Source organism: Pteropus medius, unplaced genomic scaffold (assembly GCF_902729225.1).
Source record: "Pteropus medius unplaced genomic scaffold, Ma_sr-lr_union100, whole genome shotgun sequence".
NCBI classification, from domain to species: Eukaryota; Metazoa; Chordata; class Mammalia; order Chiroptera; family Pteropodidae; genus Pteropus; species Pteropus medius.
The window spans coordinates 8,393,741-8,457,587 of NW_024349224.1; the positions used below are offsets into that span (position 1 = coordinate 8,393,741).

General features: G+C 52.1%; 3 protein-coding genes and 1 long non-coding RNA gene across 9 annotated transcripts in view; 1 reads left to right on the forward strand and 3 right to left on the reverse strand.

Annotated features, from left to right (window-relative positions):
* The window catches only part of DOK4 (docking protein 4), an 8,535-nt gene extending 7,279 nt beyond the window's left edge, over positions 1-1,256 (reverse strand). For all 3 annotated transcript variants that reach the window (XM_039880961.1, XM_039880963.1, XM_039880962.1), the window contains exons 1-2: positions 1,100-1,256; positions 319-569 (exon numbers count right to left, since the gene is read on the reverse strand). In XM_039880961.1, coding sequence (XP_039736895.1) covers positions 319-384 — 66 coding nt within the window. In that variant the 5' untranslated portion in view covers positions 385-569; positions 1,100-1,256. The remainder of the gene's footprint in view (positions 1-318; positions 570-1,099) is intronic.
* Positions 1,257-18,932: 17,676 nt separating this feature from the next.
* LOC120617333 (uncharacterized) lies at positions 18,933-20,621 on the reverse strand. Its single transcript, XR_005656888.1, has 2 exons — positions 20,337-20,621; positions 18,933-20,186 (listed from the first exon to the last, which is right to left on the reverse strand). It is a non-coding gene; the product is annotated as an uncharacterized LOC120617333 (long non-coding RNA).
* A 119-nt stretch (positions 20,622-20,740) lies between these two features.
* On the reverse strand, positions 20,741-41,706 carry CCDC102A (coiled-coil domain containing 102A). Of its 3 annotated transcripts, none has more exons than XM_039880971.1 (9): positions 41,590-41,705; positions 33,808-34,549; positions 31,464-31,690; positions 28,737-28,845; positions 26,812-26,928; positions 26,243-26,452; positions 24,620-24,790; positions 23,558-23,661; positions 20,741-21,332 (listed from the first exon to the last, which is right to left on the reverse strand). In XM_039880971.1, the coding sequence occupies exons 2-9, from the start codon at positions 34,396-34,398 to the stop codon at positions 21,203-21,205; spliced, it is 1,659 nt and encodes a 552-aa protein (XP_039736905.1). In that variant the 5' UTR covers positions 34,399-34,549; positions 41,590-41,705; the 3' UTR covers positions 20,741-21,202. The 3 variants fall into 3 exon arrangements, with proteins under 3 accessions (XP_039736905.1, XP_039736907.1, XP_039736908.1); XM_039880973.1 differs by lacking the exon at positions 41,590-41,705 and adding an exon at positions 39,865-40,469; XM_039880974.1 differs by lacking the exon at positions 26,812-26,928 and having other exon boundaries at positions 41,590-41,706.
* A 4,730-nt stretch (positions 41,707-46,436) lies between these two features.
* ADGRG5 (adhesion G protein-coupled receptor G5) overlaps positions 46,437-63,847 on the forward strand; it is a 21,617-nt gene continuing 4,206 nt past the window's right edge. Inside the window, exons 1-10 of one of the 2 annotated variants that reach the window (XM_039880976.1) lie at positions 46,511-46,536; positions 57,258-57,420; positions 58,027-58,128; positions 58,331-58,409; positions 59,061-59,217; positions 59,787-59,903; positions 60,573-60,689; positions 62,137-62,289; positions 62,992-63,113; positions 63,371-63,639. In XM_039880976.1, coding sequence (XP_039736910.1) covers positions 58,065-58,128; positions 58,331-58,409; positions 59,061-59,217; positions 59,787-59,903; positions 60,573-60,689; positions 62,137-62,289; positions 62,992-63,113; positions 63,371-63,639 — 1,078 coding nt within the window. In that variant the 5' untranslated portion in view covers positions 46,511-46,536; positions 57,258-57,420; positions 58,027-58,064. Of the gene's footprint in view, positions 46,537-57,257; positions 57,421-58,026; positions 58,129-58,330; positions 58,410-59,060; positions 59,218-59,786; positions 59,904-60,572; positions 60,690-62,136; positions 62,290-62,991; positions 63,114-63,370; positions 63,640-63,847 lie in introns of both variants that reach the window. The other variant, XM_039880975.1, reaches the window with a different exon arrangement.

Sequence of the window (63,847 nt, forward strand, 5' to 3'; positions counted from 1 at the left end):
TGAGATGCTGGTCTCAGCTCAGACTCAGCAGGGCATTTCCAGAGCTCCTGGCTCCTGCCGCTGCCCTGGTGACAACTTCAACAATAGCCTGGGAGCTGCCTGTCTATCGGCTGCCACCACTGGCCCAGCCGCTGAGATGCCAGCCAGTCTTACCGGGGCAGAGGCCCAGGCGCATACCGGGCAGCTCGCTGGCCAGAAGCCTCGAGACCACAAATGCACGATGCCGGGCCCAGGTGGGCAGCCGCATACTCGGCCGCCAGGTACCAAACCAAGTCCTCCGAGCCTGTCCCTCGGCAGGACCCTGGGAGGGTGGCTCACCCCAAGCTTCCTGCTCTTCATCTTCACGTAGCCTTGCTTGACAATGTCGTTGAAACTGGTCGCCATGGTTTCCCCACCTTGTCTTGGGCACTGGGCCTGGCTGAGGCGAGGCGAGGGATGCCCGGGTGGCCTCAGTTTCCGGCTCCTCCGATCACCTGTTCGAGACACTCCTGGGTTTCCACGCGCAGCCCGGCTGCTCCTCACCTCGCCTGCCTCAGCATTGTTCTAGCGGCTCCTTCGCCCGGCAGCTGCTGGAAATAAAAATGACAAGGGGATTAGACAGTGACATCTTTCTCTTCCCTTGGCTGTCTCGCTCTTTTTTCCTTCCTCTTCCCCCACGCCTCCCTCCCTCCCTCCACCCGCCTTTCCTCCTTCCCTTCCCTCCCCACCCCAGGACGACAGAACCATTCAGGAAAACCCGAGGTGGAGGCAGCAGCCAGGAAAATGGTCCAGCCCAGTCCCCTCCCTCAAGGCTGGGGCTGGCAGTTAACCCCTTCCTGGGAGGACTGGCGCCCGCTCCACGGTGGAGGTGGGGACAGAGGAAGAGGTGGTCCTGGAGCTGCGGTTCCGCCCTATCTCCTGGTACAACTTTGGGACAGACTTAGGGTGACTTGTTCCCTCCACGCCCAGGAGGCCCACGGGCGCGCCTTCCCAGAGATGGAGGGGCTGGCTCCCCAGGAGCCTGGTGTCTGAATGAACACATGCTCGCCAAGGTGAAGGGCTGATGTGCCTTGTCGGTCTCAGTGGACCCCCAAATCCCTCTCGCCACCCCATCCTATACCTGGATCTCTCCAGCCTCAGGCAGGGAGCTGAGAATCATCACCTCCAGCCCACTGGGGCCCTGCTCCCAGCCCCCGGGACTCTCCAGCAGTTCCTCTGGGTGCCGCTTCCTGTGTGGGAGGGCAGAGTCCAGCGGGGCGGGCTCCCAGATAAGCCTGAGGAATGTGCCTGTCAGGCAGGAGGTGGCCGCTGTGTGAAGGCACTGGGTCTGGCCAGGCCAAGCGGTGCCCCCTTGTCCTGAGCCCCGGCGGGAGTTAATTACAGGGAGAACTAGCAGTCACCTGGGCCTAGGGCAGAGGACAGACTGAGATGGCAGTGAGTTGTGCCAAGGGGACGTCAATATGGGGCAGGAAATGGGGGTGCCAGCAGGGGCCACTCAGAATCAGACAATGAATCAACCAATAACGAAGACTCACACTCAGGGCGGCGGTCTCAGTGATGACCTGGTCCAACCCCCATTCTACAGAGAAGCATGGCTGAGGTCAGATAGCCAGCCCAGGGCAAAGGCAGGGACGAATGAGAAGTTCCAGGGTGGGCAATGGCCGCAGGCCTGGGGGCGAAATGTCCTGTGGCCATCTCTGGCTGCCTGCCACCTCCTAAGCCCTTTCTGCCACCCAGGCTCAGGGGCAGGGCTGTGCCAGCAACAAGGCCCCCTCGTGTCTCCAGGATCGCTGGGTGGGAACGGAGCAGCATTTCTAGGGTCGGCTGGGCATCTGTGCTGCCAGGACAGAGCCCTAGGGCAAGAATGCTCCTAGATCTGCCAGCAGCTTGGCATTAATTAATCTCCTGGAGGCCTGTCTGTGGAGTCCCTAACAAGGAACAGATGGGACTGCCCCAGTGGCACATGCAAACAAGGAGGGGGGTAGACAGAGGTAGTAATGCTCCCCTATCCTGCCGGCACCCTGAAGGCCTCCTGAGGACCCCCTCAGCTGCCTCCCTGCCCATGCACTCCCTCTATCCCAGTCCCCTGGGATCCAAGACCCTCCCAAATGGGACACGCAAGTGGTCTGCTTTCCTCCTGTTAAGTCTGGTTTGGGGTCCCCTCCCGGGCACTGACCCCCAACACCCAGGCTCTGGCAGTCAGAGATGGGTAAATTTTACTAGCTTTGTCTCCACTGCCAGCCCCTGGGGCTGCCTTATCCCCACAGCAAGGATCAGCTCCATAAAATTCCCTTCTCAGATGGCAGCAGGCTGGCCACTGACTGTGGGTCCACATGTGCGAGAAAACACAAGGCCCCTGGATTCGGTCGAGGCAGCCCGGGATGGGGCACAGCCAGGAATGTGACTCCAGCTGCCCAGGTGGTTTGGGCAAGCCACTTAACACCTCTGTGCCTCAGCTTCCTCGTCAGTAAAAACATGAGGATAAATTCACCTATTTTAAGTGAGGAAATAAATCCATGCCTGCCCACTTCGGAACCGGAGCTTCTGCCTTAAAAATGAGGGCTCTTTTTACTTCAAGAGCTGCTGCCCAGACAAGGGCTGTGCAACCACCATAACCCAGCCATAATCCCCCTGCCCAGTGCAGGCCTCTCCTTCCTGGCTCCACCAGTGACCTTCCCAGTGGCATCCCCCCAGGGACTGTGGCCACCAAGCTCTCAGGAGCACCCCTGCCACGTCTCTGTTCATAGGCTCACACCCTGTCCCATCCCCCAGGCCCACAAACATAAACCAGCAGAAGAGCAACCTTCCATGGGAAGCCTGGGTGGCAAAGGGCCTGGCGGCTCACTCTGGCCCCGCGTCACAGGGAGTCCCAGCCACATTCAGTCCCTAGCGAGGTTTGCAAGAGCAAGGCCAAGCCTGGGACCCAAAGGTACAGCAAAGAGGAGTTGGGGAGGGAGGGAGGAGGAAGGGCCAAGAGACGGACCACAAATCTGATGGGCAATGGGATTAGGTGTTGGGGGTCTGTACCCAGAACCAACCCAGGTCCCAGAGAGACTTCACTGAGAGATGACCCCAGGCTGAGCCTGCGCAGGCCCAATGGGGCATAGAAGAGTAGAGCACAGGGGCCCAGCAGGTCAGGAACCAGGCTGGGCCAGCCCCAGCCTTGCTATCTGGGGCCACTTTCCCCATGGGAAAGCCAACTCTGCCTCTCATGTGCCTGCGGTAGGGAAGAAGGCCCTACTAATTCAGAGGACCTGAGGTCTCAGGCCTGTGAGCTCAGCTTGGAGCACCCGGAGAAGCTAAGCAGGGTGCCCAGCAGTGAGCCAGGTACCCCCCATCCCACGCTTTTCTCCCCTCAGCCTGGCGTCCACACGGCTGCTCAACCAGAGGCAATACCAGCCCTGGGCCAGGCCATCACAGGCACCTTCACAGAGGAAACAGGACTGAACCGTCCCTCTTCCCAGGAAGGGCAGGTGTCCTGTGGGGACGGAGCACGGGGACTCCCTGGTGCCCAGTAGAGGGGAGGGGCAGGGTCCCCCTGCCCACCCTCTGCATGGGGCAGCAGCCCTAAGCACTGCTCTCTGCACCTGGATTCTGCCTGGAGGCTCCAGAACACACACTGCTTGCTGCTGTTGGCAACCAGTGACTGAGCAGGAGGCGCGGCTGCCTGCCTGGCTGGGCCTCCCCACCCCTGACAGATCGGATCTTATCAGGGCTTCAGGGACAGCCCTACCTGGACACTGGCTCCCTGCTGTCTCACTGTCTCCACCCCATAGCAAAGATCCAACACCAGGGCCATCTCCCTACACCTGTGGTCTGGCCCTCTCTGCCCTAGCGTGATTACCATCAGGGCCAGATGGTGGGGGTCCTCTGCCCCCCAGCTCCTCCCATACAAATTCCCACAAGGAGCCACCACCTGAAACCCTGCAGGTCTCATCCAAGGTGGGTGGCAAAGAGATCAAATACCCAACTGGGCATGTGGGAGGAGGGGACATCTAAACAGCCCTTGAGTCGGGAAAGTGGTGCTGTGCCTCCACACACTGCCACTCTGCTGTCTCCTGGTCCCCGCCCACCCCCCTGGCCTGTCTGCCCCTGCTCAGCACGCTCTGCCATGCTGGCCTTTCTTCTTTCGAAACATGCCTAACCCCTTCCCACGCAGGACCACTGCTGCTGTGCCCTGCCTACAGCCCTGCTCCCTCAGATGGTACCAAGGTTCATTCTGCAGCTTCATTCACGTCTCGGCGCAAAGGCCACCTCCTCGAAGAGGCCTTCCCTGACCACCGTGGCCAAAGGAGCCCCACCGGGCAGCCTCTATCACGACGTCCAGTTTCACTGTCTTCATGTGCATCACTATGGAATTTCTTGTTCCTTCATCAGTTCATTCGCTGGTCGGTGGCTGTCTCCTAGAATGCCCTAGAATGTCAGCCCCCTGATGCTAGGCCTTATCTGTCTAGCTAACAGCTCCATCTCAGCACCTAGAATGGTGCCTAGTGCAGAGTGGATGCTCGATATTTGGGAGCTGAAAGCATAGTTCTCTCTAGGATTTGTCCTCCTCATCCTTTCTCCCAACACCACCAACATCCACCTGGCTGGACCCAGCTCACCTTCCAGAGGTGTGTGAGCAGTGGCAGACCCCCACCTCGCCGGGCCAGGGCCTTCCCAGCGCTGTCATAACCAGCAAACTGTTGTTCCTGGAGAACCAGCCGAGCACCAGACCCACAGTGTGGTTCAAAGCCACCTCGGGGGAGTGAGCACTGCTGCTACTGTGTCTAGGCCTGACCGGGTGGCCACACCTTGGCCAGGGTTGTTGGGTGAGGTCATGCCCAGCCCTGCTGCCCTGCCCAGGAGGGAAAGGCTGGAAGCCACCAGCTTCCAGGCACAGAGAGGCAAGCAGCTGGGTCAGAGGGGGCACAGCTCCTGCGACCCATCGGGATCGGGCAGAGCGATGGCCTGCACTGGAGCCACGTCCCTTTGAAAGGAGCAAGAATCTGCGCTGAACAGGCCCAGCCACGAACAACTGCTGTGATCCTTCCAGGCCCCTCACTGCCCTGGCTTCCAGACCCCTACGCCCCAAACCCGCCATCCAAGTGTCCTGACAACCGCGGTGCACCCACGTTTTGGGACAGGCAGGCTGCAGAGAGGCCCTCTTCTGCCCCCCTCAGCCAGATGCCCAGGCCCCTGCTCCTGCCCCTCTGCCGTGACAGCATTTAACCGGAAACAGGGCCTTGGGGACTCTGGGGAAGAAGGTGGACAGGACCCCAAGGTGGGGAGGGAAAGGTTCAAGGGTAGGAAGCAGCTGGCCTGAGTTTAAGTTGTAGGGTGGAATTGGTACCATTTGCAGGTGGGGTGGGCAGTGGGTAGAAAACAGTCTCTTGGAATTTGGGGGTGCAGGAAAGTGGGGGCTGGGATAGGCTGGGTTATGTCCCTTCGGGATGGCAGGCCCAGGGGCAGGGAGCACAGGAGCCTGGGCTTCTTCCATGGGTATGTGGGGCGGGGGTGAGGTCAGGGCCCGACCGGGGCTCCCCTACTCGGGGGTGGTTTCAGGGGCCCAGCCTGGCTTTGTGGCGGGTCCCTGTGCCTCCCCATCCCCGGAGTAGGAAGGGTCCCTGGGCTTGGAGAGTTCTCAGGTGGCGGTCGCCAAGGGTCTCGCGGGCTCGGCCTAGGGCCCCCTCCCCGCCTCGCGCCCCCTAGTTACCTGGGCGCCGCGGCCCGGGCCGAGGGCGCTTCGTGGGCAGGTGGCTGGTCAGGCTCATGCCCGCGTCACGGCGCGGCCGGCAACGGCGGCGGGGCGGCGGTGGCGCCGGACTCCGGGCAGGGACCGCGAAGGAGGCGCGGCTGCCGGGCTCGGGCTCCGGCAGGGTCTGGGGTGCGCTCCCCGCGCCGCCCGGCTCCGCCCCGCCCGCGCCGCCGCCGGACGGCCGGCCCCCGCCGTATTCCTCCGAGCAGCGGGACACGCGCTGCCGCCCGGCCTCCCCCGCACCCTATCCCCGCACAGCTTCGCTGGCCCCTTCAGGTCGCCCTCGGTACCCCGGCTCAGCCCCACAGTCCCTCCCTGGGCCCCGTCTCAATCTCACATCGCCTCCTCAGCCCCTCAAAGCTGAACCCCATGAGCTCCCAGCTCCCATCTCCAACCCCCAACTTATTCAGGATATAACACACGCACACCACCTTGCCTATCCTGACACCCTGGGCTCCAGGCCCAGCCTGGGACCCCCAGTGTCCCCTACCCTCCCACACACGTGTAGCCTGCCGCCTCTGTTCGGAGATCCAGCTACCCTGCAGCGGCTCTACTCCTTCCCTCCTGGGAACTCTCATCCTAGGACTTTGCCCTCCCAAATCCCCCCCCCAGGTCATCATCCCTCAGGCCAGCGTGTGGCTGGCCCAACTTAAACGGCTCACCCGGCTCTCAGCTGTGCCAGGCAGGGATGGGCAAGTCGCCTGGGGCCTGCCGAGGGGAGCGGGAGGAGGCAGTGGGGAGGTGAGGGACTGCCTCTGGTTTTCACACCTGCACCGCATGTACAGTGGTTCTCCAAGTGTGGTCCCAGGGTCAGAGGCATGGGCACCACCTTGAAACTTGTTAAAAATGCCAACTCTCTGCCCGCCTCCTATGAAATCAGACTCAGAAAGTAGCACCCAGGTGATTCTGATTCCCACTAACAACTGCTTTAGACCAAATATTGTCCAGGTTTCTCAGAGGAGCAGGCCTGATGCATCAAGGGTCCAAGAACCTCAGCACTCACCCATGGAGTCCAGACCGCTGCCTCTGAGACATGGCCTCCCTTGCCCAGGGAGCTTCTCCTTAGGGGGCTGCTCCTCTTCCCCTGAATATTTCCCTGGATGGTCACTGTGGTGCCTGTGACCTCCAGAGGAGCCCAGGGACTCCCAGAGGCCTCCCGCCCTGGGCCTGAGCTAACCAGCCCCAGACTGCCAGGGGAGGAGGTGGCTGCAGGGTCCCTGCCGGCCAAGCTGGCCTGGGCCTCGACCTCCTCACCTCCTCATGCATCTTCCAAACATGACTCCAACCTGCTTTGCTTCAAACCACAGCCCATAAAGCCCCCAGCACTCGATCCATCACAGCAAACTGTTTTCACCACCAGCAACCTCTGGAGGAGTTTTGGCCAACCCAGAAAGACGTGTTCTCAATAAAAACAAATCTTCTCTAGAGTGAGGTTTCCCCAACTTCATTCTCTCATCTTCATATTACTGCTCAATCCACTGTCTTTCTGTGCTATAGTCACCTAAGTATTTTTTTAAATTAAACTCTTTATTTTGAGATATTTGTAGATTCCCAAGCAGTTATAAGATATAATGCAGAGCGAGTCCAGGTACCATTTTCCAGTTCCTTCAATGGCAACATCTTGCAAAACTAAAGTACAATATCACAGCCCAGATATTGACATTGAAACAGTCAAGATCCTGAACATTTCCATCACCACAAAGCTCCCCCCTGTCCCCCTTTTACATCCATAGTCACTTCCTTCCCACTTTCAACCCTCCTTAACCCCTGGCAACCACTAATCCGTTCTCCATTTCTATACTTTGGTTAGTTATAACATTTATTCGGTCACTGATAAAATTCTCCAGAATGTTATGAAATTGGAATCATAAGTATGTAATCTTTGGGGACTGGTTTTTTTCATTCAGCATAATTCTTTGGAGATTTATCTGAGTTGTCATTTGTATCAGTAGTTTGTTCCTTTCCTTGCCGAGTAGTATCCATGGTGTGGGTGCACCAGTTTATTCATACACCTATTGAAGAGCATCTGGGTTGTTTCTAGTTTGGGGCTACTATGAGTAAAGCTGCTATAAACATCTACGAACAGGTATTTATGTGAACATAAGTCTTTATCGCTCTGGGATAAATGCCTAGGAGTATGATTACTGGGTCACATGATAATTGCATGTTTAGTCAAAAAAGAACTACCAAACTGTGTTCGCAGAGTGGCTGTACTTTTTTACATTCCTACCAACAATGTATGAGTGATCCGGTTTCTTCATAAACTCTCGGGCATTTGTTGTGGTCGCTTTATTTTTCAGCCATTCTGATAAGTATGTAGTGATATCACATAGCGGGTTTTAATTTGCATTTCCCTGATGGCTAACCTTGTTGAGCATCTTTTCATATGCTAATTTTTCATCTGCATATCTTCTTCAGGTAAATGTTTCTTCTTGTCTTTGTCCATTGTTTTTTTTATTGTTGAGCTTTGAGAGTTCCTTATATTTTCTAGATACTAGTCCTTTTTCGGATATGTGGTTTACAAATATTTTCTCCCGGGGTGTAGTTTGTCTTTTCATCCACCTAACAAGGTCTTTCACAAAGCAAAAGCATCTCATTTGAATAAAGTCTAAATGATCAGTTTTTCCTTTGATGGATTGTGCTTTCAGTGCCAACTGTGAGAACTCTCTGCTTTGCCTTCTGTCCTAAAGACTTTCTCTCTTTTTATCATTCTAAGAGTACTATGGTTTTACTCTTTACATTTTAAGTTTGTGACCCATTTTGAGTTAAATGTTGTAGGAAGTGTGAGGTGTGAGGCTTGAGTTGATGTGTTTTTGTTTTGTTTTGGTTTGGTTTGGTTTGGTGGTTTTTTGTTTTGGGGGGGTTTTTTGTTTGTTTGTTTGTTTGTTTGTTTGTTTTACGTATGGATGTCCCATCATTCCAGCACCATTTCTTCCATTGAATTGCTTTTGCAACTTTATCAAAAATCAGTTGGATCTATTTTGGGTTCTCTGCTCTGTTCCACTGATCTGTGTGTCTATCTCTCTACTAATAGCACACAGTCTTGATTATTGTAGTTACATAACAAGTCATGAAATCAGGTAAACTGATCTCATCTACCTTATTCTTTTCCAAAATTGTTTTAGCTATTTTAGTTCCTTTGTCTTTCCATATAAATGTTCAAATAATCTTACAGAAAATCTTGCTAGGAGTCTGTTAGAAATTGCATTAAGCCTATTTCTCAGTTTGGGGAGAAGTGATTTTTCTACTATGGCGAGTCTTTCGATCCAAGAACACAGTGTGTCTCTCAATTTACTTAGATCTCTGATTTCTTTCGCCAGCATTACATAGTTTTATGCAGGTCCTATACATGTTTTGTTAAATTTACACTTAAGTATTTTATTTAATTATTTCTGGTGATTTAAAATGCTGTTATATTTCTAACTTTGCTATGCATGCGTTTATTACTAGTATATAGACATAATTTTTTTTTGTTTATCTTGTGCTTTGTAACTCTGCTGAACTCGTTTGTTCTAAGAGTTTGGGGTTTAGGGGGTAGATTACTTGAGATTTTCTAAGTAGATGATTATGACATCTTTTTTTTTTTTTTTTTTTTTTTTAAGTAGAGTCAGAAGGAAAGTTTATTAGAGAAGGAATAATGCTCCATGGACAGAGTGGTTTCTTCTCAGAGGGGGAGAATGAGAGAGACTGAGAGCGACCACATGGAGACAGTTTCCTGTCTTCCTTTCCTATCTGTATGTCTTTGATTTCCTTTTCTTGGCTTATTGCACTGGCTAGAACCTTTGGCACTAGGTTGAATGAGAGTAGTGAGAACTAACATACTTGCCTTGTGCTTGAGCGTAGGGAAAAAGCATTCAGTTTCTTGGGCAGAGTGTTCTTTCCTCCCTCCTAATGTTCCAGGGTTCCTTCTTTTATTGTTTGCTTTGGAGAATTTCCTTTAGTCATTTTAGGGTATACATTTTCTTAGTTTTCTTTAATCTTTTATCTTAGTTTTCTTTTATCTGCAAATGTTAGATCTGCCCTTCGTTCCTGAGGCACATGTTCGCTGGGTATAGGGTTCTGGGTTGACTATTCTTTTCTTTTAGCATTATAGAAATATTGTTACACTTCCTTCTGGCCTCCGTGGTTTCTGATAAGAAGTCTACCATCATTCGAATTATTTTCCCCCTATACAGAAGGTGTCATTTTTCTCCGGCTGCTTTCAAGATAATTTTCTTTATCTTTAGTTCTCAGAAGTATAATTAGAATGTGTCTTGGAGTGGGTTTCTTTGGGTTGTCTTCTTTGGAATTTATTCAGTTTCTCAAATCTATAGGTTTACATCCTTGACCCAATTTGGGAAGTGTTCAGCCATTTTTTTCAAGTACTTTTTCAGCCCTGCCCTCTTTTTCCTCTCCTTATGGGCCTCTGATGACATAAATATTAGACCTTTTGTTTATAGTCTCACAAATCCCCGAGGCTCTGTTCCTTGTTTATTTTTTCCAGTTTATTTTTCCTCCATTGTTCAAATTGGGCAATTTCTACTGTTTCATCTTTCAGTTCACCGATTCTATCCTCTGTCTCTTTTATTTTGCTGTTGAGCCCACCCACTGAGCTTTTTATTTCACTTATTCTATTTTTCAGCTCTAAAATTTCTATTTTATTCTCTTTATACCTTTTGTTTGTGTGCTGAGACCTTCTATTTTTCCTTTGTTTCCAGCATATTTGTAATTGCTCACCGAAGCATTTTATCACGGCTGCTTTAAAATGTTTGTCAGAGAATTCTAACATCTTTGTTATCTCAGTGTTGGAATCTATTGATTGTCCTTTCCCCGCCCCCGATTCCGTTTGAGATCTTTCTTATTCTTGATGTGAGTTATTTTTTAGAACCTAGACATTTGCATATCATGAGACTTCAGATCTTGTTTGAGCCTTCTGTTTTAGAGGGTATTCTCTGATACTGCTCCAGCAGGGGAAGGAAAGCACCACCTGGTTGTAGCCAGGAAGAGGTAGAAATCCAGGTTCTCTACCTGTCCTCTGTTGACACATGGCAGTGGCAGTTCTCATTCCTGTTGGGCAGGGGTGTTCACTACCGACTCCGCAGTGGGAATGGCCTCACTGCCGCTGGGTGGTGGTGAAAGCTCTGAGTCTCCACTAGACCTTCTCTGACACCCATGCTATTTAGACAGTATTTGCCAAACCTCAGCCACTCCAGCCACTTCGTGATTTTTTGCCAGATTCAAGCATCCCCTGTACTATTATTTGCTTGCTATCTTTCTTTAAATCACCTCACATTTTTCTATTTGCCTCAGGAACAAACTACATACATAAAATACCTTGAAAATAAAACAAATGCATTACATGTGTGCTGGTTAACATTGCCTGCCTAAACAGCTCTAAGGCTTTTGTTAAAAAGTTCAGCAAGAATTAGACAGGTGCTAAGTCCATACTGCCACTTGAGACTCTTTCCTTGACAACGGGCAGAAGGCAAAAAGAAAAATGAGCAGGGAATCACTTTCTTGTAGTGTGCCCCGTGTCACTTAGGGCTGTCTTGAGTGTGACTACATCCATTTTATTAACCATGGTGGTATGAGTCCATACTTGGGGAAACACCATTCTGGCCTACACAGTAGCTGTCCAGAGTAGGTATTACAATCCCTCTTTCACAGGTAGGAAGACTGAGGCCATTAAGTAGAAGGATCTGTCCAAGACGACACAGCCATGCCAGACTTGAAGAGGAAACTGTGGAGTCTCTGTTTCTTGGGTCCTTGACATGACCTAGAAGGACAGGGATTCTAGTCACATCGGTCCCCCAGGGGGCCTCCTGAAAGGTCCTCACCCCACCCCACCTCCTCCATCTGCTCTTTGGAAAAAGGCAGGCTTGACTGAGCCAGAGCCAGAGGAGCCCCCAGAATCCCAGGGTACCATACCACGGCCTTCAGATTGGTGAATTCTTTTCAATTGTTGGTGAGCGGCTGGCATTTGTGAGAGCCCAGGCCCCTTGATTGCACAGAGACACTGAGATCTGGGCCAGTCTGCCAGTTAAGATGAGGCCCTTAACTGTCTTCCTCCCCTAGCTCAACAGTGACACAAACCAGCATCCCCAGGAACCTTCACATCAAAGGGACTGACCCTGAGGGGCGGGGGTGGTGTGGAGAGGAAGGAGATGGGGCCCTCTTGCTCCCTCTGCTTCCTCCAGAGGAGATGGGAAAGGGGAGATTTCCAATGGATGCAGAGAGCGGCTCTCAGGAAGGAGGCCACATTCCAGCCCTGCTTCCCAGCACCTGGCTCACTCCAGGCACTTCTCTCCCGGCTGCTGTCCTGAGGACAAATTTGAAATGCTAAAAGCAGGCCCGCCAAGTGTTCCCTGGAGAATGGGGAAGCCGGCCAGCAGTGAAGGTAGGCCCAGTGTTTGGGCCAGCCTTCCTTCCCTCATTGATTCATTGATCCATTCAACAAATCTCTGAGCACTACTCTGTGCCAGGCACTGGGCACTGGGGACACGGCGGTCAACAAAAGCAGCCTGTGCCCTTGAGGAGTTCATAGTCTAGTGAAAGTGACAGGCATTGATCTAAGAACTTCACAGTTGAAGGTGCAACTGTGAGAAGGGCAGAGAAGGACGGAAAAGGGTTATAAGGTTCCAGAAGAGATATGGGGAGACCTAGGCCTGTCTAGGAAGGTTTACTGAGAAAATACCTCTTAAGGCGAAAGCAAAAGGGTGAATTACCCAAGTGAAGAGGGGAGGGAGAGTGTTCTGATTTGGTGGAAGTACATGTGCAAAGGCCCTGTGGCAGAAGAGAGCCTGCTTGGTGTAAGAGCGTGGGAGGAGGCCAAAGTGGCTGGAATGAAGAGGGAAGAGGGGAAGCAAGGTGCTCCGCGCGTCTGCCCGCGAAGAGTCTCGAAGGCCAGTTCAAGGGTTTGGTCTCCATGTTAAGAGTAATGGGGAGGGTTTTAAACAGGAAAGAGGATAAGATCCAATGAACATTTTCGAAATTTTTTCTGGCTGCCCTTAAAGACTAGATGGAGGGCCTCAATGGAATTGTGGGGAGCAAGACAGGAAGTGAAGGCAAATCTTGCAGGAGAGAGGTGGTGTGGCTTGGATGGGGAGAGGGATGGTGGCAAGGGGACAGATCTGAGAGCTCCTCACAAGGTCAGTGTCTCTGGACTCCTTGATGATTGGCCACTAGGAGCCAGGAGAGTCGGGGATGAGAAAGGAGAAAAGCAATGACCCTTAGGCTAACACTGCGGCGTTGACTCTTGTACGTGTATAGAGAGAGAGTCAGGCCCAAGATGTACACTGCTCAAATCTGAATTTTCACTCCCCCTCTTCGGTAAGAAGGTCGATTTTGCTGACTGTCCAGCCTCCCCCTGGAGAAAGGCACTGTCATTTATTTAACCAGCCCTGACCGCTGGCCACTTAACTGTCTCTATTTTTGCTTTTGTAAGCAATGCCACAATGAGCACTTGTGTGGCTAAATATTTGCACCCACACTTACATATTACGTGTGCTTACAGACTTCCTTAGGATAGCTTTCAAAGAGTGACCTGTGTTAGTTTTTGCTGCATTTTGCCAGGGGGCCCTGTGGAGGATTTCTACCCCTCTGCCCTACGAGGATGTTTTGATAGATGAAATCTTCCCAAGGCCCTAAGGTCAAAGCAGTTGTACCTTTAACATCCATTGCCTAAGAAGACATTATGTTGACCAAAAGCTATTATGAATGCCATAGATTGTTTAAATGAATTCATACCTCATCTGCTCTGCAGCCTTCATGCTTCCACTTGACGTGAGTCATGCCTATCCAGGGGAAACTTATGGGTCTGGGGACCCCCTTCTGCTGAGTCCCCTCCCCAGGGTCTGAGATGTAGAGATGCCTGGAGAATTCATCCCCCATCTATCTGCTCATCCCCTGAAGAACCCCTCCATTGGGGAGAAAGCAGCCAAGAGGGCTTCTAAGCTGGCGGGACCTGGGTAAGATGGGGAGAGGAAGATGTGGGGGTGAGGCCAGTCCTCTGGGGGGAACAACAATGAATAAAGGAAGGGGTGCTATCCTGGGAACCCACCCTTTGGCCATTTCCTGAAGCAGGTCTGTCCCTTGACAGCAAAACTGACTATGTAATTTATGGGGCCTGGTACAAGATGAAAAAGTGGGATCCTCTTTAAAAATTATTGGTAATTTCAAGACAGCAACAACAGTGCATTATACCAAGTGCACAGCCCTTTGAAATACAGGCCCTGTGTGACTGCACAGGCCCTATGCCTAAGGAGCCAGCTCTGCTTGGCCAGTTTCTCCTTTCCAGAAAAGAGGCCTCAGGAGCGAGCATGCGGCGGCAGAGAGGAAGTGAGGGAGGCCAGCTCACGGGCAGGGCAGTTATGAAAGGGCCAGAAGCCAGCCAGCCCAGCCCCGGTCCACTGTCGCTGCAGCCAGGGATACTTCGAGGCCTTGTCGAGGCTGCCTGTCGGGCTGGTGGAGTGGATGGATGGGGTGGGGGAGAAGCAGACAAGGCCAGAGACCTGGCAGACAGGTGTACACAGAACACCTCCGCGGCTACAAGCCTCGCAGCAGAGGGTGGGTGCCGATTCAGAGCCATCCCAGAGAGAGGAGAAAGGAGGTGGCCAAGGTCACCTGGACAGGGGTGTAGGTGAGGCCCCCAAAGAGCCAGGAGAGGGACGGTGAGGTTAACAATAGCGTGAGCAACAGTGGCCCTTCCTGCTCTGCACGCAGCCCTCAAAGCCACTCCTTGAGATGGACGCCAGTGTCACCCTCACTGGACAGACGAGGAAACAGAGGCCCAGAGAGGAAAAGTGTCCTAGAGGTCCTAACTGCCACTCACCTGCTTTTCCTTGTCTACCTTTTGTCCCATCCCACAAGGGAGAGATGGGGGTGGGGGCAGCGGGAAACTGGCTTCTGGCGGCCAGGGGGAACCCAGGGGTCCCGACTCCCAGAGCGGGGCTCCCCCTCAGAGCAGTTGCCCCACACCTTCCCGGAGCGCTCACCTGCTTCTCCAAACTTCATGAAGCCTGTCCATTGGGGCTGGGGGCAGGGACAGGTGTGTGTGTCTGGGACACGCAAGGTCTTGCCCTCTTCCCAGTCTCAGAGCCAAGACTAGCTCCATGGCCTTGTCACCTCTCCTGGCCGACCCCCAGATGTTTGTCCCTGGCGCCTTGGTTACTGTTTTTGAGGCAGCCGTGCGGCAGCCCTTCCACTCTATCTGGGTTTGATCGTCCATAAAAAAATTAATGGTCCCTGCGAATAAAGAGGCATAACAACAAAGGAAGGCTTTTTAGACAATCAATTAAAAGCCTAGGAGAGGGAATTATCTCACTGAAATATCAATTTTTAATAGCATCGCATCTTTGAGTTTCCTCTCAAAAAACTTTGCACAGTCCATTTGCCTGCCCTGGTTTATAACTTCATCTCTCGTTGCCTTTGACCGACCTGAGTCTCTGGGATTGGCCTTGGAGTGCCCAGAGCAGGGGCCTGAGAGGAAGCATGGAAGGTCATTGATTCATTTGTTCATCCATTCATTCACTCATTTATTCATTGAGTGCTTAGTGAGCTCCTGCTACGTGGCAGGCATAGGTGCTAGGGGCACCAAGGTGATCTAAAAGGACCGAATTCTAGCCTTTGGGGAACTTTACAGGCTATAGCAAGCGAGTGGAAAGATAGCACCAGCCAGGTGAATAAATCGGGAATTACAAAAGGAGAAGCCATTTGGAAAAATCAATGTCAAGGGACTGAGATGGACTTAATGGGCGTGTGTGACATTCTGTACAGGAGCTGCTGTGCAGTAGTTACCAGCATCTGCTCTGGAGAGCAGTGGCCCCAGTCCACATCCTGCTTCTCAGTTGCCCTGAGACCTCAGGATGCTGCCGAGGGTCTCGACCTTGGTTTTCTCACCTGTAAGGTGGGATCAGAATTATGATCAGCTCACTGGCTGTCACGATCATCAAAAAAAAATAATAGAGGTGGACTGCCTGAAGTGGCACCTTTTTTCTCCTCTCTGACCCTACCCCCCTTAGCTTGGCAGCTTCCTCAGTTTACCTCTTGGGGACTGGGCAATCAGATGAACTTTATCTGATAAAGGAGTCTCTTCTGCCAAAGTCCCCAGGGATTTTGTTACATACCTAACTCCAGTTTATCAGTCAATGAGATGGGCTAGTGGGGAGGGGGTGATGGTCCAGGAGCAGACAAAGATGCCTTTGCTCTCCCAGTGCTACCTCGAAACCCCATTCCATCCTGGAATGAAGATACCAGGGTGACTGGGTGAGTGACCGAGGGGAGGTTTCTGAGATTGGACTGAGGGCAGGGGGAGATGAGTGTGGCTGAGTGGAGTGGTCCATGCAGGTAGAGTTAGATCCTGGACTTAGATCCCCACCCTGGTATAGACAGTGCACTTTTCCTGCTTGGAAAACTGGTCTCCCACACGGACATGGCGGGTGACTTAGGACAAAGGTGGACAGACAACAATACTGCTGGGTGCTGAACTCCATGCTGGGGGTTTGACAAATGTCCTTTCTAATCCCCATGGCACCCTGTGTTACACATGAGGAAACTGGGGCTCAGGGAGGTGCAGCTTCTTGCTTGCTTAGGGGTCCAGCATCATCCATATCTGTTTGGCTGCTCTCTCTGGAGTTATTATAATGGCGGTCAAAGGAGTGAAGGGTTAAGCTCCACCTTAAAGGACCTGGGGGTTCCCAGCACATGGTTGCTGGGTGTCCTCGGGTGAGCCATGTTGCTCTCTGGACCTCGGTGTACTCATCCTCTAGTGAGGCCCCTAACTCTGATCTGCCCGAGTTAGAGCCTCAGGTGGGGTGCTGGATGAAAGGGCCTTGCTGAGTGGTCTGAAGGGAAGAGATCTCGATGACAGTGGTTCTCTCCATCATTAGTTCATTCTTCCTTTCCTCTCATGGACATTTAGAAAACGCCTGCTCTGAGCTGGGCTCGGACCTGGGCTAAGCTGAGAACACGTGGCCTTTGGAGTTGCCCAGATTCGAATGCTGGCCTTGTCATTTTTTGGCCGGTCCCTTCTCTCTCTGGGCCTTTGTTTCCTCATCTTGTTATTGTCCACCCCTGCGGTGTCGTGAAGATTACAGTTAAGAGGCACCGCGGAGAAGCAGTGTGTGCTCTAAAGGACATTCTCCCTTCCTGGGGAGATCCGGAGTCCCAGAGGCAGGACCTCTACCATCAGAGCTCGAGGTCCGGGTGGGCAGCGATGAGGCACACCCCAGTCACTGTGAAGCTGTCATCTGACCAGGCCACTGGTGCTCTGGCAGAGGGTAAGTACACATAGTGCCCAAAGCCAGTCCCAGCCAGTCAGAGAGGGAGAGAGGCCATAGCAAGGGGTCTGTCTGACTTTATTCTATAGAACAACAGGGACCTGAAACCAAGGCCACTTGGGGAATGTGCTTGAGGGGAGTCTGGAGCACTCCGCATGCCAGGATGTGGAGCGAGGGTTTATTTGCTCAGCAGCAGGAGCACGGCTAGTTCCTGACTGGGGGAGGGGAGGCCAGGATGCTCCTCTGACGTGGGGGAAGCCTGAGAAATCCAGGAGAGGCTTCATGTTTACACTTTTCAGGCCCCCTCCCTGGGAAGAGAGGGGTGGGGGAGTCCGAGCACCATGGAGAGCACCCCCAGCGCAGCTTGGTCTGTGGGGCTCCAGGAGAAATGGGAGGCTTTCCAGGGAGGCCCTGCTCCATTGGGAGGTGCCCGCCTGGGGCCTGGGAGGGAGCTGGCATCTTGCAACCCTGCAATTACCAGGCAGAGGAGGCTGGGGAGTGGGGGTGGGGGTGCGGGCTGAGAGCTTCAGCTGGTGCTGCCTCTGCCTTTAACCCCCCACCCGCTGCCCCAGAGGGGTGCCTAGGGTGGCTGGTGAGCCCCCAGGCAGACAGGGCACTGGGGTCTTGGAAGGGATGCAGAGAATAAGGAATGCCGGAGAAATAACACTAACAGTAAAATCCTATTCTTGCATGTAGGACTGGACAACCCAGTAGCGATCGTCCCTGTTTTACAGATCAGGAAACAAAAGCCTAGAGAGGGCAGGAGCTGCCAGAAGACACACAGCCCATCAGAAAGCCACTGGGTCTGGAAGCCAGGCTCGTCTGGAAGGGGCTCCCTCCTGGGCATGGATTTCAAGGCAGAGGCCCCCAGGGGCTGCCTGGAGAGTCCGGCTGGGCAAAAAACGACCTTGGCTGGACAGCGAGGGGAGGCCAAGCCTTCAGAGGACAGACTGCAGGGCCCCCCAGCTTCAGGCTGCAGGGGGAGGAGGGGCTGGGTGGGGCAGCGTCTGGCCCAGCCGGTTTTCCAGCCTGTCCGGGCACTGTCAGGAGGCCCAGGCACTGCTGTCCCTGGGCTGCTGTGGCTTTTTTGGAAGATGTCTTAGCTGACCAGCAGACTCAGCTAGGACCAGTCTTATAGGTTTGCAGTCGGGCTGGAGTGGGGGTGGCGAGGTGAGGGTGGTTCTGGCTTTAGCCTCCTACCATCCTTCCCTCCTCCCCTTCCATGTTCCCCTCTCTCCCTTCCATCCATCTACTCATCCATCCATTCATTCATCTGTCTATCCGTCCGTCCGTCACCCTTCCCCTCCTTTAAGGATGCCCACTAGGCCCAGAGCACTGTGCTGGCTGCTGGAAGGATTTCCTGCCCTCCAGGAGCATCTGGTATGGCGGGAGAAGCAGACAAGTACACAACCCACTAACATTCTAAGAATGAACCAAGTAGGCTGAGCTCTGAAGGACTGGTGGGACTCTGATGGGGGAGGAGCAGTTCTGGGTGGCAGTAAGGGTCTGTGAAGCAGATCTGGGTGGGGCTGCAGAGGGCAGGGGTCGCACCACATGGGGCGTGGAGGGGCATCACAATCAGGAGGGTGGGTCTGGACTCAGCCCACCTGACCTGGAATGCTGGCCTGAGCACTAACCAGCTGTGTGGCCAGCCTTGGGATAGTCACTCGCTCCCTCTGAGCCTCTGGATCCTCGGTGGAAAGTGGGGTGGTGGTAGCAGTGCCCGCCTCAGAGCCGGGTGAAGCGGGGACTGGACTAAGTCAGAGAAAAAACACTCACACGCTTCCAGGGGCCAGGCGGCAATATAAATGGAGTGGGTACAGGGTAAGGCTGCAGGGAGTGGTGGGGACTGCGGCTTACTGGGGTGCCTCTGTGCCCCATTCCAGGGAGCACCTCCTCTCAACCCAGCAGCTGTGGCCAGGCGGGACCGTGAGCTTGGGGTGGTCCAAGGTACTGATTTCTCAAGAGAAGGAAACATTTTTTTTTTTTAATGAGAAAACCCCATTACTAATCTTAGCAATGCATTAAATATAGTTTTTAAAGCATCACGTGAGCCAAAGCTGATGCTTCTGTTGGCAGATGTCACCACTACGACCACTGGGATGAAAGGGAGGTAGCCGCGTCCCAGGCCCAGCCAGCCTCCCAGCCCTGGGCCTGCCCTCCTGAGACTTCGGTTTTCCCTTGTATAATGGAGGTGGGAGGCTGGGCCCTCTCTCTCCACCGACATTCTCAGGAGCGGCCCCGGCCAGAGACAGGGGCTGTCATGGGGCCCCTGCTCGACGCTATCTCGCTGGAGGTGCCAGGGAGTCTAGGGGAGCCTGCCGACGGGTCTGCTCTGTGTCTGGGAACGGCAGGTCCGCCTAAGGGCCTGGAGAGGCGGCTCTCAGTGCGGCTGTCAGTGAGGGCTTGGCTCCTGGCTCCCCAGGGGTCAAAGGACAGCACTTTCAGCTTCTTCTAAGCCAACTTCCTGTTTGGGAGAGAAAACAGAAAGACCCCTGGCAGGAAATGGTCTTCTTCCTGCAGCCCCTTGTGGGGAAAGACCCATGGGGTGGGGGATTCCCATAGCTGGGTCTCCCCTACTTCATCCTCCCTCCCCCCACTCTGTGGAGCCCAGGAGGGGACATGGGTCTCCTTGCTGTGACAGCAAACCCCACCTCACCAGCATCGTTAGTTTAGGCGTGGCAAAAGGGCAAATGTTCGGTGCCCATATTTATTACTCCCAGCTGGGCTCCTGGGCCTGCCTTCCCTTCCCTCAGCCCCCAGGGCTCATGGCACCCCCTGGCTTTCCAGCACTGTGGCTTCGGGGGTCCCTCAGAGAGGGCCACAATAAGAAAGTCCTTGAATGCTGCAACCCACCCCTGGCAGGGAACCCCTTTATTAACTAAATTTAACTCTTCTTTGGTGCCAGCCCCTGCTTGCACACCTCCGAACACAGGGAACTCACCACCTGACACACACTAGCACAATTCAGAACCCCACTCCTGCAGAAAGCAAGCCCTGGTGCTGGGAGTTAGTTCATCTAAAGGGTCTCGTCTAGGGCCCTAAGGAGTCTTGAATGCTACCTTGATTTGCAAAGATTCAAAAATGTATGCTACTGTGTTTTTAATAACCATTTCTATCGGATTTAATATAAACCTGCTGGTTATAGAAGACTTAGAGATTAAGTATCAAAAATAAAATCAAAATTACCTGTTACTTCACTACCAAGAGCAGAGCTAGAGGAAAGATAAAAGGATTTATTTACTGTGCTTACACCTACCTCTGGGTAATGTACTAGTTGCCTGAACTTCACCCCTGTGGCAGAACCCAGCTGGCCAATCCCTCCTCTCCTGGGCATACCTTCAAGTATTTCGATAATAACTAACCTTCACTGAGTCCAGATGGACTCATCTAATTCTCAGGATGGCTCCGTGAGACATCTAGTTTACAGATGGAGAAACTGAGGCTCAGGGAGGGCCAGTAACTTCCCCAGAGTTGCATAGTCAGTAAGGGACAGAGCTGAGATCGGAATCCATCCATCCGCTGCCAGATCTGAAGTCTCCCCTTCTCCAGATGAGACATGCAGCACACTTCCTCCTTCCCCCTCCCAGGGGCTACATTCCAGACCATGCGGCAGCCCAGGTGTCCACGTATTCATTCTTTCTCACCCATTTATGAAGTCACCTGATATTTATGACTCGGGTTTGGTGCCAGGTAGAGGCTGATGCTGGTTCCCACGCCACTCACCCAGATCTGCCGCTCTCAGAACTGCACGCTGAGGACCTCAACGCCGCGGATTACAAAAAATGGGGTTTATTACACTATACTGTGAACAGCTCCTGCCCAGCCCCCAGGGCTCAGAGGCAGCCTGGGCCGGGGCTCCAACAGCCTCCTCGTGATGTCTTCTTCCTTCTGCATGAAGGTCCTGGGGGGCTGGGGGCCCCTGGACCAGGCCTTGGAGTCGTCTTATGTTTATAAAACCAAACGGGTGCAAAGTTCATGGGCATATATAAAAATATATATATATATATATATAAAACATAGGCCGTGGCTTCCCTTCCACAGAGTGTTGGGGGGGGTGGTGGTGGGGGACCATCGACACCCACCCTGGGAAAGAAAGAAATTGTCCATGGCAAGGAGCCAGGTCACTCCCAGAGCGAGCACAGGCACCTGCATCAGTTCATCTGGCTGGTCAGCCTGGGCATGGCAGGGGGCCTGTGGCTGAGGGCCAGTCCTGCCAGCCCTGGGGGCTCTAGGCCACCTGTATCTGCAGGTCCTCGTCCTCATCCAGGTCGCTGGCTCCATCCCCAGCCTCCTCAGTGCCAAAGCGAGCGCTGCGGATCTTCCCGAAGAGGGGGGCGTTCTGCTGCTGCCTGCGGAGCCTGTGGGGTGGGGTGACGCCAGGGTCAGGGCCAGAGTCTAATCAGCTGGTGCTGACAGCAGCGAAGCCTTCCAGGGACGTCCCCACTGCCGGGCACTGGGTGGGGCCTTTTACATACATCACCTCATCATACATCATCCTCCCAGAAGCCTCTGAAATGACGGAGGTGCTACTGTCACCCCCATCTAACTGACAAGGAAACCAAAGCACAAAGCAGCCGAGTAATTTGCTCGACGTCCCACGGACAGTAGGGGGTGGGGCTGGGCCTGAACTGTAGTGGGGGGCTCTGGATGGGCGAGAGTGGGCCAGGGGCTTGGAAAGGTGAGCAGCTGCTGGGATTCGAACCCAAGCCAGGCTCCAAAGACTACGGGGAGAGAGTTTGGGGTGGGAGGGCCTGAGTCCCCTACATCCCCAGTATCAGTGAGAAAATGCTATGTGCTACTCCCTCCCCCCATTAAAGTTCCTAAATGTACAGGGCGAACTTGCACCCTGAGAAGAGCCGAGGCGATGCCTGCCCATCCCCCAGCAGAGAGGCGCTTGGCGGCATCTTACTGGAAAGCATGAATTATTAACATGGCAGGGAGGGGCGCGGGCGGGAGCCTCCATTACTGTGCTGTGATTTAGTGCGCTGTCCCCGGAACATTAAAGCACAAAAAGTTGGAGAAGAAAACGAAGCAGAGGTCCTGGCCGGCTGCGCCCTCTCCTACGAGGCTGGGCCGAGCCCGCCCCTCCATTTCGGGAGTTTATGGCTACGGAAGAATGTGGCCGCGATGGCCAGGAAGCCCTGGGGCTAGGTGGCCTTTTATGGGGTGTGTGTGTAGGGTGAGGCAGAGTGGGTAGAGTTGGCCAGACACAGCCTGACTTAGACTCATGCCTGGGCCTTTGCACGACACTGCCAGGGAGATGATGAGGATACTGAGGCTCGGCTGGCCATGTCACAGGGCTTTAGGTGAAGCCATAGCCTGTACACCTCACAGAAACTCAGCACACAGCAGCGCATAGTACGTGCTTAGTAAATAAGGGCTCGGATGGCAGATGGCTGGGAGGAGGAACGATCTGGCCCGACCACCCACCAGCTGTGCGGCCATGGAAGGACTTAGCCTCTTGTGCCTTAGTTTCATCTGCCAGCCCCCCCAGAAAAAAATATCTTTCCCTTCCCTCCTCTCATGGGAGCGCTGATTGGTCTTACAGCACAATATCTGACCCAAATATAAGCGCCCCCCACACACCCAGGGGGAGTTGCAACGGCAGCGGCGGCAGCAGCTCAGTTATTCAGCGTTTATAATGTGCCAGGTACTTCTGTAAACATGTATCTGCTCAATTAATTCTCACAACCACCAAGAGATAAGAACTGTTATCATCCCTATTTTATAGATGAGGAAACTCTGACACAGAGAGGGTAAGCAAGTGGCCCAAGACCACACAGCTACAAAGCACAGAGCCAGGATTCCCACCACGTAGGCCGTCTGGCTGCAGAGCCCGGGCTCCCTCTGTTCTGTGAAATAAGAGGGTGCGAGTAAGGGCCTGGCCCAGGAAGAGTGAGCAGGTGCTGATGCCCCCTCAGGTGGGGGGCTTGCGAAAAGGGGAGGGAATTGGATTTGATGTTCTCTGACATCTCACGGCCCTAAGGGGAGTCAGGGAGAACGTGCAGTTCACAGGGTGTTGGGATGGGGAAGGCAGGGGAGAGATGCAGAGTGTGCTGGTGGGTCCCCCTGAGTCCCTGAGGTCCTCTCTTACCGAGGCTGATGGGTTCTGAGTGCAGCTGAGGGGTGTGGCCTGCCGCTGGGGCCAGGGATCCTCCAAGTCCTGCGATCCCAGCTGGCCTGGGATCACCCCAGCCCAGGGATCCTGGAGGCTGCTTATTCTTCTTATCATGGCTCCCCAGGCCCGGGGGGACCTCCCCGTTGCCCCCACCTTGGCCCTGACCTCTCTGGCCACCCTTCCTGCTCTCTGGCCACAGGAGACAATTCCAGGTTCCCAGCTGGTCTCGTTTCCTGCACTCCCCTTCCCTGGCTTCCTGGACCTGGCCCTTCCTGCTCAGAGGGACAGGATTCTGGCCGCAGGGCGGCCGGCCCTCTTCCTTTTCTGTCTTCCCCTCTAGCCTGGGCTCCAACCCTGCCAAGGCCAGGGGCTGGAAGTCTCTGTGCCCTGTCTCTGTGCCCTGGCCAGGAATTCTCTCCCCGCTGGAACCCCGGTCCCCCCACCTGGGTGCGCACTGGGGCCCACCTGGACTGCAGATGCTCCAGCTGCACCTGCAGGTTCTCACTCTGCTCCGTCTGCTCGTCCAGCGACCGCTGCAGCTTACGTGCCTGGTTGTGGGCCTCGTCCAGCTGGGGGGTGAGCAGGGCCAACAGCATGGGGGTCACGTTGGGCTGGGCCAGCATGGCCTGCCATCTACCTAGGGCCAGCCACTCCCACCACTCCTCTGTGGGAATGTCCTCCCCAGAGAACAGTCTGTCTCCTCTGTGGCCTGGAGCAAGACCCAGCTCCTCCAGGGAAGTATCCCTTAGCTCCTCCCCATGTCCGTTGCCCCTCTGTCTAAATCTCCCTGTCCTCCAATGCCACAAGCTACTGATCTATCCATCAACCCACATCCCCGTTTATCCCTATCAATCTGTCCATCTGACCATTCACCCACGGAAATATCCGTCTGCCCATGAGATACCCACTTCCCCGCTCGCCATTCATTAACCTGTCTGTCCATGTGTCCTTCCACTCTCCCAGACACACCTACCTTCCCATCTACCCATCCTTCTGACCTTCTTCCCCGTCCATTTGTTCTTCTACCCAGTGATGCGGCTGCTGTCTACCCATATTTCCACTGTCTGCTCAGTCATCCACCTTTCCATATATCCCTATACTCATCCATCCCCCCACCTACCCAGCTATCATATACCTGTAGTGACATCGCATCCGTTCATCCTCCCTCCCTCCTTCCCTCTCTCCCTCTCCCATCCGTCTGTCCATCGATTCCCTCATCCATCTGTTCATCCATCCATGGAGTTATCCTTGTCCCTCCATTTAACCACCTACGTATCCACCCGCCCGTCCATCCATGAATCTATTCACCATCCGTCTATCTCATCTGTCCATTTTTCTTCCTACCTTCCTACCCACACACCTACCTACCATCCATCCATTGCCCGCCCGCCTACCACTCTACCCTGGGCACCTCCTGAGACTCAGGCGCTGGGAACCCACCAGGGACCAACACGGGAAGGCCCCACAGCCCCCTCCTACACCAGCCGGGGTCCAAAGGCTGCCCTTTGGGTCCCAGTGGGTGCTCACCTCATCCTCGGCCTGGGCCAGCTCCTTCTTGAGCTCCTCCACCCGCAGCCGCAGCTTCTTCACCTCTGCCTCATGCTGCTCCACCCGCCGGTTGGCGTGTGCCAACTCTGCCACCTTCTCCTGGAACTGTTTCTTCAGCTTGCCATGCACATGCTTCAGGTCTGCCAGCTCCTGCAGAGGAGCAGAGATCGGGGGAGGTCTCAGTATCACAGGGCGCCATGCTAGGGAGTCCCAAGGTGTCAGGCAGTCCTAGGGGGTGCTGGTGTCCCTTCTTCCCCAGAAGCTCTTGCCAACTGCTGTCTGAAACACCAGCACTCGAGGTCTGGCTGAGCAGCGGGAGACAAGAGCCATTCGAATGAGGTGAAAAGGCTCAGGGGGCAATGAGGAGAGGCCTGGGTGGGTGGAATCAGCGACTCCATTCTGGACCAGCAACTTTGAGGTGCCTACTGGAAATGACATGGAGATGTCCAGCAGGCTACTGGAGCTGAGTCAGGTTTTCTGGGGGAGGGATGAGGTCTGGAGGCTTCGGTGTATAAGTGGTTTTGAAGGCCTGGGTCTGGGGATGAGCTAAACTGAGATCAGAAGCCACAGTGACTGGGAGGAGGCTGAGCAGCCAGGGGAGGAGACGCCCAGTCCGAGCTCTGTGATTTCGGAGCCTCGGTTTTCACATCTGTCAGACGGGCCCACGCGCTGCTTAAAGGTCTCTTGAATCCATCCTCTTCGTTCCATCTGGACCGACCTCAGTCCAGGCCTCCGTCACCACCTGCTGCCCCAGGAAACAGCCGAGGTCTCCCCATCGCCTTCCCCACACAGCCAGTGGGCGCTCGGAACCGCAACCTGCTCCCTGCCGAGGTGGCCTCCTCCCACGTCCCCCTTGCACACGCCCCTCCAGCCATGCTGGCCGACTTCTTCCTCCAGAGCTCCATGTCCCTCTCACCATGGGAACTTTATTCACGTTCTTTCCGAATCCTTTCTCCTCATCGGTCTGCTACCAGCTAGTGTCTGCTTTTTCTTGAGACCTCTGCTCAGACGTCACTGCCTCAGGGCAGCCTTCCCAGGACACTGGGCCTAAACCAGGTCCCCTGTGGTTCCCTCTTCCCGCTGGCAGCCATGGAGCTGTGGGTCAGTGTGAGTGTGTGAGGGAGAGAGCAATGTCTGCATCCCCAAGCCATCGGCTCCAGGAGGGCTGGCCACATCATCCTGTCTATTCATTGCTGTGTCCCCAGCACCCAGAACAAGGCCTATAGAGCAGAACTGGTGCTCGATAAATATTTGTTGGATAAATAAAAAGGTGGTTGAGAGGATTAAGCGATATTGGACAAAAAAGCATTGGCACAGGGCCTGGCCCACAGTAGGTGTTCAACAAAAGCAGCTACTATAATTACTACAAGGCCTAGCACATAGTAGGTGTTCAATAAATGCAGCTATTTTTACTGAGCCTGGCCCACAGTGGGTGTTCAGGAAGAGCAGCTTCTAAGGTGATCATCACCTCTGTCCTTAGTTGTTACTTCACGGGTCTCTGGGCCCCTGTGGGCTGGAGGTGGACACACAGTAGGCGCTCTGTCCTTGTTAGATTGGGAGGTGGAGCTGCCCCAGCCCTGGCCGCCCCACCCGCTGCCCCACCTTGTTCTTCTCGAAGAGCGCGGCCTGGCTGGCCCGCAGGTCACAGTCCAGTGCGCTGGCTGTCTGCCGCCGCCGCCGGGCCAAGGCCTCCTCCAGGTCCCCGACCTGCACCCGCAGCTTCTTGTTCTCCCGCTCCAGGCCTAGCTTCTCGGTCTCCAGCCGCTCACGGCGCCCCCACTCAGCAGCGTTCTCTGCCTGCAGCCGCTCCATCTGCAACAGGGCAGGACAGGGTGAGGGCATCAAGGGAAGGATGGTACCGAAGGGCCCGAGCTGGATCCTCCTCCCACCCCACCTCCTCCTCCAGCCATATTTGGCTCCAGGAAGCAGGTCCAGCTGCAGCGGCTATAATTAACCTGGGCTTCTTTCTTGGCACGCAGGATGAGAGGGTGTTTTGGTCTTGGTGTGGGAGAGAGGCTGTCCTCTACAGATTGGGGTACCCCCTGTGGCGTGGCTGGTTCCCCCTCAGAGCACAGGCCTGGTTCCTGCCTTCTTTCAAGGGATCAGCTGACAGAGGCAGGGCCCTTTGCCCCCAAGCCTCAGGCCCTCCTGGGTCCCGTCAGCGGCCTCACCTCACCCCTCAGTTCAGCCATCTTCCTGTCCATGCTGGACCGCGCACCCAGCTCGTCCTCCAGGTCTTCAGACATGCGGCCCAGCTCGTCCTGGTGGGCCTCCTTCAGGATGCTGAGCTGCAGGACACAGCCCAGCCCAGTTATGCGAGGACCACGCGGCTATATCCCAGAACCAGCTCCGAGGGGTGGGTGCTGGTGCAGGAGCGCTCAGCAAGGAGCTTATGCCCAAATGGGCCACCGGGTATCCAGAACTGACCCTGAACCTGACCTCTTGTGTCGCTCCCAACATCTCTCGCTTCCTACCTCATTACCATGTAGCCTCCCATTCTATGCTTGGCCTCCCATTAACCCATTTTCCACAAAGGTAGTCTGGAATGAGCTGCTAAAAAAGATAAATCCAATCATGTCCCCATCCTAGGATCTTACAAAGTCCTTAGTTCACTGTGCTCCAGGCACAGTGGTCCCCTTTCCAGTCCTCAAATACACCAAGTTCCTATCCAACCCAGGGCCATTGCACATGTGGCTCCCTCTGCCTGGTACACTCTTTTGAGGTATTTTGCAGAGTTGATTCTTCTCATTCTCAGGCCTTGGCCTCTCCTGTCCTTCCTACCTGGAGCAGGTACCTCTTCTACTCTCCGTCCCATCCCCAAGTGCACTGTGAGAGCTTTTCTCTCTGTCCGCCTTTGTACCCCTGAATGGCCTTGGCACAGGACAGCCTTCGGTGTACACTGGCTGAACACATCCAGCGGGTCTGAACCCAGTCTGCATGTGCGTGCGAGGCTGGCTACATCAGAATCACCTGGGATGCTTCTGACATAATGCAGAGTTGACAGCAGGGAAAACCATCAAACTACTGCTCTGTGCAATGACAAGGATGAGCCTTAAATCCATAATACTGGAGGAGAGTCATATACAAGAGAGAATCTTGATAATTATCTGTTAAACTGCACATTCGTATTTTATTCACTTTGCTGCAAATGATTATACTTCACAATTTAAGAAGATTAAAAAGACTCCTGAACCCAAGCACCAAAGACGATGATTCAGGAGCTAAGGGTGGGGTCTGGGGAATCTATATTCTAGGAGATTCCCTAAGACCAGAGTCAGTCACCTCCAGGGCAGTTTCAGGCTCTGAGGTCTGTCTGTGGCCCTCCCACCTTCTGGAAATGAGAAGGTCCAGCCAGCTTTCTCTGGGTGGCTGCGCCCCCTGGTGGCCATGGGGACCTGCACAGGAGGTGGTAAAGGCCATCAAGCCTGACCCCTGCCTGCCCTGAGTCCCCACACTGTGGTGGTGAAGCCGAGTCCCCTCTCCGGCAGCTCGAGTCTCAGTTTCCTCACTTATAAGATGAGAACATCAGGACCCAGCCTCCCCCACTGCCAAGGGGCTTCGGTGAGATCTCACACACGCTAAGTGCCCAGTGAGTGCTACATGCAGACTCCTCCCCTTTGTCTTGGTCTACAAAGCTCCCCTTGGGACCTCATCTCTCCTACTACCCTCCATCCACACTCGTCCGTTTTCTGTACACATTGGGCTTGTTCTGACCTCAGGACTTGTGCCTTTGCTGTGCCTTCTGCCAAGAACTTTGCCCCCATATCTTCTCCAGGATGGTTTCCTTTACTTCCCTTAGGTCTTGCCTCAAGTGTTGCCTTATCAGACGGGTCTTTCGTAACCCACCACCCCATTGCTCTTACTCTGGTTTGACTCCTTCATAGCTTATGAATTTATCTGTCTCGTTCCTATTGGTCTTCCACCCGCCACCCCCACAAGGGGAGCTTACTGCCTGCCCTGGCACTCAGAACAGTATGTGGCATATGGCTAGTGCTCGACAATGAATGAATTCCCTTCTTTCTTCCATTCCCACTGCTGAAATTCAGCAGCACAATGCCTCTTCCTCCAGGAAGCCCCCGTGGTTTCCAAGACTCACTTGCTTGAGCATCTCCTGCTTGGTCTTGCTCAGCTCCTCATACTTGATCTTCCACTGGCTGAGCTCCCCCTCCAGCTTCTCAATGTTCCTGCTCAGTGCTAGTTTATCCCTGGAGAGGGAAGGGAGAGAGGCAGACACAGGGGTGAGCCCACTGGGGCCCTCCGCTCAGAGTCCTCCTGTGCAGTCTGCACCTGCAGAAGCCACGGCCGAAGTCGGCATTCAAGGCCCTGGCATCCCACACTGTGACGAGCACCCTGGTTTTGTATTTATCCTGGAGCTGTACCCCTCCCACAACTGCGGGTGCCCAGCTTATGGTGTTGGGAGGTGACCCGGCCTTCAGGGCAGTGTCCGCCCCTAGGCAGATGCCACCCTCTCCTTAATCCCCAAGCTCATCTGCCAAATATAAGCCCTGTTCCTGTTTCGTTTACTGTGGTTCCCTGCAAGGCTTGATTTGAAAATACGGTTCTGCAGTTAGAAAAGCTGGAAAACACTATCCAGTGACTCTCAGATGGAGGGGTCTCCTCTTGTCTTCATCACTGGATGGGATTCCCATGTTTTCCCATGACCCCCATCCTGCACATAAATGAGGCATCATGGGTAATGAGCAGGGAGCCTGCCCTGGCCCACAGCAGCTGCTCGACCAACAGATGCACTTGTCACTACACTCCAGCATGCTGTGCTTCCCGACCCCACGCCATGCTGGTCTCCCTTTCTGAATCTAACGCTTCATGCCTCTGACACGGAGTTCTCAAAGGGGACAGTGCCACCCTCTAGGTTAGAAATCTGTGGGAGTGTTTCTGATTATCATGATGACAGGGTCATTCAGTGGGTGGGGACCTGCAATGCTCAGGACATCCTGCCCATCCAGGAATTATCCTGCATCCTGGGTAAAGTGTGCATGTCCCAATGAACACCCCTGGGGGTGAAAACGATCTGAGCTGAGCAGCTCATTTTGATTTACAAATAAACGAGAAGTACTTTTCGCACTACATAGAGTTTCCCAGGAACAGAGTCGCTGTATAAATTGAGGGAAGACTGCGCTTGGCCTTGTTCAGAACTTTACCAAGGGCTGGTCACCTCTCAGGAAATCTTGTCACCACAGAGACACCACTCATGTATTTGAGTGGTGTACCCATGTACCCATGAAACTGCTGCTTTTCTTGCTGTCCTGGGAGGCGACTGAAATGGCAAGTACATGTAAAGCTTCAGCACAGTGCCCGACTTCGAGCATGTGCTATGTAAGTATCTGCTGTCATGGACGTCACCACTCTCATTCCATACGTAGGCACATGGGTTTGAACTATGCAGGTCACTTACAGGCGAATTTTTTTCAATATAGAATTGGCCCTTTGTACCCCTGGGTTTTGCAGCATGTCCGATCTGTGGCTGGGAATCTGTGGACGTGGAGGGCCAACTGTATGCATTGTTCTATGCCATTTTATATAAGGGACTGGAGCATCTGTGGATTTTGGTGTCCGCTGGGGATCCTGGAACAAATCCTCCATGGATGCCAAGGGACTATCATAGTTAAGTTTTGGGAGAGTCAAAAGTTATGCATGTAACAAAAGTTATGTGGGGGTCGACACCCCTAAACCCTGTGTTGCTCAAGGGTCAACTGTACATACGTTTTATTATAAATTCCTTTCCATTCTACTTTACAGTTCGCCTAGCACACTAGGTCAATTTTTTTTTTGTTTGTTTAAACAGAAATTTATTGTCTCACAGTTCTGGAGGCTAGAAGTCCAAGATCAAGGGTCAGCAGGGTTCCACCTAGGGCTGTGAGAATCTGTCCCATGCTCTCCCCTAGCTCCTGGCCATCTTTGGTGTTCCTTGGCTTGTAGAAGCAACAGCCTGATGTCTGTCTTCATGTTCACATGGCATTATGTTGATTTTTTAAAAATTATGTGTAGCTAGGTTATACTATCTATATGTTTAACTTCTGGATGGAAAAGGGGGAGTTACAAAATATCATTATAATCAGGCTTGTGCCCTATTCAAGGTCAATGGTGACCGACATGTTCTAAATCCACTGGTCAGTGCTCAGTCCTCTGCTTGCTCGACCCGCTGATCCCTCCCTCCTCCAGAAATGGTTCCTCCTGGTTTCCCTGCCCCTCACCGGCTGCTTCTCCTATCTCCTTCCCTCGTCCTCTGACTGATCTTCAAACTCGGCCAGCCCAGGGCTCCGTCCACCCTCTGACCTCCTCCCTGTGCACGCTCATCCTGGCTCACGGCTTTCGATATCATCTACTCACTGATAACTCCTATTTTTTATCTCTAGCCCAGACCTGTCTCATCAGCTCCAGACCCATTCGCGTACCCAGCAGCCTCCCTGCTGTCTGAGGCTCAACCTCTCTGCCCCTCCTCCCTTGCTTTTATTTTAACCCACAGCACTCTCTCTCCTCAGATCGTAAGCTCCACGAAGGCAGAGATTTCTGGTCTTATTTATGGCTGTATATAGTCTACTGCCGAGCACAGTGCCTGGCCAACAGCAGGTGCCTAATTTGTATTATCTGAATTAATAAAAAACCTTGCATTGGGTCTTTGGGTCGAGCACCACTGCTCTAAAGTTCCAAGACTTGAGCCCGAATAGCACCATCCCCCTTCAGCAGGTCTGATACTCTGTGACACTGATTTTCATTCTCTGATTCTGAGGATGCCCTGGCATGGCCTGGCCTGTCCCCCACTCCCCACTCGGCCTCTGGCCCCTGCCTGCCTCCCAGCACTCACTCTCTCTCCTTGAGCAGCACCTTCTGGGACTCATCCAGCCGCAGCCGTAGGGCAGTCAACTTGGACGTATCCTCCTCGATGGTGGCTGTGTCCTCCCAGGGCAGCCGACTCCGTTCCTGGCGGCCTGAGTTGCCCCGTGGGCCCCCGGCCCCCGTGCTGCGCGCCTCCCAGCAGCCCTCGGGCTCCTCTGGTCTGCTCTTCAGCAGGCTCTCCACCAGCTCCAGCTCCTGCAGGGACCAAGGTGGAAGCTGGACCAGTGGCCACCGAGCCCTCCCCAGGAGGCTTCTTTGTGGCCTCTCCCAGGCCCTGGGGCTGGGATCGGCTTGGTGGGTAACCTTGGGCAAGTCACACAGTCCCTTGGGTCCCACTTTCCTCTTCGAAAGCCTGCCCTCCATCCTAGAAGGGGAGGGACACGGCCTCCTCTGGGCCTCCCTCTTTACCTCCTGGAACCCCACACAGAGTCAGCCAAGATTCCCTGTATCTTGGAAGATCTCCCAGGAAAGGTGGTGAACTCCCGTTGCTGGAAGTATGCAAACATATGGTTGGGATATTGGTATGAATGAATATAGAAGCAAGGATTCCTACAATGGATAACAACTAGATTCCCTCAGAAGGAATTCCAGCTCTAAGAGCCCATGTTTCAGGTGTAAATACTGAAGCACAAGGAAGATAAGTGACGTGGTAAAAGATGCATAGTAAGGCGGCCCCTGCAAACAGAACCAGCTCCCAGACAAGAAGCAGCGAGGGATTATTAACCCAACGCCAAGCCCCTTCCTCCCCCTCCGCTCTGACCTCCGGCCTGCCCCTGTCCACCCCCAAGGCCATGACCACAAACCCCAGACACCCATGGCCTGCGTTCTGCCTGACTTGCCCCACAGCCTTTCCAGATGAGGCTGGGCCAGCCCCTTCCTTGTCTGGCCCTCAGTTTCCCCATGTGGACTTGGACAGTGGCCCTGAGGGCTTCCTGAGGAGAGAGATTCTACTGTCTGTGTGGGGGCCTCGGATGCCACCTGGTCCAAAGCCCTGTTTCACAAATGGGGAGACAGGGAGGGAAGGGACTTGTTTTGGGTCCCAGAGCACAGAGTGGCTGGGCAAACTCAGACTGTAACCCCGGACCCCCACTACTGTACTTGCCACCTCCCAGACTGCGGCTGACAACCAGAATAAGGACAGGACAGGAACAGTGCTCTGTGAGGCTGGCTGACAGGAGCTGTCATCATCTGCCCCAAAGAAAAACAATGAATGCCACCTACGAACACCAGGCAGGGCTGGGGACTAGGGGCCTTCAGCCACCAGGAGGCAGCAGTGCCCACATCTGCCTACAGGTGTGGAGAGGTCAGGGCAGGGAAGGGGAGGGGCAGCTGAGAATCTTAGCTGGAGTCTGGAGATGGAGCTGGGAGCACCCTGAGCCTGGACTCTGGCCCTAGTGACAGGCCATCTGGTTCAGAGGCAGCTGCGCTCCACATCTACCATTAATGCTCCTGTCATACTGATTGTTACCATGGACTCTGGAGTTCACCTGGGTTCAACTCCCCAGCAACTCCAGTCGCCAGCTGGGAGACACTGGTACTTAACTTCTCTATGCCTCAGTGTCCTCCTCTGTAAATCAAACACCTCCTGGGGTTGCTGTGAAAATGAACTAGATAATGCACACACAGAGCTTAGCACTCTGCGTAGGCACCCGCTGAATGATGGGAGCTGTTATTATCGCCAGTTGCCAAACTCACCAGGCGCTCGCTGCCTCTGGGCTTTTGCACAGGCTGTTTCTATGCCTGGAATACCTTCCTGCATTTTTCACCGCTAATTCCTCTGCATCCTCCTAATCTCAGTTTAATGAGACCTCTTCCAGAAAAGCTCCTGTGAAGCTTCTCCTCAAAGCCTGGATTAGGAACTTTCTCCGTGCTCCTAGTGCTCTGACAGCTCCACCCCTCCCCGCTCAGGTTTGTTTGATGCTTGCTATAAATGTTTACCTTCCCCCAAACTCAAGCTGAACAAATGGATTCAGCTCTGCTGCTAATGGATGACTTCCAGGCAAGTTCTTAGCTCTCACTCACTCCTGCTCAGAAGGGATAATTCGGTGGTTCCACTGACTACTCAGGTGTGGGCGTAGAGAGACCACAAGATCCCGGGACTCTGCCCTAGGGGTCTCCGGAAGGGAGTAACTTGGGGCTCTAACCAATGGGCAGAGCCCAACTCATGGCTGTAAAACCTCCTTGGGGACCAAGCCCTTATCACTCCCTTTCTGAGCCCCACGGCCCCACCTTCTGTCCAGATCAATCATCCCCTCCAGTTTCTGGACCCAGGCGCTAAGGCCTTGCCCAGCAGCCCCGCCTCCTCCACGCACCTGGCTACTCTGGGGCCTCTCGGACCCAACGTCTCGCACAGGCTCCTGCTCCCGCTCCAGTTCATTCTCGGGTCCGTCTGGCGTAGGCTCGACGGCTCCCCGGGCACCCCGCAGCCGTGCCAGCTCACGGCCCCGCGCCTCGCACTCGCCCTGCGCCTCCTGGCGCTCGCGACGCGCGCCCGCCAGCTCCTTGGTGAGCGCGTCCAGGCGCTGGCGCAGCTGGCGCACCTCCTCTCGCGCGCGGTTGCGCTCGGCGCGCACCTTGCTCCACTTCTCGCGCCAGTTGGCGGTGCAGTCCGACCACCAGCGCATGGTCTTCTCCATCTGCGCCGCCCGCGCGCGCGCCTCCTCCAGCTCCCGCAGCCGCAGTTCCTCGCGGCTCTCCCAGTCCCCATCAGCCAGCAGCGCGGGCGCCGGCGGTAGTGGCAGCGTGGGGGGTGGCCCCGGAGAGGGCGTGCCGCTGGGCGGCGTGGGCGGCAGCGAGTCAATCGGCCCCATGCGCTCCGGCGAGGGGCTGCCCAGGATGGTCAGAAGGCTGCCCTTGGATAGCTGCGGGGACTCGGCCAGCCGGGGGCTCGGCCCATGGCTCATGGTGTCAGTGGGCTAGTGGATTCTGGGCTTGAGCTCCTGGCGGACTCAGAGGTGGCGCAGAAGGCATGTGGCGGACGCAATACCACTGTGCATGATGGCCGCCGCTACTCACTGCTCTCCCGGCCACCAGGTGGGAGACGCCTCCTCGGACCTGTGGGAGAACACACCATTATTCGGCTGTGACCACCACCCATCCATATCCATCCGTATCCATATCCTTAAGATCAGCCATGGGAAGGGCATAACCATCACTGGGAACAGCATGGGCAAAGGCGGGAGGAGAGCAAATTGTCTGCTCCAGGAGAGCCACAGTGAGGCCTGAATGGTGAGCAAGGGCCTGCAACGGCTTCCTCACTGGACCCCAGACGACCTGCTTTAGTCCCTTCGCTCTGCAGCGGCAGCGCTGATCTGCTATCCTTGACCTTCAGGTCCCATCTGACACACTGAATGACTTATACTACTCCCCCATCTCCACTGCGAACACAGCATGCTTCCATACTGGCCCTACTGCCGGGAGTCTCCTCTCTGCCTCTTCCTACACTGGGCTAACTCTTCTCAGCCTTAGCATTTATCTGCGATATCACCTCCTCCTAGAAGTCCTCCCAGACCATCTCAGGTAGGTGGTCAGCTCCTGCCCTGTCTCCATCACTACTCTAGCTTTGCTATGCCATTTATGCAAGTCCCTGTCTGCTTCCCATCTTCACCCCAGGCTGTGAGTTTGTGGAGGATGAAAGCTGGCTCCTGACCACTGTTTTAGTTTTAGCATATGATAACGATGACATTTGTGGAGGGCCTACTACGGGCCAGGTACCTTGCCTTATGTAAACTATCCACTAGCTCATTTTTTAGTCTCAACAGACTCTAGGGAAATGATTGGCATTTACCAATAATTTGCAGGCGAGGGAGGCTCGGCAAGGTTAAGGCATGGAGCTGACCCAGATACAGTATGTAGGGGCCCAGATGCAAAGACTGGGGAGAGTTTGGTGAATACACGACACACATGCATTGCTATGATGGAAATAAACCACTGTATATTCCACGGTGGGGGTGCGGTGAGGTGTCCCCTACTGTGCCCACCGCCGGGTTCTGCTAGTCATGGGCCATAAGTGAGACATATGTCCCTCTCTGTCCCTAACCTGTAGTCCTCTCCCTCCTGGCGGCCTCATTCTGACCTCCCCCAGCAGCCCCTCAGGACAGCCCGACCTTTCCTCCCCACTCGGCTGAGCCTGTCCCATGGACTCTCGCACTAGCCCCTAAGGCCCCACCCTGATCTCCATCCCTTCTTTTTCTGAGTGATCACCTGATGCACTGTCTCAACACTGGCTGGTCCCAACGCTACCTGGCTAACCCTCTGTGTCCACTCTTCACCCTCTTCCAGTCTCTAAGCCCCTCACTCTGGGCAGGTGACCTAACGTCAAAGTTGGCAGGGAAAAGGGAAGCCACCAGACTGGCACTCCCTCCCTATCCTGCTCTAAGCCCCAAGGTCCCCTCTCCTCTGCTCCTGGGAGGACAGAGGGGCTCTCTCCCTCCTTGGGTCCAAGGTCCCCTTCCAGCTTCTCCCACCCTGCTGAGGCCTTTCCTGGTGCTTTTTCACACATCACCTCTCCTCTTTCAAGGCCATCCAGAGTGCTTCACACTTGCTGTCTCCTCCTCTTCCGCCGCCCTTGCCCTCTCTCAGGCCACACCAGCCTGGCTTTCAGCCTCACTGCCCACCCACTGGGCAAGCCTCAGCCTCGCCCGTGTGCCCTCACTAGCTCTGGGCGCCGGCCAACCTCTACTTGCTTGCAGCCCTCTCTTCCAGGATGCTCTGTGGGTTCTCCACCTACTTACTCTCAGGCTGCTCCCCACTGGCCTCCCTGCGGGCAACCCGGACTCGTCCCTTGAGTGCTGGTGTCATCTAACCCTGGGCTTCCTTCTCTCTCGCTGGCCCCACCTGAGCCAATGTGCTATGGCCTCAGTAACCCCGGATCTCTCTCTCTCCAGCCCAGCTGCCCTCCAGAGCCCCCCACACCTCTGCCGGGAAGTCCCTCAGACTACTCGAACTCTCCGTCTCCATTCTGCCCACGGCCGGCTCCTCCTCCGGATGTCCCCTCTGGGGAGAAGAGCACTTCCTCACTCTTCATGCTGTGCGGGACATTCTGGAATCTGCTTTCTCCTGCCTCCGCCTGCCCCCTCCAAGTCCTGTCAGTCTGTCTGCCGCATGTCACATGGACCTATCCACCTCCTTCCTGCTCAGCCACTCACCTGTCAAGGCCACCGCTATCACCTCCACCTGGGCGACAGCAGCCAGTGCCCGACCTGCCCCTCTCCCCCACCACTTTTGCCTTCTTCGAATCCATTCTTAGCAGCAGCAGCCAGATTGAGTTTGTAAAAATGAAAACCCGATGATGCCCATGGCCACGCACTTTGTCATTACCAACAGTTGTGACCCCTCTTCAATGTAAAGCTCACTCTCTCTAGGGTTCCAACTCCAAAAATTCTTCGATTCCCAAAGGAGCTGCAGCCCAGGATCCCACCACCTGTTCACGGTCACCACCAACTCATCCCCTCCCCCAGCTCACACTCCATGGTCCTCCTCTAGCCCCCACAAGCACCCTCGGGCCCCAGCCCCCTCTCCCGTTCCTGTCTTTCCAGGCAGCACCAATCCTGGTCACCCCCACCGCTCCGCCTGCTCTCCCCTTCACCTGTATAACCCGCATCGCAGGTTTCACACCACCGGGTGGACCAGTGTCATTTTACATTCATGACCATTAGTGTCATGTTCCTCAGTGATGCTCAGCAATCCTACATTTCCTTAATCCGTCTGTTTTTTTATTCACCAGGCACCAGCTCCGTCACCAACCTCGTGTAAGCCACTGTCCCTTTCTGGGCCCCATTTCCCCGCCTGCAGCATGGGAGTGAGGCTAAGAAGACCAGTTGTTCTTGATGAAGGGTCCTCCAGATTCACCTGGACACTTGCTTTCAAGGCAGTTCCTGAGCCCCGCCCCCTAGAGAGTCAAGTTCAGTGTGGGTCTGGGAATTGTATTTTGATAGTCCAAGTTTGGGATGTCTGGGTATTTGGTGATGCCCTGTCATCACCCACAGTTCAATATACACAAACATGTATGTCTCAACCCCAACAACACTTGCATAAAGTTATGTACCCACAAACATATACAGCTAAGTTCCAGTCCCTGGCACACCACTGACTCCCCAAGGGATCCCTGGCAGGCTGAATACCCTCTCTGTGACTCAGTCTCTTCCATCTGTGCAATGAGCCTTGATCCCATGTGCATTCACAGTCATCTGTGCACACCCAGGCACACCTGCTGACACACACGCCATCCTGTACACATAAACACAGACACAAAGAGACACAGGCAGATACATGCATACTCAGAGACAGACCCATATGCACACACAACTATACAGATGCAGAGATGCTCACCTGTAGAGTCCCACACACACCTGAAGATATACTTATGCTAAATATAGATGGATACACAGACATGCAAAGATACTCATCGCTAAGACAAGCAGATACACACACATTCATACACACACACAAACACGCATATCGACAATTACTCCTCCTCTCCCCATTTTCCTGGCCCAGCTCCCCATGGAGAAGCTCTTGGAAAAGAAGAACAATGTGAGAGCCTGTGGGGGAAGGGAAAGAGGCAGGAAATGGACCTGGGGCCTGGACTATGTCTGCTGGGCCCTTCCTACAGCTCCTAAACTGAGAAGGTAGGTAGCAAGGAGGGGGCCACTGCCATATCCTCTCTGCCTCTGGGAGCTGCCAGGCCTGGCACGGGCTCCACAGGGAGGGGGCGTCCTGTTTCTTCCAGGAATCCGCAGCCTTTCAAGCAGGGTAGGGCGGGCGCCACTCAGGTCCCTTAATGGCTTCCAGGTGCCCACGTTAAAGACAGGGGTGGGCTCAGACTCAGCTCCTGTTCCCCTTCTCAGCAGCCCAGCCAGGCCCTTCCTGGTGGCTGGGGAAGGCAGAAGGAGAGCAGTGGGGATATAGGCTCTGAACAGCTGTCCTGCTTTTCCTCCAGCAGGCCCAGGGTCCCCTGGAGGGTGCGCGCACGCACACGCGCGTGCACGCGCGCACACACACACACACACGGAGTGGGGGTCCCAAGGTTGGTTTTTTGGAAAAGCCCATCCCCCAGCACACCAGGAACCTTGCACACCCACGTAGACTTAGCCAGACCCTGCCAAGCAATGCACGCCTCCCCTTACCCCCCCACACCACCCTCCTCACATACCAGCCTTGGGGACACACACTCACACACAGCTTTGGTAACACACACACTCACCAAGAGGCAGATGCAATACAGAGGCCCAGTTTGCAGTTATAGAGACAGGCTGTAGCTGCCCTGCCCTGCTGGCCCCTTACCCACCGGACTTAGTTCCTTCTTCCCATAGGGTATGTCAGTATGTGTGCAGGGTGACCCCTTGATCCCTCAAAGTGTCACCACCCCCCTCAAAGAACAGGTCCAGGAAGGACCAGCCACCACAGGCCCCAGGGAGCCTTCCTTACCCCACCCTCCTGTCCCCTGCCTCCCACCAGCCAGACAGGTCTATTCCTGTTCTCCCGAAGGGTTTCTGTTCATGCTTTGCCCCCCCACGCCCCTTCATGCTCCCCTGTTGTTCAAAATGTGATCTCCCCAGCCCCACCCCCGACCTAGGCAGCACGGCCCTACCAACTCCCACAGCCAGGTCTGACCAGTTGCCCTCTTTCCTTCCCACACAGGCTTCTGCCCACCCAGACGGGACACTTGTGCCACCCACAGCTTCCAGGACAGGCCCTGCTGCACAGAGGATTTGGTAGGATGGAGAGCAGAGGCTAAACTGTAACCTGCCCCCCTTAGCTTGGGAGCAGGACTGAGTGGGACTCAGAGCTCCTGAACCCCAGCCCCAAAGCCATCCTCACTGCTCCAGGCAGTTTCTGTCCCACTCTAGGACAGAAACAAGAATGTTTTGATACGATACTCGCCTCAGGCTAGGCCCTCATCAGCCTTGTCCACAGAAAAGTGACCAGTGGTTCCCGCTGCTTACGGACCTGTCTGGAATGTTTCTCCCTTCTTTCTCCAACAGCAAACTCTTACGCATCCTTCAAGACCCCCTTTCAGTTTCCCCTCCTCTGGGAAGCCTTCCCTGACCTGGTACACAGACGATGTTAGTGCTCCCAAAGCAACAGCACTTCCCTGTTCTTCGGTGACTACACTGTGAAGTCCATGAGAGCATCTTGGCTGTCAGCACAGGGCCCAGCATACAGCAGATGCATAAATGCTTCCTAGGCTGGTGGATGGAAGATAGACAGTTGGGGGTCCCTCTGTGACCAGGAAGGGTTGAAGCCATCCTAAGATCGGGAGTTACTTCGTAGCCAGGCTCTGAGACAGGTAGGTTTCTGAGCCTGTCTGTGGCCAGAGTCAGAGTCAGAGGTCATCTCGTGGCCAGGTCAAGGGTCAGACCTCTTACCTGAGGAAGCGTAGCTGGTCCACAGGGGGACTACTTTGGGTTTTGTCCTTAGCATGTTTAGATGACTTTCAATATCCGATGAGAGAAATGAGCAATGCTGAGGCCTGGATGGGGGCCAGCCGAAGGGATGGGGGTGTACTGGGTGGCCCAACGCCTCCCTCCAGCTCAGAAACCCCCTATGTCCTTCCAGAACCTTTCAGGTGGGGCTCTGGGACTGGTCTATGGCCACAGGCCTGGCTGTGGGGAGGGAGCAGAGCCCAGCAGGAAACCGCAGAGCATAGCCTGATTGGATAAGTGCAGGGTCCAAGGCTGGTCAGCCCACAAACTGCGGGCACCTGTCTCTCTGACCTGCTGCCTGGGCTCCAGCCACTGGACCTCCAGGAGAGGGCTGAGAGGAGAAAGGGAAGCAAGACGAGCCTGCAGGCTGTACCTGAGCTCTGGGGTAGGCACCCCTGACCTGTTCCAGGTACCAGCTCTCAGACGGAGAAGCCACAAAGATAGCCTGAGTTACTCCTTTCTTTACAAATGGCCCAAATGAGGCCCAGAGGAGCAATTACTTGCCCATATCCACAGAGAGGACCAGCAGCAAACTGGGGGAGGGGTAGGCTGGGGGTGGGAGGCGCTGGACTGCTGGGATTGGATGCTTCCCCTCCTGGGTCATGTCTACCTCAGGGCACCTACACAGTGGGGTCCTCCCATGTCAGGCCACGTGGCCAAGCATGGCTGGTACGGGAGAGGGAAGGGGCCCTTCGTGGGGGCCGACCCCAGCCCCAAGACTCTCAGCAACTCCGAGTCCCAGCTCTGCCGTGATACGCAGTGTGACATCTGCAAGTCCCTGCCCTCTCTGGGCCTGTTTTCTTACCTGTACGGCGGGGATAGGCACTAACAAGATTCTTAAAAGCTCTGCCCAACAAGTGGCCAGACCTCGTGCTAACCGGAACCAACCCAACCCCACAGCCCTGGACAACTCCCACTTAAGATAGAGAAGCTCGAGCCCCCGGTGGGGAGCAAGCTTGTCAGCGAACACTCCTTTGGCACCATCAGAACGGCGGGACAACTGAGGCCCACTCCTTTCTCCTCGCACTGAACCGTTGCTCCACCTGCCCCAACTCCTTCCAGGAATTCATTTTCTGCCCTCCCAAGACCTGAGTCGCTTTAGTCCCCACCTCCTCGCCCCCTCCTCAGCCTCCAGGTCTAGCGAACCGCCCCGCGTGCCCCAGTGGCTGGCGGAGGGTGACGGGGGCTCCGGGCCCCGCTCAGAGCTGTCCCGCCCACCCCACCGCGCGGTCCCCATTGGCAGCTTCGACGGCCTGGGGCGGTGGCGCCGTGCTCTGATTGGCCCGCGCCGCCCGTCCATCCCGCACTCGCCATGGTGACTACGTTGGGTCCCCCGGGAGAGTTCCAAATTCCGCCCCCGCCCGCCGCCCCCCTCGGGTCCGGCCCCGGCCCGCGGCCTTCCGAGGGCTCCCCTGTTGCCCCTCCAAACCCCCACAACCCTTCCGCAGCCGAGGCCTACGGGCCAAGGAGGTGGGGGAGCCCGGGGAGGGGGCTAGGAAGTTCTGCTCTGAGTTTAGGGGTTGCTGCGGACGCGGGAGCCCCCGTTACTCCCCGCTCCTCCAGCACGTCCCCATCTTAACCTATCTCCTCCCGCCGAAGGCTAACGGCCTGGAGGGAGGTCCTGGGACGCGGTGGCTTTCCACCCCCTGCACTGCCGCCCCCGCTCACCTCGGCCGGGGACCCGCGGGCTCCGGACGTCCGACCCGCCGCGGCTGGGCGGAGCGGGCACCGGGCTGGCTGCAGCCGCCGCCGGGAGGGCCAAGGGAGGGCCGCGGAGTCTCCTCCTCCCTCCCGGGGGGAGGGGAGGGATGGGAGGGGGAAGAGATGGCGGGGCGGGGGCGGTGGGGCCTCCGGCAAGCTGCGGCCGGGCTGTGACCCTCCGAGATGGTGGCGTGGGGGCGCCCGCCTAACTTTGGGGCCAGGGGCGCGGGCCGGGACGGCGGACTCAGCTACAGAGCCGGTGGGACCCCGACAGAAACTCCACCTCCGCATGGGGCCGAGGGTGGGGTGACGGAAGGCAGAGTCTGGGGGCCCGGCGGGGCCCAGCTTTCCCGCCTCGGGTTTCCCGAGCGCCAACGACATACTAGGCACTCCGCAGCAGACGTGGGCACCGCCTGTCCCGGGCTCAGCGCGTGGAGCGTGCGTACTTTTGTTAACTGCTTTCTGCTTAGTGTCAGCTCTGCCACCGAGTGGACGTGGCGCAGCAAGTCTCTGCCCCTCACCGGGCCTCAGTTTCCCGTTTGTACAACGAAAGGGTTAACCAAAGTAACCTCATGCGTGTTAAGAAACGCAGTGGGCACTTGGCACGCCAGGAGGAGATGGTCTCCATGTACAGTGGTGCTTCCTGCCCCCTGCAGGGCCGGAGCCCATTGCCGGATGGGTGGTCCAGGGGCATTTATGGTAATGCTCCCCTATGTGTGCCCAGACGCTGTGGGGCTTCCTCCCTTGGGAATAGGGTGTCTGCGGTTTTGGCGGGAGGGAGTGGAACAGACTCTGGGAGGGCCTCTTACCACATCCTGTACCTTGGAAGGCAGACTGAAGTGGATCTACCTACAAAGAGGACCAAACATTTACAGAGGTAGTGGAGGAAACCTTGCTGGATTGGGCCTTTACCTCGAAGAACAAACTGTGAACGATGAAGCTAAATTAGTTTTAACTCACGATTAATAATATTTAGATTATGATGGTAACCATGCACGCATTAGAATAATCAAAGAATCGACTCTGCGACATGAGGGTCATTTTTGCAAAAACATTTGATGGTTTCAAACTCAACCGTCATTCTGACTCCTTTGATGGTCACATAGTCCTCTCTCTGGAAGGTCTCAGCCAGTCACTTCTCTTACAGAAGTTCTCTGTGGTCTGCCGCTGCTCCGTGGTGTTACTTTCTATAGTGTTACTTCCATCAACTTCATGAAATCCCACACTTTTTGCAAGATTTGCAGCTTCACTTGCCTTCATTTGCTTTGTATTTGCATGGTTAAATGTTGATAGCACCTGGCAGTCAGCTAGAAACTGATTTGGGTGGGGATATGTGGTGTTTGAGAGGGAACTAATCTGTAGATGTTGCAGGGCCTGGACATAGATGTAGATGTTTCTGTGCACTTTGGACTTGCGAGATTCAAATGTGGAAAACTCAGAGGACCAGGATGTCCCCATGTTAAAGCTGAGGGAATGCTCAGGGAGGCTGTTGGCTCAGACAGACCCAAAGTCCCACAGTCACTAGGGGCAGCCGTGTACCAAGAGCCCAGAGTTAGAGTTTTCAGAGGTGGGATAGGCATGCTGGAGGTGGAGGAGGCTGAGTTGATGGTGAACCTAAAGCCAGTTGTGTCCTCTCGCTTAAAAGAGGAATCAGAAATACTGTCCTAGGAGTGTCTCTGGCAGGGGTGAGGTGGGAGAGCCACCCGCTCTTGGAACTAAGCCGGGTGCTGACCGTAGGCTTGGGGCAGTTCACATGAATTATCTGTTTTAATACCAGCTCTGTGAGGTGGGTGTTGTTAACACCATCTCATAGTGAGAAAAGGGAAAATCTGAAGTCCAGTGACAGGCCCTGGGTTTTACAGCTGGGCGGGGCTCAGAGCCCAGATCTGACTCTCGATTTTACCACTGTCCCTGCTGTCCCTGAAATCACACCTCCAAGCAGCCCTCTGGATGCAGTGCTGATCTGGCGTCAGCCTCCCAGTGGCCGCCAAGGGGTTTCCCTCCCCATCTCTGCACAGGTGTTTGATTGAGGCTGCGTCAGTATTTCCTACATTTCAGCAGTTCTCTGTCCTATATCTCTGCCACCACTTTTTGCCATCGACACACAGCAATTGTGCCATTGTTTACCTAGTGTTTTTCTTTAAGTCATTTCACTTTTTAGAACATGTATTGTAAGAATAGGAAATCTGTATCAGTTGGCATAAATAGAAGAAAATCATAAAAATAAATATGCAAACAAACATTTAGTTATAAAGGGAAACTTTTTGTTATAAAGGGACATAAGATGTACACACATGTTCATGGCAGCGTCATTTACAATTGTCAGAAGGTAGAAGGAACTCAAATGTCTGTTGGTGGACAAATGGTTAAACAAAATGTGGTCTTTACAATCTGAGGCATATTATTCAGCCTTAAAAAAAGAAGGAAAAAGAAGGAAATTCTGATACACACTGCAGCATGCATGAACCTTGAAGACATTATGCAAAGTGAAATGAGCCAGTCACAAAGGATAAATACTGTATGATTCCACTTACACGAGGTACCTAGAGTAGTCGAATCCAGACAGAAAGCGGAATGGTGGTTTCTGGGGATTGGAGGAGAGGAAATGGGGAGTTAGCGTTTAATGGAGTTTCGGTTTGGGAATGTGGAAAAATTCTGGAGATGGATGGTGGTGACAGTTGCATAGCAATGTCAATATACTTAATACCACTGAACCGTACACTTAAAAATAGTTAAAATGGTAAACTTCATGTTATGCATATTTTGCCACAATAAAAAAGCATTAAAAAGAATATCTATGTCTAATAAATTTTGAGGAATTAAAAAAAAGGACATAAGGCAGTGGTAGAGAGGGGTTAGAGACAATTGAGCTCTAAACGTAGGCTTCTCCTGTATGTAAGCAGGCTTGAGGAAAGTAAATGACTTTTTCAATGTGTGACTCTGTTTACCTAACGTCCTGTGTGTGTGATGGGGTCCCACTTACTCTCTTGCAGATCACTGGTGTGAGTAGCTCCTATGTGTGGCTCTCCCAGGGTGGAAAGTCGGGGGTGGCTTGCTCTGTTCTCTGCTGGTTGGGACTGAACAAGGGACTGGCATGCTTCATAAAGCCCAAGCATCTGGAATGTTTTATAAGGGAGATGGAGGCAGGGAAGGCTTCCCAGAGGAGGCAGGAGCCCTGACGGATGGAGAGGAGCTAGAGTGCCGCCCAAGTTCAAGTGTGTATCACAGCTGGACAGAACCAGGAGGTGGGCCCGCACATCCAGAACTGGGTGCAATTAGAAGTTTGATGGGGCTAGACCGTGAAGGCAGTAGGGAGCCACTGCTGACTTTTCAGCTGGGAAGTGTCTTGGCAGAGAGTTCTAGGATCTGGAGTGCAGGCCTAGGTAACCAGCAACCCAACTGAGGTGGGGGCCCAGTGAAGCTTGCACAGATCCAGGATGGAAAATCGAGGAGCTTCCGGGTGAGCAGGTCCTCTTTTCTGGCCCTGAGAGGAGCTGTCTGGGCTCACTCACAGCCTGGGAGGAGGGCTGCTGGTGTTGCAACCCTAGAGGTGGCTAGGAGACCTCAGGAAGGAAGCGCCTAGGGGTCAAGGTCTGGGTGGTAGTTCCAGAAAATCAAGTGCAGAGAAGGACAAGGACTTACTCAAGTCAGTCTCCCGGCGGAAATGTGGTCGAGGGGTCTGGACACAGGTGCACAGGGGCCGCTGCAAAGCCTTTGCACTGTGTGTGTGTGGATTGAGTTTCCAGAAATCTCCTTGCCCTCCAAGGATCAGCTCCCCTCCCCTTTCCCACAGAGGCCACCTCAGCTTCTTGCGGGCTGTACTTGGACTGATGCTGGAAGTTCCCTGGGGTGGGAGCGGAAAAGAGAACCATGTAGAGACCCACCTCCTTTCTTTTTTGTGGCTGCACCTTCACCCCACCCCCGAGGGTAAGAGATCACTTTTCTGAGTCAGAATTTTCCCAGGGAGTCTGGATGGGGCCCAGACAAAAGAGAGCATCCTGTCTCCCCACCAACACACACAGACACCTCTTTAGTGTTCAGTGGATGTCGCGGCTGGTGTAGCACAGGTTTATCCAGACCCCTGGTTCCAGGAGCAGCTGTCTGGCCTTCCAGGCCCACTGTTTTGGCCGCATTTTCTGAGCTTTGCCGCAGTGAGTCCCTTCTTCAGAAGGCTCTGCCACTGGGTAACTCTGGGCCCAGCCCTTGTCCCCTCCAGGCCTCAGGCTCCCCATCTATGAAACATCAGGGCTTGATGCAGCACTTCCGGTGACTGCAGCATTGCCTTTTATAAGCCCCTCCATCCCCCACGAGGTGGTGCTGTCATTATCTTCATTTTACAGAGGGGAAGCAGGTTCCAGTTTCAATCACTTGCCCAGAGTCACCCAGCCCATCATGGTGGGCCTGGTATTTGAACCCGGCCAGCCTGACCCAGGCCTTGCTCGAAGTTCTTGCCATCATCAATCTCCTTGATCGTCAGGTCAGGCAGGGATCATTCTCCCTTTCCTACAGATGGGGAAACTGAGGCCCAGAGAGGCGACATGTCTTGCCCAAGGGTGCAGAACCAAGGTGGGTCTTGAACCCATGCGGGCCGGCTCTCCTCGCTCTCGCCGCTGACACCAAGCACCTCTGACTGCTCCTGGCCCTGCGCATCGGGATCAAGGGGTGAGCTGGGTGCGGCCGTCAGCTCTGAGGAAGCAAGAAGCCTGCTGTAGGTCAAAGAAGAAGCGAAGCGAAAGTGTGGCGTGCAGGCATGGGGTGAAGAGAACAGAGAGAAGTGGGTGGGGGCGGGTGCGTGGGCGAGGGGCGAACGGAGGAGAGAGGCTGAGGCCGCGCGGACGTTCCCGACTTCCCCTTCCTCCTGCAGACGGCAGCAGACAGCGGCAGGACCGCGGAGAGACGGCAGCAGCTGCACAGGTCAGCCCCTCCGGGCCTCTCCATCCCCCGCCACCCCCCAGTTCTCTGTCGTCCTCCCCCGGTTCCCCAGCAGGCACTGGACATGCCTCTGCCCAGGCGGGTGCAGGGTAGGGGACAGAGAGCTGGGGACCCACCTTCATTCCCTTCACCAGTTTCTAGGTTCCTGGTGGCAACTTCAAATCTTGGGGAATGTAGAGATCTATGTGTTTGGAAAAAGGCAGTTCAAATTAAGGGACGGTTAGGTGCAGGGTTCCAATCTTAGCTTGCCCATGTGGCCTGGGGCTAAATCATTGGATCCTTTTTTTTTTTTTTTTTTGGACCTCAGTTTCCTCATCTGTAAAAAGCGGCTAGTCGAGCAACTTGCACCACAGGTGACAGAGATGAGACCTGGTACGGAGTTTGTACCGGGCAGATTGGCACGGGTGCAGTTCCTCTCAGAGTGACCTGGACTGGTGCCTGGGGATAGTGTGTCTCAGGGGAGTGGCTCTGGTGCTGGCTTGCTCTCAGATGCCTTGTTGGGCTTTGCGGCGGCCTCCCTTTCCCGACCTGAGAAATGGGCTAAGAATGGCACCTGTCAGGGTTTTCCTACAGGAACCACAGCGTTGGTCCTCGCCCAGGCCTGGGCTGGCCAGAGACGGGGCTCCAGCCTGCTTTTGGCAGGACTAGCTCTGTGGAAGGGGCAGGTGGGGCCACATACAGGCCCTGGTGCCGCTGGGGAGAGGGCGGGCTTCGGGATGCATGGTCAGCTCCGGGAGGAAGGCAGGGGTTCCTAAATCTGGAGCCCAGAGGTATTTCTGGCCTGGGACTTTGAGTTGAGCCATGATGACTGGGCATGTGGGTCACGAAAATGGTTGTTTGAGTTTCTCTCTCTGGGAAATAGGTCTCTGTGGACTCATTTCACAGATGAGAAAACCTGAAGCACAGAGAGGTCAAGTTGCTTGACTAGTATCACAGCCCAGGCATGGAACACCGGGAGCGGTGATCACATCTGCAGCTTCCAAAGGCTCTATACTGCGTTCCGAACATCTCCTTATCTCTCCGTTGGCTTAGATAAGGTCTTAGTTGCCCACACAGCTGCCCAGCCACCTTCGGGAGGCTGCCTTGCAGACCAGAGAGCATCTGACTTGGAGTATGAAGCCCTGGGCGTGAGTCCCGGCTTAGAACACCAGGCACACTCCTACATAGTACTCAGTTTCCCCTGGCTCAACTGGAACCATTTTGGAAGTCAAGTCAGGAAATCCTGTTTCCCAAGGGCTCTACATGACGAATTTCAGGGTGATGGGTGATGAGATGGCCAAGGGGATGGGGGAAGGATGGGTGGTGGCCTCTCGAGGGATGGGGACAGGGATGTTGGAGGCTGCAAGCAGAAGTGAAGATGGTGATTTGCTCCTGGGGAAGGGGGTGGAAACCACAGCTTCTATTTGGAGTGCCTGGAGAGGTGTCACTTCTGCTTCGTCCCTCTGTTTCTGTCTGGCACCTGGCTTTAGGGTCCAGACCTTGGAGTTCAAATCCGCATGACCGCCCGGGCCTCAGCTTCCCCATTCGCACTGTGAGAGGGTAGACAAGATGTCCCAAGGTCTTTTCTGCACTATCAGATCCTCAGTTTTCTTATCTGAAACATTTCAAATGGTTTCATTTGATAACTTTCTTTCAAACCTTTTCCCTCATCTCTTCTCTGAGGTTCTGAGAGGGTAGGTGAATTGCCCAAGGTAATGCAGCCAAATAAATAACATAGTCAAATAAATAAGAACCTGGTGTACTCCATGGCTCAAAGTCTCTATTCTCTTTTAAAATAAATGCATATGTTAATAAATAGTGTCAAGACAAATGGGTGACCACCAGAAAAAAAATTCAACCCTTATCTCACAGCGTCCCCCAGGATCATTGCAAACTGGATTGGAGATTCCAACGTAAAAAATGAAACCTGAAAAGTACTGGAAGAAACTTAGGAGGATTCCTGCATAATGTTGGAGCGGGGAAGGCCTTTCTAGCTATGACTCAAAATCCAGAAGCCAAAAGAGAAAAATCCTGGTGATTTTTATTACATAAAAATTATATATACTTCCACATGGCCAAAAGACCATCTGTAATGTCAAAAGGCAAATGACAAACTAGGAAAAATATTTGCAACTCAAATAATAGACGAAAAGCTAATTTTCTTATTAGGTAGAATGTTTCTGGGAGTTGATAAAGGAAAGTCTAACCCAGTAAAAAAACGGGGGGCAGATGACGAACTTGAACATGTGGGAAATGATGCAAACGCAGCTGTACTGTTTATAAGAGCAGAAGATTGGAACCAACACAAAGGACTCTGGACAGAGGACTGGTTAGATGAATTATGGTTTATCCCTCCGACATTAGACTATGCAGCTGTTAAAAACAGTGGAAGCTCTAGGTACTGTTATGGAAAGCTCTCCAGGATGTATTTTCAAGTGAAGAAAGCAAAGTGCAGAACAGCATGTGGAATATGCTGCTTTAAAAATTAATAAAATGGGGGAAATCATACTTGCTTATATCCATATTGAAGAAATTCAGGAAGATCCATAACACGCTAATAGTAGTAGTTACCTGGGGGTGACTGACTGGGGACCCAGTGGTCGGGTGACACAGGAGGCACAAATACTTAGCGTTTTATATCTTTTTGTATTTATTTATTGTTTATATTTGAAAGATATAAATCTCAAAACTATCTGAAGAGTAAATAAAAATTGAGACGTGTATAACGTATGTGGTATCACTGGAAAGTACAGACCAGCAAAACAGACGGACCCATAGTCTCACTCCCAGAAGTGACCACTGCTTATGCCTCGATGTGTATATCTGAGATTTTGCATATATAAGAATGTGATTTTTCAAATAAGCATTGGATTACATTGTTCTGCAACATGCTTTTTGTTTTTCGAAGCAATATGTCATTATTATTTTTTCCATAATGATAAATAGTCATTTGGAGCATAAAAAAAATCCTAAGCATTAAAAATTTTGTTTTTCTGTTGTGAAAGTAATTCATGTTTGTTGTAGAAAATTCAAACAATACAGAAAACATAAAATGAAAGTTAAAAAAAAAAACCTCTTCCCCTCAAAACATTAATATTTTGGTGACTAGATATCCTCATTGGCTTAAACATGCATATAAACATAATTTTTAATAGTGAAATGGCTACTTACTGTATTGTAACTTTTCATTTGGAAAAAAATGATAAATTCGCAGGAGGTTGCAAAAAAAGTAGTAGTATAGAAAGGTTTTATATATGCTTTACCCAATTTTCTCCAGTGTTAATATCTTGCATACCACAATATCAAAACCAGACTATTGACTTTGGTGCAATATACAAACTTTGGTCAGATTTCGTCAGTTTTGTACAAACTCATGTGTGTGTGTATGTGTTTGTGTGTGCGTGTGTGTAGTAGTAGTAGTTCTATGAAATTTTATAGCGTGTAATTCTTGTAACCAAAACCACGATCAAGATACAGAATCGTTTCATCACAGCCCGGTTTCCTCGTGCTGCATCTTTGCAGACACACACCCTTCCTTCCTAACCCTCGGCGACTACTAACCTGTTCTCCCTCTCTATAATTTTGTTATTTCAAGAATGTTATTTAAATTGAATCAAACAGTATGCAAATTCTGAGATTGGCTTTTTTTTGGAGGGGGGAGGGGGCGTCAGCATAATTCCCTGGAGACCCATCCAAGTTGTGTGTATCAAGTTTTTAAAAATTGCTGACTTGTATTTCATGGTGTGGATGTACCCTGGTTTGTTTAGCCATTCACCCACTGAATGGACATTGAGATCATTTCCGGTTTCGGGCTATTGTGAACAAAGCTTCCACTAGGCAGGTGTTTGTGTAAACGTGAGTTTTTATTTCTCTGGGATGAATGCCCAAAAGTGTGATGGCTGGGTCATATGTAGGTGCACGTTTAGTTTTATAAGAAGCTGCCAAACTGTTTTCCAAAACGGCATTGAACTGTAATTTATTTAATTATTCCTCTATTGATAGACATTTACATAGTTTTTAATTTTTCTTTATGATTAACAATGGTATTACAAATACCTTTCTATGTATATATATTCCTGGCTTGCCTTATTATTTCCATAGGATAAATTCATAAAAATAGGTTTTCTGAGTCTGAGGATATTTAAAATGAAAAGTTTGTACGTATTGCCAACCAATTCCGTTGGAAAGATTAGACACTTTATGTACTCACAGGGAGTGGAGTGTGCCTGTCTTTCAGTGGGTGCTGTCATATTTCAGATCTTTGCAAACCCAGTGGTAAAAAAATTCAATCCATGCTCTTAATTAATTCTCTCTGCTGCCACCATCATAAGTATACAGTCATGTATACATGTGTATCACAATCAAGATATAGAATGTTTCTATCATCTAGAGAAGTTGCCTTGTGCCCTTTTGTAGTCAATAGCTTCTCCCCAGTAGCTTTCTCCCCTGGCAGAAATCTGTTTTCTAGCATTATAGTTGACTTTTCTGAAGGATCATAGAAGTGAAAACATATGGTTCTTTGTGTCTGGGTTCTTTCACTTAGCATAATGATTTTGAGGTTCATTCATGTGTTGCCTATATCAGAGGCTCATTCTTATTTTATTACTGAATAGTATTCCACTGAATGGATATATCAAGGTTTGCCTTTTACCATCTGATGGATATGTGTGTTGTTTCCAAGTTTTGGCTATTATGAATAAAGCTACTATGAGCATTTGCACGTAGGTTTTTGTGTGGATGGATGTTTTCATTTTTCTTCAGAAAATATGTAGAAGTGGAATTGCTGGTTGTATGGTTAGTGTATCTTGAACTTTATAAGAAACTGCCAAACTGTTTTCAAAGTGGCTGTCCCATTTTGCGTTGCCTCCAGCAACGGATGAGAGTTCCAGCTATTCTATATCCTTTGTAACACTTGGTATTATCAGTCATTTTAATTTTAGCCGTTCTAGAAGGTGTCTACTGATATCTCATCGTGGTTTTTATTTGCATTTCTTTAATGACTAATGATGTTGAGCATATTTTCATGTACATATTTGTCATCTATATATCTTTTTGGTGTAGTGACTATTCAAATCTTTTCCCGTTTTTTGTTGCCTGTCTTCTTATTTAGTTGTAAAAGTTCTTAATATAGTCCAGATACAAGTTTTCAAAAAGTCAGATATGTGTTGGCAAATATTCTCTCAGTCTATGACTTGAATTCTCATTCTTTTAACAGTGACCCCCCTAAAGATTAGAAGTTAAAAATTCTGAAAGAGCTAATTTATCATTTTTTTGTTCTTTTATGGGTAATATTTGGTGTCATTTCTAAGAATCTTCGCCTCACCCAAAGTCAGAATAACTTTCTCTTTTTTTTTTTTCTAGAAGTTGTATATTTTGTTTTGATACTTCAATCTATGATCCACTTTGAGTTAAATTTGTTGTATGCTACAAGGTATGGATTGAAGTTCTTTTTTAAAATTTTTTGGCACAGAATATTCAATTGTTCTAGAATCATTTGTTGCAAAGACTATCTTCTCTCCACCAAACTACCTTTGCATCTTTGTCAAAAATCAATTTATCATATTTATCTGGGTATATTTTTGGACTCTCTTTTTTTCCTTTTGTCTACATGTCTATCCTATGCCAGTAACACACTATTTTGGTTACTGTAGCTTTATGGTAAGCCTTGAGATCAGATAGCGTGAGTTCTCCAATTTTGTTGTTCTTTTTCAAAATTGTTTTGACTACTCTAAATCCTTTAGTTTTCCATATAAATTTTAGAATCAGCTTGTCAATTTCTATAAAATATTCTACAGGAATTTTGATTTGAATTTGATTTGATTTGATCATGGGTATATTGGTCTGTAGTTTTCCTATAATGTCTATGACTGTTTTGGGCGCTACAGTAATATTGGGATAAAATGAATTTGGAAGCATTCCTGCCTCTTTTACTTTCTTAAGGGATATGTTTAGAATGTTATTATTTCTTTTTTTGTCTTTATTTTTTGGAAGAGTTCTTGTAGAATTGGTGTTATCCTTTGCTTAATTGTTTGAAAGTATTAACCAGTGAAGCCATTTGGGTCTAATGCTTTCTTTGTGGAAGGTCTTTAAACTACAAATTTAATTGCTTTAATAAATAAAGGACTATTCATATTATCTATTTCTTTTTGAGTAAGCTTTGGTAGCTTGCGTCTTTCAAGGAATCTTTCCATTTCATCTAAGTTATATAATTTATTGGCATAAATCATTACTGTTATTCCTTTGTCTTTTTAATGTCTGTAGGTTCTGTAGTGACAGCTTCTCTTTTATTGTTGATATTGGTAATTGTGCATTCCACATTTTTTTCTCGATCATTCTGGCTAGAGATTTATCAATTTTATTAATCTTTTCAAATAACCACCTTTTTGGTTTCATTGATTTTCCTCTATTATTTTTGCATTTTCTAATTCATTGATTTCCTTCCTTCTGTTTACTTTGTGCTTAATTTGCTCTTCTTTTTATACTTTATTAAGATGGAAGCTCAGATTACAGACTTGAAATCCTTCATCTTTTCTAATATAATCATTTAATGCTATAAATTTTTCTCTAAGCATTGCTTTAGCTGATATGATATGATATCCACAAATATATGTTGTGTTTTCATTTTTATTCCATTGAAATATTTTATAATTTCCCTTGTGATTTTGGCTTACTTAATAGTATGTTAATTTCCAAATATTTGGGGGATTTTCCAGACATCTATGTTATCGATTTCTAGTTTAATTCTTCAATTGTTGTCATAAAACATACTTTGAAAAGAATGTTTATTTTGCTGTTTTGGGTTGGAGTGTTCTATAAATATCAATAAAATCAAGTTACTTGATAGTGTTTTATGTCTTCTATGTCCAATTTTTGTCTATTTGTTCTATCATTTACTAAGAGAATAATATTACATTCTGCAACTATAATTGTTGATTTGCCTGTTTCTCTTTTCAGTTCTAACAATCTCTGCTTTATTTTTTGAAGCTCTGTTATTAGACACATATACATTTAAGACTGTTTTGTTTTGTTGTGTTTTTTGGTGAATTGATCCTGTTAGCCTTATATAATCTTTATCCCGGCAATAATATTCCTTATCTTAGAGTTTACTTTTTCTATTAATACAGCTATTCCATTTTACTTATGATTGATATTTAGTTTATTGGTGTCTTTATGTTTAATATGTGTTTCTTGTAGACAGTATATAGTTGGGTCTTGCTTTTATAATCCAGCCTGACAATCTCTGCCTTTTAATTGAAGCATTTAGATCATTTATATTTCATGTAACTATATATATAATTGAATTTAAATCTACCATCTTTCTCTCCTGCCCCTTGTGCTATTTTTGTGGTATCTTTTTACTGCTACATATATTATGATCCCTGTTATTATTTTGATATTAGACAGATATGAAAACCAAAGAAATTTATTTTATATTTGACACATTTTTTAACAGTTCCAACAGTTTTCATTTCTTTGTGTAGTTCCAGATTGCCATCTGATGTAATTTTCCTTCTGCTCTAAGAACTGCCTTAACTATTTCTTTTAGTGTGTGTCTGCTGGCTATGAATTCTCTAAGCCATTATTCATCTGAAAAAGTCTTTATTTTGTCTTTTATTTTAAAAAGATGTTTTAAAAAATTCTAGATTGACAGGTCTTTCTTGAGAGATCTGGCTGTCATCTTCTGGCTTGTATAGTTTCTGATAAGAAGTCTGCCGTAGTTTATCTTTTATCTTCTGTATACAGTGTTCCTTTTTTCTCTAACTGCCTTCAAGATTTTCTCTGAATCTTTGGTTTTGCAGCAGTTTGACTTGATGTGTTTTTCTTTGTATTTATTTCACCGAGTTTTGCTGAGTATCTTGGATCTGTGGTTTGTTGTCTTTAATTTTGGAAAATTTTCAGTCATCATCTTTTCAAATATTTCTTCTCCTCTGTTCTTTCTTCTCCATCTGAGACTCCAATTACTTGCATATTAGACCATTTGCTCTTGTCCCACAGTTCTTGGGTATTTGTTTTTTATTTTCATTCTTCTTACTCTTTGTGTTTCAATTTGGATAATTTATATCTTCTGTCTTCAAGTTCGCTGATTACTTTGTTCTGACTGGGTTGCTGGTAAGTCCATTGAAGAAATTCTTTATCACTGGTATTGAGTTTTTCATTTCTACTTGACTCTTCTTAATTGTTTCTGTTGCTCTCCTGAAATATCCTGTCTGTTCTGGGAGGTCCACCTTTTTCACTACATCTTTTATCATATTCACCATAGTTATCTTAAAGTCTCTATTTGATATTTTCAACATTTTCGCCATCTCTGGGTCTGGTTCTGTTGACTCTTTTATCTCTTTACAATGAGTCTTTTCTTTTTCTTGATTTTATGTGTGTGATAATCTTTGATTGAGTAGACATTGTGTGTAAAAGAACTATAGTAAGTAAGGTAAATTATATTTATACCTAGAAATGGTCATATTTCTCATGTTATGGTTTTAGCATAGGCCGTCGAGTCAATCTAGTCTTTGATTATTTGGGTTTAGGTTTTGCTGTTGCCATAGTTACCTTCTATGCACCACAATCTTCAAATTTCTCCAGTGGTGGACTGCCACTATTTTGTGCTTAGTGTGAGACCTCAAGTCTCATGGGGGTTTTCTCGGTATTTTCTCAGCTTTGCATGCGTGCGGCACAGAGAGAATCTCGCGTTGTGTCCCATCCCCTCTGCCAGCGGTAGACTGCTGTTACTCGTTACTTGGTGCAAGGTTTGTGGATTCTTGGTTCTTCTTCTCTAACCTCAGTTTTAGGCAGCCTTGTACCTGAGCCCCAGGAGTGGGGCTTTCTTAGCTTTTCTGTTTCTCCTCCAGTGACTGACAATCTTTGCCTTTTATTCAGAGCAGGTGCTAGAGCATAGGCAGACTTCCTGTTCTCCAACCCCACGGGAGCTAAACTCTGTTTGTACTGGTGGAGGAGTCTTGGATGTGAGTGAGGTTTCTGCCTTTTCTGCAGCAGCCTCAGCGGCGGCAGCGGCAGCAGCAGCAGCTCTCTGCTTTCTATTAAGGCAAAATCCTGGGCACTAGTGGGTTTTCTGTTCCTTGCCAGTGGCAGATGGCATTTGCCTGGTGTTAGTGCAGGTTTGGTGGTAGGTGGGTTTTGCATCATCTGTACACAATGAGTTTCTCCATCAGAAGCAGCAGACCTTTGCCTGATAGCAGATCAGGGACCTGTGGGATAAGGGTCTCACATCAGAGGATGGCCAGGGTATAGATGTCTGTCTCTAGTAGCAGCCAATCACCACCTTGTATTCATGCATGGCCCAGACCTCAGATGGCTTTTCCAGGTACTCCTGCTCTACCTTCAAACCTCGGCAGGTCCTATGGGGGCTCTCTAAGGTCTCTGCCCCACCCTAGTCATTCTCATGTGCACCCAATAGAAAACTGTGGGAAGACACAGACTCCCTTTGTATCTGGAGCTCCCAGGGGTTCTAAATTGTCATGCTAGTTTACATGCAACCTTTAAGAATTCATTAAGATACCAGTTCTTTTCTTTTCTTCTGCTTTTGTGGCAAGTACCTCTTTCTCGGGTGTTCTGTAAAAGGTGAACCAGTTCATCTTTGAAGGGCTTATGGGCCATTGGAAATCAGTTTGCTTTGTGACTTCTGCTCTCTAAAGGGCTCAAAAATTAATTTTGTATGTTATTTGGCTTTTTCCATTGTCATGATGGGAGTGATGTTCTCTTGTGGCTCTCTACATCGTAAACAGAGGTCTAAATCATTTTAATATGGTTTTTACACAATTAAAAAAATAAATCTCCCATTCAATGTTTTCATTATGACTGTATAAATTTTATTCTCTATTAAGTCAATATGTGTAGCAAGATTACATTTTCTTTCTTGTACAACTTGGTTATTCTGAAATTAATTGTTAGTTTTTGTTTTTCATTCTCAAGCTTTTTATAGGGCATTTCTCAAAATACTTTTTTTTTTTTAGATATTTCAACCTGTCAGATAGTCGATATCTTCTCTTCCTCCTCCTTTTATTTGTTGAGACCTCTCTCCTGGAGCCTTCTTTTCTCGTGCTGCCTTCTGCGCAGGATGTGCCCTAGTCCCGCCGCCCAACCGTCAGCCTGGGCCCTCTCTTCACACATTTTGTGAAGAGTAGTAGCTTCACTGCTCCTCTGGTGGGGTTTCCTGTCCCCTACGTCGTCTTCCATGATTTATTCCCTCATTTTGTTGGATCACCTCTTCTAGCAGCTTTCTGAGACAGGGGGTATATGTTTTAAAATACCTAGTGATTCTTGGTTGACCATTCATCTTTAAGGGTGAAGCACTAAAAACTTAATTGGTTAGCAGGGCTTGGCGATGGGTGAAAGTTTGGTCCTGGCCATTTCATCGAAGAACACCGAAACATCAGTAACTATAGCATACTGTTCTTGGAATGGTCAGTTCTTCAGAGAAGAATTTCCTTTTGCCTGGGGCATCATCATCCTAGCTGCTGCAGTCTTCCGGGAGCTGAGAGGAAGAGGTGGTGGGAAGGGGTATGGCTTTACTTTTCTATACTAGAATAGCACCCTTCCCCAGCCCTAAGATTCTCTATGTGCACCATCTCCAAGGAGTGAATTTTGTGGGGGGTGGTGTTGAGATGGCAGGGTGATGAGGAAGGCTCCTGGATGCCTCAGGTACCAGGGGAGATCTGGGGACCAAGGTGGTCGTTTTAAAGACTCACAACCAACAATCCCGTTTTCAGCCTCACCCTCCATCTGACCGTCAGAGGTTCCTGGTGCCTCCAGTTCTCAAGCGCCTCCAAGGTCGTGAGGCATGAACTAGCTGGCTTCCTCTCTCCCCTCCACCTCTCTCTCCACTGCAGGCACTGGGGTTCGACTTTTCAGATCTGCTGAATGTATCACAAGGTGGCCGCCTGTTCTGTAACCTCCAAAGTTTTGCTGACATCGCTCGGCTGCCCTTGTCTTCTTTGCCATTGTTCTGTCTTTGTTGCTCGGTGTCTGTTTTATTCACCGACTCTCATTTTAGTGGAGTTTCAAGGAGGGACGTAAATTCGCTGTCTTTAAGTAGAAGTTTATTAATTCATTTTAAAACTGAGGAAAATGTGGGCAGAGAGGGCCAGGTCCTTGCCCAACGTCACATGGCAGGTTAACGAAAGGGATGGGCAGGGTTACGTGTTGCTTGTTCCCAAGCAACTTCCCCCTGGGTGAGGTTGGGGTCCTGGGGAAGCCCCCCAGAGGGACTATTTTTGAGGAGGCCGGAGTGACTCAGGCAGAGTTGCTAATGGCAGGTATTATTAAACGGTCGAGGATTCGAGAGTCACAGAGACCTGGCTTCAGACAGCCTCAAGCAAAGCAAGGTCTCGTGCTCTCTGACCGCCAGTTTCCTCGTCTGTGAAATGCAGGAGCGACAAGGATCAGATAATGCGCTGTATGTCACTGTGTGAGACAACCAGACACCAAGAAGTTAGCGGTCACTCTTTGATCACATGATGACACACGCATTTTTTCCAGCGTGGGAGATGGTTCTTGGAGGGGACCTGACGTAGGACATGGATCGCCGCGTGGTGCTTTTCCTCTGCCTGGTTCTCGCGACTTCTCAGAGTGGAGCAGCAGGTAAGAGGGCTCTGCGGGGCTGCAGGGGCGATCCTAGCCCAGGCCCCCGGCTGCGATAGGGAGATCGAAAGGGGGCACATAGGCTGCCTGGGACAGTGGCGAGGTGAACGAGCAGTCTCGGACGTGGAAGCCCCAGAGGGCATGGGGCTGGGGGGCAGCTGTGGACAGAAGCTGAGGTGGGGATCTGACTCACTTCCCACAGAGGCATTCCAAGAATCCCTGAGATGGATGAAAAGAATGGAGATGGCGACCATAGAACAAGAATCGATTTCTTTTGTCGAGTGAGTTGTGGGTCCGTCCTTGCCTGGCTCGAATCAGTGGTGCCTCCCACCCCGAGCTTGCACCTTGACATCAGTGGTTCAGGGTTGGTCTAGTGTAGACTATTCATGCATTTATTCAACGCACGTTTATTGAGTACCTACTGGGTGCCTGACATTAGGCTCTGGAGATGCAGGATAGACATGTCTCTCTGCTCTCATCAAGGCTACTGTCTGATTTAACCATGGATAACATGAAACCAGGTGCAGAATCATAGGTCTCTGTGCATTTTTCTTGGAAGGGCTCCAAAACTCAGATTGGGCTTTCTAGGGTCTGTGACCCAAAGGCCGAGCAGCTCCGGATGAGAGGCGAATGATTATGATTGGCCAGAGAAGCATGGGGACTACGGGGCATTTCACTCAGTCAGCAGGGAGCAGCCCAGGAAGGCTTCCTGAAGGAGGTGTCAACAAACTGGGACTTGAACAAGAGTTAGTCAGGAGAAGGGGATGAGAGGGGTGGGGAGGTAAGGATGTGCCTAGAATGCTGTGTGTGCAAAGGTCCAGGGGTAATAGTGACAGGGGTAAGCGATGGGGGAGGTCCTGCCTTCCCAGGCCATCTGGAGCCCCTCTTGCTCCACCCCTACTCGGGGCTCTGGTCATCTCTCTTGCCCTCAGGCTCATCCGTGGTCTGGAGAGGAGGCTGTTGGAGGCCAGATTCGAGGGTCGCAACCTCACCTTGCAGACGTCCATCATTCAGACGCTGGCCTTCAAGTTGGGCTGTGACTTTGCTGGCCTCTCACTGAACAGTGCCACTCTGGAGCGGGTCTCCCAGGTCAGAAATGACTAGGGAATGGGGGTGGCTAATGTCTCCACCTCAGAGATTCTCCAGGGGTTAAGGTCTGGCTCCACTGCCCACTTCACCCTTTCACCTGGGCTTCGCCATGATAGCCGAGACTCGCAAAATGGGGCTGATGTTCTTTGGGGTGAATGATAGAAACGGGAGTGCTTTGTGGTCCCTCTAGGTCAGCGTTCCCTTCCAGTGTCCCCTTCCTGCCTTTGCAGGCCTGTGGGGGTGGGGAGCGGCAGTGGGAGAGGCCAGGGAATCTGTGTTCCTTTGAGGACCTTGGGGTGATTTCTGCTGAATGCCTGTGTGCTGGGGGCTCAGTCGAGTGGGGTAAATACCCAAATTCAAAGCCGGAGCAGCTGGAGGGAAGGTCCGGATCTCAGGAAGTTTGGACGGTGGTGCAGCCAAGGAGGCAGGTTCTTTAGGTGGAGGCTCTGAGGAAGGAAATGCTGGGGTGAGGCTGGGAGAGCTTCATAGGGCGCGGGGGCCAAGGAAGGTGTCGGGGCTGGTCTGGAGGCCTTGGACACCAGGCTCAGCCTGTCTCTTGCCCTCCGCAGGCACAGGCCCAGCATGCCATGCAGTTTCCAGCTGAGCTGACCCGGGAGGCCTGTAGGACCCACCCCCGGGAGCTGCGTCTTATCTGCATCTACTTCTTCACTGCCCACTTTTTCCAGGTCAGCACCACGGTGGGCCCTGGAGGGCAGGAGCTGGCCACTTCCTGGGGGCACTGCAGGCATCCACGCCACCTCCTGGACTCTGGGTGGGGACCAGCACCTGTGGGTCCAGCCCACTGTGCAACCTTAGCCAGCCAGTGTCCCCCCTGGGCTTCTGTTGAAGCAGAGCGGTGGGAGGCACAATTACAATGTGCAAATGAGACCTAAGAACCCTACCAGGTCTGTGCATGTCCCTAGGCGGAAGTCAGACAAGGTCACAAGATTCCTCTCCTCAGAGAACTCGCTATCTTGGCAATAAGACTAGAACCTGAAAGCCTTAGTTTTAGCTCAAGCTTGTTTACAACCATAGAGATGCAAAGTGATGAATGAGTCAGGGTGGGGTCAGGGTTACTCCCAATGAGCAGGCCAGGAGGGCCCTGGAGAAGGTGCCTTTTAACCTTGGCTTTGAAAGTGAGTTGGGATAGTGGCGGAGCGGAGGGTACAAGGCTGGAATACATCAGATGGGAAATGGAGCTGCGGGGTGGCAAGAGGACAGTTTCCCAGGTGGAGGGGACAGCATGTGCCACTTGTCATCCAGGGAGCAGGCGCTGGAGAAGGCGGGGCTCTGGGACCTCCTCCAGGGTCTCCTCACGTCCCCTCCAGTCAGCCCTTCTTCGGTTGCCCTTCCAGAATGACATCAACGCATCTCTGCTCAATGACTATGTCCTGGGGGCACAGCTGGGCCATGAACACGTGAACAACCTCAGCGAGCCGATCAACATCAGTTTCTGGCACAACCAAAGCCTGGTACTGGGAGGGTGCCCCATTTCCACCCCGCCACTACCCCCTTATGTCCTGTTGAACATTGGTTTGACTAAACTCAAACCTGGAGAACCATCTTGGAAACAAACCGTTTTAAATTCATCACTTTGGAAATTCCTGCCAGAGAAAGAAGAGAAGCTTTTACTCACTGTATCATCCAGGCTTCTTTAAGTTGCAAGTGATAGAAAACCAACTCTAGCCAATGTAAGCACAAAAGGGAATTTATTGGCTCATGTAAATAAAATGTCCGGGGCTTCAGGCACGGCTGGATCCAGGGGCCAGTACGATGCCATAACGGCTCTGTGGAGGCTCTGAGGAAGGAAATGCTGGAGTGAGGCTGGGAGGGTCTCTTTCCATCTTTCAGCGATGGTCTGCCTTGGCTCTCTACCCTGTGGCAAGATGGCAGCTGAAGAGCTGGACTTCTTTCCCCTGTTCTCAGCAGGCTCTTTCTCACAAGGCAACCAGAATGGAATCCTAATGGTCCAGCAGGGTCACGTGTCCACCCCCAAATCATCACTGTGCCCAGGGGTGTGGAATGCGTGGGTTGTCCAGGCTTGGGTCCCACGGCCCAGGGACCAGGCCGGATTCATCGGAGGTGGGGTGGGTCCTCAAGGGAAGTGTAGATGTTGATGCCAGCAGGAGAGAAATGGGCTGCGGGGCGGGCACAGGCCCTGACGCCCGCGCTCGTCGGTCCCTGGCGTTCCTGAAGAGCCCGGCGCCTTCACGCTCTGGCCCTGTCTTCCCGTCGGCCCCTCCTGTACACTTGCGATTTCGTCATCATCCTTCCCTTTCGTTCCTCTGGGCCTTTGCCTCTGCAGTTCCCCGTCACCTGGGATGTCCTTGCTCCACTTCCGTTGCAAATCCAAGGTGTCCTCTAAGGCCTCAGGGCCCCAGAGGTCCCTTCCCTCCTCAAGACCCCTCTACCCCTTCTTCCATGGTTTTCCGTGTCACTGCCTGTGTCACAGCCACCACCCGTCCACCCGCGTGGCTTCCCTTCGGGGTTGTCTGTGGATGAATCTCTCTCTCCCGCCCTGGGAAGGGTCTGGACCATTATCAGGCCCCACAGGTAGCAGAAGGAAGGGGACATTTAATTATAGAGCACCTATTGCATAGGCTAGAGTTGGGCACTCAAGGATCCTCCTTGCCTTGAATTTTTCTACCACCTTTATGACTTAGTATAAATGATCCCATTTTGCAAATGAATCAGCCGAGTGAGGCTCAGAGCTCTGCAACTTGCCCAGGTCACTCTGAGTCCATGGGAAGGTGGGGCTAGAATCTGGGTCCACCTGATGGCAAAGCCCAACCAGCACCTGGTAAAATGTTGACAGGATGCAGTTGAGTCATCTTAGGCCTCCAGTTTCTAGACCCTGACCTGTGGCCCTCCCCGGCACCCCTTGGATGCACCCAACTCCACTCCAGCATCTCCCCTTAGGAAGGCTACACGGTGAACTGTGTCTTCTGGAAGGAGGGAGCCAGCAAGCAACACTGGGGGGTCTGGAGCCCTGAGGGCTGTCGCACAGAGCAGCCCTCGCCTACCCAGGTGCTCTGCCGCTGCAACCACCTTAGCTACTTTGCCGTTCTTATGGTATGTGGGGGTCAGAGCTGCAGAAGGTCCCATGCTTAGGACAGAGGAGGAAGGGAAAGGCTGGTGCAAGGGACAAGAAATCCTACTCAGATGGGCTTGGTGCGGGGGAAGGAAACTTATGGGCTTGTGTTCCTGAAAAGGCTTCAGGCCTGGCTTAATCCAGGGGCTCAGTATCACCGAGACAGGCCTTTATCTCTGTTTCTCAGTTGTGCTGGCTCCGTGGTGGCTTAGCCCTCCGACTGGATCTCCCCATGGAATCATAATATGGCTGCCGGCACTTTCAGGCTCATGTCCTACTAGCTTTTAGGCCAGTAGAATGAAAGCGTCTCTTACCCAATTCTGCCAGCCAAAGTCCTGCAACCGAGTCCTATCAACCCGGTGTGCTACATACACATCCCTTGACCAATCACTGGGCAGGAGGAGGGAGGGTTCCGACGGGCCAGACCTGGTGCACCTGTCCACACAGAGGGAGAAGTGGTGTGTCCACCTAGAGGCTGAAGGAGGGAGGTTCTCACAAGGAGAGGAGGATGAGTGGAGAGCGGGGGAAAGCCGCCGTGTCTGCCGTGGCTTTTTTCAAGCCAGGACCGTGGTGTGGATTGTGGGGCAAGGGGGCACGGAGCTGAGGTCTGGCATGTCTCTGATTGAGCCTGGGTGGGGCCCATTTCCATGCATCCAGCCTCCAGCCACGCTTTCCTCCCACAGCAACTGTCCCCAGTCCCGGTCCCTGCAGGGCTGCTGGCGCCTCTCACCTACATCTCCCTGGTGGGCTGCAGCATCTCCGTCATGGCCTCCCTGCTCACCATCCTGCTGCACTGTCACGCCAGGTAGTCTCCTGCACCGGTGCCGGGCCTGCCCAGCCACTGCTGCTCAGCGCCCCGCTTTCTTACTTGGTCCCCAAGAGTGGGGTGGGTTCTCCAGAAGGTGGAGTCCAAGAGGCAGGAGACCAGCCTCACTGAGTGGCTGCTGCCGGGTCCCTGCCCCCTCTGGACCTGTGTCCCTGTCATTGGGTGTCTATGAGCCCAGGGGGTGCTGCTGTCTGGGTGATGATCCGGGCCACAGAGGGCCATGCTCTCGCCCACAGGAAGAAAAGTGACTCCATAACACACATCCACATGAACTTGCATGCCTCTGTGCTGCTCCTGAATGTCACCTTCCTGTTGAGTTCTGCACTGGCCACGCCCTCCGTGCCCGGGTCAGCATGCATGGTGCTGGCCGCCGTCCTGCACTATGCACTGCTCAGCTGCCTCACCTGGATGGCCATCGAAGGCTTCAACCTCTACCTTCTCCTTGGGCGTGTCTACAATATCTACATTCGTAGATATGTGTTCAAGCTCTGCGCAGTTGGCTGGGGTAAGCACAGCCTCCCTCCCCTCTTGCTTCCTGAGACTTCCGGCTGGACAGGGTATCTGCTTCCTTCTCCTTCTCCTTCTTCTCTTCATCCTCATCACAGTGGCCACTGCCAAGACCACTGGTCATCATCCCTGCCAACAGCTACCACCACTTCCTAATTACTGTTCTTATCATCACTTCCACTTCTAAAACCTCCATGACCATCACC

Bases quoted from the DNA above. Each gene is read 5' to 3' on its own strand.
- CCDC102A (XM_039880971.1), bottom strand. From the start codon at position 34,398: ATGAGCCATGGGCCGAGCCCCCGGCTGGCCGAGTCCCCGCAGCTATCC. The intron at 31,691-33,807 runs GTGCGTGGAGGA...TGGTCCCTGCAG, and splicing joins AGAGGCCCCAGAGTAGCCAG to GAGCTGGAGCTGGTGGAGAG. The intron at 26,929-28,736 runs GTGAGTCTTGGA...TGTGTCCTGCAG, and splicing joins AGCAGGAGATGCTCAAGCAA to CTCAGCATCCTGAAGGAGGC.